This window comes from Eumetopias jubatus, unplaced genomic scaffold (assembly GCF_037043125.1).
Source record: "Eumetopias jubatus isolate StellerSeaLion01/CBP00866 unplaced genomic scaffold, mEumJub1_p1.0 scaffold_4, whole genome shotgun sequence".
NCBI lineage: Eukaryota > Metazoa > Chordata > Mammalia > Carnivora > Otariidae > Eumetopias > Eumetopias jubatus.
In genome coordinates, this window is record NW_028274810.1 from 173,771,921 (window position 1) to 173,844,009 (window position 72,089).

The following is a 72,089-nucleotide window of genomic DNA, read 5'->3' on the forward strand; positions in this document are numbered from 1 at the left end:
GAGGCAGAGAAACAGTGTTTAAATTGAGGATTCTTAGAGATTTGAGAAGATGCTCATACATAAAGGAGAATAATCTATTTTAAATTAAGGTCAGGGTAAATACTGAGCTGATAATCTGGAGGACCAAATCAAGGAGATCTCCTAAGATGTAGACCTAAAAGGACAATGTTACAAAAAATATAAGAAGAATGGTTTGGAACATAAAGGATAGTCCCAGGAAGTCCAGCATCCCTCCCACTAATTGCAGTTCCAAAGCAAAACAGAGATAATGGGAGGGCAGGGGTAATAATGATAATAATAATAATAATAATAATGATAGATATCTTAAAAGTAAACATTTCAACTGAACTGAAGAAAAACATAAGTCTGCTAATTAAAAGTGACATTGAGTTCTGAGCAAGATAAATGAAATTACATATTTCCACACGTACATATTCTACCATTGAATATAATCTGTGAAATTTGAGAACACAAGGGTACAGAAAACATCCTGAATGCTTCAGAGAGGAAAGGAAGAAAAAAAAGAAAACCAACCAACCAAAAATCAGAAAAACAACTCCAGTTTCCCTGAAAAAATGCGTGAGAATCAACAAAGCACTGAGAGTGTACTTATAACTACAGAAATGAATGTTAGAAACTTTGACAATGCAAAACTAAGTCTATAAGGGAAGCAGAAGTGGAATGTCGTGTCATTATCAAATTCCTCATCTAATATTGATAACTTTAGAAATAGAATCTGCATCTGTTCAGTGAAGAAGAAAGTGATTATCTCTGAGATGTGTAACCTGTGGGGAGGGGGGAAGGGACACTTTTACTTATTTTTAGAGTTCTGTAAGACTTGATTTTTCTTAAAACCATCTGCAGCTATTAGTGATGAAAAAAGAGTCACAGGCAGGCATAAGAGCTCAGCCGTTCTGCTCACAGGGTCCAGTTTTTTGGCCATTTCCCCCAATCAGACCCTCTTTCAGACCTGCATGATGAGTTTGGCTGCCACATCCTCCAGGATAAGGAGCTCTGGGTGCCATGAAGGCAGCCAGAAGAGCGGTGAGGGAGGAGGGGAGGAGGGGGCCTAACTTGGATTTGCCAGTTTACCGGTGCAGTTTGACTAGTATCTTGGCCCTGCCTGCTTCAGTCCTTTTTCATCTGTAAAATGGGGAGGTTGCGTTAAATTAGTGAATTTCAGACTGTTTGCTGAGCTCTGGAACTGATGATGAAGTACTTGTGGGGGTAGCTCCTGAGAATGAGGGGTTTTGGGGGGAAGGCTCAGATTCATCACTCCCAATTTCACCAAAGCAGTTTGTGTTTTGACCTGCTTTAAGCAGTGATTTCCATATAAGATGCCATTTGAGTGAAGGGCACCATGTTAATATGGTGTGAACTCCATAGGACTAGATGTTGCCCAGGGTGCTTTTCAGCACTAAGATCCTATGATTCTGGAAAAGACAGTAGTGCATGAAAAGAGACATTGACTATCAATGAATAGCCTTTTTTTTTTTTATTTTCTTTGAAAACAAATTCTAACAACAATGGATCGAAGATTCTTTTGATATATATGCACAATTTTAGACTTAGGAAGAAAATGTAGGGTTAAATACAGTCTCAGATTTTCAGCCCGACTCATTTTGTAAGAACCACTTTTCCTATCTGCATAGTTTTTGTTTATCAGTCTTCCTGATATGCATAATACTGTACTCACTGGCAAATTTATGTTTTTTCCCCCACATTCGAGGAAAAGATATGTAATAGTTTAATTAAATCCCCCCTACTTTATCATAGAGCTTCTTAACCATACATTTTCCCTTTTTCTGCTGTCTGTGAGGTGATAGAAATGACAGAAAGGAGAGATACTGCTTGGGCTGTGCCAATGCCTGGCTATAAATTAATCTTAAATTAATCTGGAAAACATTAAATTAAACTAATATTTAATGAACTTTAACTTTTGGGAAGTGAATTGTGATTTGCGCCAGTATTTCAATGCAGGTTGCTGTGCTGGTGTAAGGCCTGGGCAACTAGATGCCACACTGGTGGCTTAACTGTATCAGAAAGGCTGCAGGTTAGGATTTCTGTTGGGTACTTCCCTCGTTTGCAAGTTATAGACGTCTTCCCCCCACCCCTGCCCCGTGACACTTTTTTTTTTTTAAGATTTTATTTATTTATTTGAGAGAGAGAGAGAGAGAGAGAACAAGCAGGGGGAGTGGTAGAGGGAGAGGGAGAAGCAGGCCCCCTGCTGAGCAGGGAGCCCTATGTGGGGATTCAATCCCAGGACCCTGGGATCATGACCTGAGCCGAAGGCAGATGCTTAACTGACTGAGCCACCCAGGCGCCCCTACCCCCTGGGACACTTATTAATTAATCTTTGCCTTGCTTTCTTGCAGATCACTTCTCTAACCAAATTTCATTCTTTCAGTCATTCGTTGATCAAGTATTTGCTCAGTGCCTGCCCTGTGCTAGCTGCTGGGAAGCCTGTGATAAACACTGCAGGTGGAGAGCTGCCCTGCAGAGTTTACAGCTCAGTGGAGAGTCAGGCTGGTAAACACTCCCTTGTCTAGGGTGCTAGGAATGCACAGAGATGGGGGCCCCACCTGGATCTGGGAGTTCATGTCCATAACCATGAGATGCCCATCTGCCTGCCTTGGAGGGGTCCACAGATGTACAGACCACATTGGCCTGCCGTAATTACTTGGTATTTATATTGGTCAAGATCAAAAGGGAGATATATTTTATCTAGTTCTCACTTCAGAAAGAAGGTAGCTGTTACAGTCACCCTTGCTAAAGCAGGAGGGACCCCCCTTCCACCTGAAATTTGTTTGGGACGTTGAGACTGATGGCACCACATATACTCCCTAAGGGTCTGAAAAGATTTGTTATATCACCGAGGTCTCAGTGGAGAGCAAGGTCCTTCTTTCAGGCAGACTGGAATAGCTGAAGAGAGTGAGGGCAGGAGCCTAGCCTGCATTTTTCTTGTTAGGAGTTGATCCTGGGGGAAGGTTTTGGAATCGTGTGCTGTGCATCTCCCACAGGCACTAAAGGAGGGGCTTTGTTATCAGCTTGTTCATTTATGGACAAAAGGGGAAGAGGGAAATGGGAGAGGCTTAAAAGCTGTCAGCCATCAAAGATCAAAACTGGAGTCAGACTTCTCATTACAGGCACCAGTCCACTTCCCCAGCTGAAACAAAGTTTTTCTTTCCCATGAATTCTGAAGCAAATCACTTATGGGAGAATACCATAGCCCCCACTTATAAGCCTCAGGGCATATGGTCCAAGACCCTCAGTGGATGCCTGAAACTGCAGAAAGTACCAAACTCTACATATTCTACTGTTTTTTCCTATGCATTCATACCTGTGATAAAGTTTAATTTATAAATTAGGCAGAGTAAGAGATCAACCACAATAACTAATAATAAAACAGAACAATGATAACAACAATCTACTGTAATAAAAGTTATTTGAATGTGGTCTCTTCTCTCAAAATACCTTACCGTGCTGGACTCAACCTTCTTCCTGTGATGACCTGAGATGATAAAATGCCTATGGGATGAGATGAAGTGAGGGGAATGCTGTCGGGATCGTGACGTAGCGTGAGGCCACTGTGAGTTTCTGGTATGTCAGAACAAGGACCATCTGCTTCTGGACCATGGTGACTGAAACCATGGGAAGCAAAACCATGGATAAGGAGGGGCTACTGTATTGGCAGAGCAGCCACGTGGGACAATGGACCATGTCCTTCCCCCCGATATGATCTCAATCATAGATACTGGGATGGATTTCCCTTGTTGTAAAACTGCAGCTCAGGGGAAGCAAGTCTGTGAAGGACTTGGTTGTAGTTCACAGAGGTTGAAGGATAAAGAGAGGGAGGTGAGCTGCTGCGTAAACTGATTTCTTGTTTGCTTGTTTATATAACTTTTAACAGCAGGATTTTTAATAGGAACTGGGTAGCAGACAACTTAAAAGTGACTCACTGACAATGCTTGGAGTATTTTGTTGTTGAGTGAGGGTAAATTCTTCCATTATTAATCACAAAGCATTAGTGATGTTTATAATAACATGCTGTGAAGATTGACTAGAATGACTTAGTCTTCTTTAAACCAGATTATTGCAGGTTAACTCTTTCTCTTTCTTTTTCTTTCTTTCTTTCTTTCTTTCTTTCTTTCTTTCTTTCTTTCTTTCTTTCTTTCTTTCTTTCTTTCTTTCTTTCTTTCTTTCTTTCTCTCTCTCTCTCTCTCTCTCTCTCTCTTTCTTTCTTTCTTTCTTTCTTTCTTGTAGGTGGTGGTAGGTAAAGACATGGAGGTATAGAAATTCTAGGTTGGCAACAAATTTGTAGATATAGGATATATGGATTTGACACTGAAAAAAACTTTTCCACCTCCCACTGTATAATGATGACAATCCAGATTTGGACTGTTTTACTTCAAATATTCCCAAAAAACCTTCTTCTGGTCCATTTTCTTTGGTCTTTTATCAATGCTCTGGACATGAACCTTCTTTGGAAACAAACCTACTACAGTCCAGGTCCAGCCGGCACACAGCGCGCTGTCTGTTCAGGAGAAAATGATGTATAAATCAGGGAAGAATAAAGAATGGAAATATTTGGGAAAACATTGGACATCTTTGAAAAGGTGGGCACATTCTCTTCCAAATTGTTCAGTTAACCCTGAAAAATCAGGATGGTATTTGCATTGTGAAAAATGGAAACAAAATCACAAATTTGAAAGCAACCGATCCCATTGCCAAGGATTCCATTATTCCTAACTTTTAGTTAGTGACATGGCATTTAAAGGGGCTTGTATGGAAGCCTTACTGGTCTCCTTGTGTCTTAGTCCCTGTAGCTCTAACAAAATACGACAGGTTGGGGGCTTTCTGTTGTTTCAGTAGAAATTTATTGCTTACAGTTCTGGAGGCTGGAGAGTCCGAGATCAAAACTCTGGCAGATTCTGGCAGTGTTCTTACATGGTGGACAGGGCAAAGGATCTCTCTGGAGGCTCTTTTATAAGGCACTAATTCCATTCATGAGGGCTCCTCCTTGGTGACCTAATTATATCTCAAAGGCCCCACCATTACATTGGGCCTTAGGATTCAATGTATAAATTTTGGGGGAAAACAAATATTCAGTCTATAGTATCTTGATTCGAAAGTTTGCTTTTTCAGACAGACCTGTAATGATGCAAGAGGAAACCAGCCAGAGAGCCCAGAAAGGGTAGGATGAGCATAATAGTTCTCTTTCAAAATGAAAGGGGAGGTCAGTCTGGTGGTAGGATTTTCCCAATTTTATTGCAATAGCAGCAGCTTTGCATCTCCCTTTGCATACAGCTGTGTTTCTGCTGCAGCATTTTAAGAGTGCGTTAAAGTGGTTTCCTTCTGCAAGCCTGCTTTCCTCCTGGCAGAGACAATGCTGTTTCTCCCTTACCACCAGAATTTAGCACAATTTTGTCCCATTCCTGGAAGAATTACACCATCTCCTTAAACACACTCTCTTCTTTTGAGATGAATAGGATACTATAAATGCATGTCTTTTTGTGAGCGTCACTGCCTTTAGAATGCTAAGATTCAGGAGAGCTCAGGCCCTGAAAAGATGGAAGATAATCCTCCCAAATTCAATTTAATGATATTCATACTTTTTGAACAACTACCACATGTTAGACACCATGATAAATGTTACAAAACATGCAGAGAAGAACAAGACATGAATCCTGCCCTCAAGGGGTTGACAACCCAGTTGAAATAATGTGAATGTGTGATAAAGTTAGTAGCACAGGCTGAAACAGAAAGTTACAGGTGTACAAAGGACATACCAAATAAGGGGAATGTTGAGAATGCTCCAGGCTGGCTTAAATACAAGTGGACAAGAATGGTGGATCTGTAAAGAGTATTAGTAATAATGGTGGAAGGGAATGTGGGAAAATAGGCAAGACATCTAAGACCACTTAAAGCTCATCACACTCTTCCAAGGACAGAAAATGTTGAGCGATGCTGGAAGAATTTTAAGGTCAAGGAGAAAGGCATATGACCGAAAGCCACTGGACAACATATTAAATTTGGAGTTCTGTGAAAGGCCTTGATTAGGATCTGTAATAATTACAACAGAGAAATAAAAGTATGATCAACTTTGGCATCCATTCATAATTGTAAAATAATGAGGTGGATGATTTTGTAGCATTAACACTAAAGTACCAACTATACTTGGGATCAGCAGACCTCAACCACATGGGTATGGGAGGAAGAAAGTCAAGAAGTGAAATGGAGCAGGAAAGCCCTCATGTATGCTATGTGCCCAGAGAGATATCTGGAAAGTTCTAAGTCAAGTCCAAGCACTATTTGCCTATTCATTGTGTGCCTATATACAGATGAATCATCCATGAAAATTATCACCTGAACCTAATGCTTCTCTAAATACTGCCAGAATGGGGAAGCTGTAAGGATCCATCAAATATATCTTACTCTCCACAGATCTACTATTCTGGGCTAGCAAAGAGAAGCCAAAAGTGCAGTTAATGATCCAGTTATTATATAGCTACTTTAAGCTTCCCATAGTAAAGCACATACAAAATATTCAGGGATATATCTGGGTCTATTGTGGGTTGAATGTGTCCTTCAAAAAGATACTTTGAAGTCCTAACCCTGGTACCTGAGACTGTGATCTTATTTGGAAATAGGGTCTTTGCAGCTGTACTCAAGTTAAGACGAGGTCATACTGGATTAGAATGGGCCCTAAATCCAATGACTGGTGTCCTTATAAGGGCAGAGAGAGTTGGAGACTCCTGGAGACACACAGGAAAGAAGGCCATGTGATTTCAGAAGCAGGGATTGCAGTTAGGCTCTTACAAGCCAAGGGATGCCAAAGATTGCCTGCAACTACCAGAACCTGGAAGAGGTAAGGAAAGATTCTTCTCCCCCAAGGCAGCCTGGCCCTGCTGATACCTTCATTTTGTACTTCTAACTCCCAGAACTGTGAGAGAATAATTTTCTGTTGGTTTTAGCCACTCAGTTTGTGGTAATTTGTTATGGCAGCCTTAGGCAATGAATATGGAGATGTCAGAGAGTGTGGCATAGAAGCCAATTGACTCCCACATGACTCCCAGATGCTACATCTTTTTCTACCGATGACCACTTGGGCAGAACTCTATCCCCTGCCAGTTTCTATAAGAAATCCTATCACACTTAACACATTGTAATTTTTTGGTATGCTTTCCCATGAGCTTTTGAGAGGTCATTAGAAGGGGGTCACATTATGCGTCATAACCACATTCTGTCATTTTGACCCTCTCCCTCTTTTTTCGCCTTCTCATTCTCGTACCCCTTTCATTTCAGAAAAAAAAAAGTAAGTTCTTTTTATTTTACACATAGCAGTTAATGGAATGCCTTTGGTGCATGAGTCCATTCTTGCTTATCAAAGCATTTCTTTCTAATAATACAGGCTCAACTCATGAGGGATTCTGGTGAATGACACTTCTCTATGTCATCACGACTGTGCCCCTTCTTGCAGGGGAGAATAAAATGGACTCAGAGGGGGTGAGGTGACTTGCTGGCCATGGTTCTCTCATGTGTTGGGGATCCTCTGTCTTTGCTGACAGACTGTTGGAGTGATCCATTCTCCCTCCATTTTCTTTCATCCTGAAGAGCTTCCAAGGCCAGCTCAAGCCTCTTCTTCTCTACTGGCCCTTTCCTGACATCTCCAGCCATCTTTTGCCTCCCTAGTTGTGCAGGGATCTCATAGCATTTGACCACACACTGTCATGTCTCTGAACAACTTCATGTATTGCAATGGTATTTTCCTACTCTAGAATCTAGGTAATGTATGTAGGGAACATGGCTTTTAAGTGGGAAAGGATCTAAGCAGGGGATGAAGAAACTGGGTCTACAACTGATTGCTCTGTGACTATAGGATAATCTTTATCCTCTCTGTTTCTTGGATTCTTCATCTCTGTGCAGGTGCTTTAATCATTAGAAAGTATTATTTGCTATGCCTCACCTAGTCCATTACTTAATGGACATGGTTGAGTTGACCTGATTAAATCTAATTAATTTTTAAACATGAGCAGGGCTATGGAGCATTGACATGTGGTTTCTACACATGTGTGCATGCATGGGATTTTTAAAAAAAGTCATGGTTTAAATGCTGAAGTCCTGAGTCCTGGTTGGCTTCTTTATCTTTGTCTCTACACTGTGAACATGCTAAAAGATAAAAACCCTTTATGGAAGAAATGTTTTGATAGAAAAAATGGCTGAAGTGAAGGCTCAGAAATAGGTGACAGGGAAATAAAGCTCTGTCATTATCTCAGATCATGAGCATAAAGAAGAGAGACTGCAGGAGATGAAACAGGGTCTGTCCTGACAACAAACCTTTGGCATGTTCTCTGCTGGATCCTGTGCTCTTAAACCAGAGCCAACCTGTCGTCATCCACATCAGTAACATTGCCCAAGAACAGTGCTCACTATACGGAGTGGCCGTCAGGGGCACACAGTAAGAGGTGAATCATCTGTGCAGCATTCAAAAACAATTACAAAACTGACCAAAAGCTGGCCTTTTTATTGTCACCATTTGCCAGCAATTCTAAACAATGTCAGTGACAAAATGCTCTCTGAAAAAAATCTTATGATCTGAGTTCTAACAATTGTTGAGATTACTCTCGAGTTTAAATAATAATTAAATTAGCGTATTACTCTTCCTCATCCTTTAATATAAACAGTATTCTACATGAAATTTAATTTAAAGAATTCGTCGTTATATAGCTGGCCCCAACACATGTGGACACTGTGTGTTCATCTCAGAAGAATGTTCCTTTGGTTCAGAATTGTCCCAGCTTGCTGTGGGTGTAGAAGGTTATGCTGGTCCCTATGGTGTGACATATTCCCGAGTTTAAATAGTAGATTAGAAAGAAATGATAGTGTTGGGGCGCCTGGGTGGCTCAGTTGGTTGAGCACTTGACTCTTGATTTTGGCTCGGGTCATGATCTCAGGGTTGTGGGATAAGGGTCCCCCAATGGGCTCTGTGCTCAGCACAGAGTCTGTCTGTCCCTCTCCCTCCCCCTCTGCCCATTTCCCTGCTCAATGCTTGCACTCTTTCTCTCTCTAAAGTAAATAAATAAATAAATAAATATTTTTAAAAAAGAGAAATAAATGGCAGTGTAGTGATTGTGAAGATGTAGAAAGAGAACTTGTGTTTCTTCAATTCTGTCATTCTTTGTGACAATTTGGGATTTTTATTGCTATTTACAACTTAAAACAGTAAAACCGAGTGCAAAAGGCAAGTATAGATTTTTGTTGATAAAGACAAATTTAGCTCTGCAGGAAATATTTCACTGAATCTGAATATGCATTTAAAATTAAAATATATTATTTTAAAATGAATTGCTTTAAAATTATTTAAAAATCAGGAAAATAAAAAGTTACATAAGTGGCTATTTAATAATTCCTAAATTGTACCTTTTAAAGACATTTGATTTTATTTTATTTTTAGTTTATTTATTTATTTATTTTAGTTATCTCTACACCTAACATGGGGCTTGAACTCATGACCCTGAGGTCAAGAGTCTCCTGTTCTTCCGACTGAGCCAACCAGGCACCCCAGACATTTTAATTTTATTAAAATTTACAAATTAGCTACTGGACAATGATTTTCATAAAATACTGTTATATGAAACTGTAGCCAGTGGATCGAAGTTCAAACTGTTAGGTATATTTAAAAACCATTGGATAAATAATTGTGCTTTCTTTTTTTTTTGTACTATAATATTTGTTTTAGTTAAAATTTTTAATTTTTCCTTGGCAAAATTACATTTATGCAGTACATTAAATTTTTTTTTAATTGTCTACAGTTCTTTTCTGGCTGTCACCTTTGTTTGTTTCATGTCAAGGTTACTGTGAAAATATTTTTGGGGTAGGGTTTACAAAATGACCCACTCTAGATGTCCAATCACTCTTACTTGGTGTGGCATGCTTCCATCAGGTGGTAAAACTGGGCTCGTGGGCCAAGTTCACAGGCAAGTGAAGAAAGGTCTGAGTTTAGGAACCTACTCTGCCACTGCCTAGCAGTGGAATCTGAAGTTGCTTGATTTTCTTCTCTGTAATAATAGGGGGTTTGAGGACATGACTTCCAAGTTGCTTTCCAGCTCTGAAATCTTGTGATTCAGACTGATTATTGTACCCATTACATGCACCCCTACAGTATTGGGGTGCCTTCCAACTCAACATTCATTTTACACAACTTTTGCCATTGCTTTTCAGATTCACCTACTGTTTAGACAGCTGTGTAAGTGAACCATATCAGTTGTTTCTTGGTCTTGGTATATTCCATTCTAAATCTCATGTCATTTTTGGCATAAAAGTTATCTGCAAATGTTGTTTTTTGGAAATTTTGAATGTATCCATTTGTCTACTTTTTCTCTCTCATGAACTGCATCCGAATTACACTTCTGTTTCTAATTTTTCTTATCAGTACAGTTTCTTCAGAATCTTACTGGCTCATCTCTTAGGCGGAGAGACCAGTTTTAGGCAGGCTTCGGTAAGGCTTGTGCAGCAACAGTAGGGTGGTGCTTTGATTTGCTACATTGTCCTGGGTGTTGTTGATGCGTTGTGGGAGTCAGCCAAGGAAAGTGCTCATAACTCACACACGTGTAACCCGAAAGTGCAAGGAGTTAATTCTCTGACCAACGGGGAACAGGAGCTAGTGAGTAAGTGCTTCCTCCTTACTTCCCCTTGCAGACAGTTCTGAAATGCCTTTCATAGGCCCCTCAGAAGGCTCCGTAAGATCAAGCAGAGTTGCTTGAAGCCAAGGCTGATGCATCTTCTGTTGGCTTTCTGTGCTCTGTCTTACTCCTGATCATTACAAGCCCTTGTCCCAGTGTCTGCCTGTGGGGGGAATTGAGGCCAGTGCATCCTCAGGTGCACTTTTGAGAGGGAGACCTAAAGAAGGAGTCTAGCTGTGAGGGGCCAAGTTAGGGATAAGGCTTGAATGCTGTAAGGACCCAAGGCTTGTTCCACATTTCAATGAACTGGTCCCTCCATTTGAGCTCTCTTAAATGTCTCACCACTTCTGACAAATCCTGCAAAAAGAAGGACTTACCCCTTTCCTTCCTTTTGCAAAAACTAAATTAAAGATGGCAGGAATGTCCTCTATACATGAAGACTCCCATTAGGGATGTCTGTGGGTCAAGTGTTAAAGTATTTATCATTACTCCATTTACAGCCCACTTTCCCAAGTGACCACAAACTGGTGCTAACAAAATGAAGCTGCTCTTGCATTTTAACTGCAGGTGTGGATGCTGGAGAGGCTTCAGTGCATCCAACCTTGGCTGAACTTGCTTAGGTGCACCTAGCTTGCACCCATAGCTAACTCATGCCCTTTCTTTGAAATGCTCTATGTGGCATGTTGGAGCAAATGACTTTCTGAAGCTGAGCCTAAAAGTTTTCCAAGCTGCTTTGTTGTTTTCCTGACAGACGAAAGAACTTACTGGGGCTCTAATGAAAGGCAGACCGCGATCCTGTCATGTCAAGAACGCTGCAGTCGGGAAAGTCGACATGATTTCATGGCTAATGATTCACTCGCTAATATCAGTGTGGGCTGTAGTGAGGATAACCAAGTTGAGCTGTCTTAGATCAAATGATTCAATTAGGCCAGCTGTCCCTATTTGTCATGGCTCAACTCGCTTTCAAATTACCTTTCCAAAGTGCATACGTGCCTTAGCATAGAAGTTAACAGCTCAACTGTTTTACAAAAAAGGGATACTTAGGCATGATTAGAAAAAGTCACCTTTTTTTTTTTTTTTGAATTACACAGGCTTCTTCCCATCCCCCCAGCCCTTTCCCATAGGAAACACAGTATGTATTTGCTCAGCTAACACTGCAGCATCCTCATCAGTTGTTGTCACTGTGGTTTTGCCACCAAAGCCTTCTGGGGCATCTCGTGGCAAGAAATTCTTAACTCTACAAAGGAAGGCTTGGTCCAGGGATCTCTAAGTTGCTGGGGGAGGGGAGGAAGTGCCAAGGTTAAGAAGCTTTTTCTGGCCAACTTCCAATCCCTCCACTGGCAACTGAGCAAATGTAGGGTCAGAGAAGAGTTTATGTTACAAATCTGGATTTTTCCAGAGCTGTTGGAATAACTCAGGGATGAGAAGTAAACTGGCTTCAGGTCAACGAGGGATATTACAACAATGTGATGTAACTAACCATTATTTAGAAGATAAGAGAGGTCTAGAATCTTCGTCTTTCCTTGTGAGATATGTGAACAGTCCCACTGGCCTGGGGGAGAAATAGTCTGAATAAAGGAATGAGTCAGGGAACATTTGTTGCCTGCCTCCTGTGTGAGGGGCCCCACAAAGACACAGTGGGGAAATAGAACAAAAATCAGGAGCTTAATTTCTACCCCAGAGGGGCTTGCAACTAATGACTCTGAAATCTTGTAGTGTCTTGGGGATCATGACTATCAGAAAGATAAAGACAAACTGAAGTAAGCCTAGAGTAGAATAAAGGATACAAGCAAAGGAACAGACAGCTTAATCGAAAAGGGAAAGATATAAAGAGGTAAAAAAAAAAGTCATTCCTTCCAATGTAATGGCAAAGGGTGGAATCTAACTGCTTAAAAACCTATCATGAAAAGGGCTGACAGGTGATCAGCCGCCATATAAAGGGATGACCTAGAAAAAAAATGGGATAAATGATGTGAGACTCTTGAAATTTCTTTGTTTTGAAGTGTTCTCAAAAGGGCAGCCAGGGGTATAACTGCGGGCAGGACATTCATGGTAGGTTTGTTGAATGGATTCACCATTCTTTCTTCTTCCCATTGCATTTGAAATCAGATTTATCTTATACACAACTCAGAATACAGATAGAAAGAATGCAGTCCGCTACTGTGTGGTCATCATATACTGTTTTCCCAGACCCTTGCTTCCCATTTATTCTTGTTTTAGGGAACAGCAGGATCATTTCAGCTCTGTTTCAATCCTTCATGACATCCATAGTCTCACAGAAAGAAAGAAAGCATATGTTGGGGGGCACCTGGGTGGCTCAGTCGTTAAGCATCTGCCTTCAGCTCAAGTCGTGATCCCAGGGTCCTGCGATCGAGCCCCACATTGGGCTCCCTGCTCGGCGGGAAGCCTGCTTCTCCCTCTCCCACTCCCCCTGCTTCTGTTCCCACTCTCACTGTCTCTCTCTCTGTCAAATAAATAAATAAAATCTTAAAAAAAAAAAAGAAAGAAAACATGTTGGAGGTTTTCCTTTGGTTCTTTTGTTTGTTTGTTTTTCATCTGCAGGTAACATGCATTTTCTAGACAGAGAAGAAAAAAAAGGTAGGATTCTTTTGGCTTACCATGGTTATTTCAGATATTGGTTACATTGACTTGTTGATTGCTTTTAACATCAAGTCACCCCCCTGGAAATAAGGAATAGCCTATGCTGGCAGCTTCCAAACCCAGGCACAGCTTGGGGACCTTACCAGGGCTGAGCAGTGTGGTTATTGGGAGTGCATCTAGAGTCAGGCCTGGCTCTGCTGTCCAGAGTTTTTTCTCTCTTGAGCAGTGGCAGGAGATGTGGTTCTACCCAGAGCTCACCATTCTGTAGGCTTAGCTTCTCTGTGCCTGCTCCTTTTGCTTCTGCTTCACTAAGATCCTGCTGTGTTTCTCCCCATGTCTTGATTTCAAACTGCCCCAAAGAGCCTGAATTGGGCCAGCCCATTGTCCACACTGGCAGAGCTGTCACAATGAACACCTTTAGGACTGCTGGGCTTCCAGGAGAAGGAACTGGGAGCTCAGTGGCCCTGGTCCAGGCAGCTTTTATCAGAGCGGCAGGGTCACCAACAGAGCAAAGTATGGAGGAGGAACTCCTGAGGAGAGGCTCTGGGGGAGGGTTACCACTGAATTGTGTCCCCCCCCCCAAGCTCATATGTTGAGACCCTAATTCCCAGTATCTCAGAACATGACTGTTTCTGGAGATAGAACCTTGAAAAAGGTAATTAAGTTAAAATGAGGTCATTATGTTGGGCCCTAATCTCATATGATGGGTGTCTTTATAAGAAGAAGACATTTGGACATAGGCACAGAGGAAAGCCCATATGGAGACACAAGGAGAAGCATCCACAAGCCAAGGAGAGAGGCTTCAGAAGAAACCAACTCTGCTGATACCTTCATTTCAAACATTTAGTCTCCAGAATTTTGAGAAAATAACATTCTGGGCATTGCAGCTACCTAGTCTGTGGCACTTTTCTATGGCAGCTCTAGGGAACCCATACAGGCTGGCCAGCAATTTGAGGTAGAAGGATGTTGTGAAAAGAGCTTGAAATGGAAAGTTTGGTGGTAGGGCTTATTGTTATTCTCCCCCTGGGGGAATGGAGCACGTCTCCATGTGTGCTGAGTCCTCAGTTTCCCCACCTGTAAAACAAGGAGCTTGGCATTGGGTGAGCTGATGCCTGTGACATGCATGCCTCCTCAGTGACCCCATGGGAGGTCTCCTCTGTCCTGCTTCTTCTAGAGCTCATTCAGAGGAAGGAACGCGAGGGCTCTGGGGGGCACACGTCTTTGGGGCACACATTCATTGCTAACCTGCCATCCTGTCACGGCCCACAGTATCCTTTTCACAGCAACTTTCCTACTTATGTCTCTGTTACCCTAAAACTAGGGGAATACCTGCCTGGAGACGTAATTAGCCTAATTCCCCCACTGGTGGGAGGGAGGCTGCAGGCAGGTGATGCTGTACCGCTGTGACACACCGAATTCTAAAATAATCTTCGGCCGTGGGCTCCAGCGTCTCAAACAGGACAGAACCGGATGACCTCCACTCTTCTCCACTCTTCTCCCTCCTCCCCTGTCCTCCTTTCCCATCCTCACATAGCCTGGAGGCTCTGCTTCCAGGGTCCAGCCTTGTGCCTCCTGACCTGACAGCAGCTAAGACAGCCTGCTTTGCATGGTGAAGGAGGGCTAGCTGACCTTGTTGCCCGGTACGGGATTCATCAGGATGTACTCACCTCCAGGGAGCCTCGTGATTTTTTTTTTTTTTTTTTTTTTTGTGATCTAGTGCCTAGGACAGGTAAAATGCCAAGGTGGAGGAAATGATCACTTAGGGGCTTGAAGATGGAACACAGAGATTTTTATCCTTATCCTGGGCTTTTTCCCCATAGTTCCCAGGCCCATGAGGTCCCGGCTTTGAGGGCTCGATCTCACCCCTTGGGCTTGTAAGCATCGTTGGGTTGTCCCTGTTGCTGCTGCTTTGTGGAGAGAAGCAGAAGGAAAGTTCCCCTACTCTGTCTTAAATGAGGGTGTTATGGGTTGAATCGTACCTTCCCCTCATTTGTATATGGATGTTTTCACCTCCAATACATCAGGTTGTGACCTTATTTGGAAATAAGGTCATTGCCAATGTGATTAGTTAAAATGAGGCCATACTGGAGTAGGGTGGGTGTCTGATCCACTATGACTGATGTCCTTATAAAAAGAGTGTCATGTGAAGAGAAAAAGACATGTACAGAAGACATGAAGAGAAAAAGACATGTTTGCTGGCAAACACCAGAAGTGAGGGCAGAGACATGGGACAGATTGCCCCTCACAGCCCTCAGAAGGGACCAACCCTGCCATCGTCTCAATTTCGGATTTCTAGATTCCAGAACTGTGACACAAGACATTTCTGTTGTTGAAGTGACCAGGTGTGTGATACTTTATCATGGCCACCCTAGCAAACTAATATAGAAGGAGTCCTTGGAACAGATACTCTCCCCAGAACTTCTGATAGTCATGTTTTAGATCTTTATGTTACAGTCTTTATGTCCCAGCCCTAAATACAGGTCTCTCAAGGAGAGAACACACAGTGCGCCATTAAGTTGATTGGCACTAAAGATGGCGCCCAGTCCCTGCACCACAGCTGGCCTACCCTGAGCCATCCATCTTGTGCGTGTCCTGCTCCCCTTGTGGTTCCTGCTACTCGCCGGAGACCCAGAACGTCCTATGCATTTTGTGCCCAGAACATGTGATACTGCTGCAAGTCATGTCATATTGTCCCATTTCTCAGCTTACGAAGTTCAGCAGAGGTGTCCATTCCCCCAGAAAGCCTTTCCTGACTCCCTGTCTGCACGGGTATGGGCTAAGTGCTCCTCCCTCCTATGTGTTCTCCTAGAAACGTAAGCTTTTCCTCTAGCAACACTTACGCTGCCCCTTAATGGCTTGCTTACTCATCTACCTCTCCTCCTAGATTTTGAGTCCAGGGACTGTGTTCTGATCACTTCTGTGTCTCCAAAGCCAAACAGAGTATCTGACAGCTAGCCCGTTCTTAATTCGAATTAGTATTTATTGAATGAATGGAACAAATGAATAGATAGGTGATGTTCAGTTCTGAACCCAAAAGCTGCACCAGTGCTGGAAGAGGATGCAGCTCATTAAGTAAGGCTGCTTTCTGGTGCCTGAAGAACTCAAAACAGCTTTGATTCAAAATGTTGGCAAAATAGACTGCCTCCACTATTTTGACTTTTTCAGAAATGAATTGATGAGGTAATACATTTTGAGGCAATGCCACAGAAATATACCATGTTGTGCTTTTGAAACTGAAGTATGACAGTGAGGTTGTGCTTCTAGCTTATGTCCTTGTCATAGAGAAAGGGGATTTACTTACGGGCCTCCACCTATAACTGCAGACCCAAGAAGTGGCCTTCCTCTTTGGAGTTTGGATTCCCTTACTCCACAGGTAGAGGAAGAGAATTGGCGCATGAAAATGTGTAATCTGCTATAAGGAAGCAGTCAGCCAGGCCATCCTTGGCTATTGTAACACTCCTCCAGTATTTATGAATATTTGCTAAAATGATCTAAGTGCTTGATTGTGAAGCTCAAGGGTAGAGTCTCTGGGGTTCTAGAGTACCTAAGCTACAACCCACACTTATGGAGATGCCCGGTTGAAAAAAATGACCTGAATTTCTGGGTGCAAGCATTTAATGTATGCAGCTCTGCAAAGCTAATTTCAGTCACGCAGCGAACATGTGGCATGATGTATTCCAGGCGAAAGCTGGCTTTTGCTCATGGAGGCTTGCATTGTTAACATATTTGTTTCTACATATTTAATTGCATATATATATGTATAATGACACTTTAAAAATCTCTCCCAAGGCAAGGAGGGCAATTTGTGGGCTTATACGCCCATTTCACCCTTCTACATCTATGGAGGCTTCATTAATTGATAATAGCATCCCTTCTGCCACGTTCGAGTGCAATCTCAGAGTTGTCTACAAAGCACGTCAAAAGTAAGAGATCAAAACTCGAGTATGTGGTATTTTTATACCTCATTAAAATCAAATAAATAAAATCAAACACATAAATCAAATCCAATAAAGAAATAAAGAAAAGACAGTAAATAAATGAAATAGTTTTATTTGTAGCTCATCATTTAAAATAGGTTGCCCAACTTTTTCTGTAGAGGACCAGGTGGTAAATATTTTTGGCTTTGCAGGCTGTACATGGTCTCTCTGTTGTATGGTTTTATTTGATTCTGTTTACTTTTTTGTGTTGTTTTTTTTTAGGATTAAAAAAACCTCACAATTATTTAAAACTATAAAAACCACTTTTAACTCCTAAACCATACAAAAACGAACTGCAGGCAGTATTTGGCCCATTGGCCAAAGTTTGCTGACCTCTAATGTGAAACATTGTGTTTTTACAGTATGTAAGATGATCATAGTGTTTACCATTGAAATCTTTTGTAGATGTAACTCTAAGAAGAGCCTAGGGCACCTATTTCATGTGCAGGATTATATAAAGTTATGAAATTCTAACATGCATAATTCATGTTATGTTGGATACTGAAAATATAATGCTTGTGTAAATAGGGCATGAATCATATGTTCTTATTGAGTTATATAGTTTGAAGCATAGGAGGGACATAATCATCCCCAAATCTGTCTGCTTAGATGTAACTTACAGTCTTGCATTTTTCTGAACTTGTTGAATAGGTGGAATTCAGAAGTCCAGGCAACGGTTTGAGTGCAGACACCTGTGAATATCTGATTGGCATCAAAACTCATCTCACAGTGGGTGGAAGTATAACTGGGGGAGACTAATGTTCTAGAAAAACCTGCTGCCCTGAATATGAGATCTGACTGAGGAATGAGGCTGCAGGAAGTTGCATTTGTCTCAGATCCGTGTAAATGGCTGCATCCTCCACACATCCACCTACTTTTATCTCCTAGTCACCAGGAAACTTCAGAGACTCATTGTACATGGCTGTGGTGTCTGTCTCACATGTAATACCACGTTCCTTTATTTTCTGAAGGGAACTTTGGTTCTCCTCTTTTTAATCTGTAGAAACTGGTGACTCCAAACTCAGTGCTGCATTTCCATGCATTTCTTTTTTGCCCCTAAAATCAAGTTACTGTCATGATATGTATGACCAAGATGAGGACCAAGAGGTGAATAAAAATGTATTGGTGAAAAAAAGTTCAAACAGAATTGTGTTGATCTGAATGGTTCTAGAAACAAGAATAAACTCTTTCTGGAGCACAATACCATCAAACTAGGGCCATTACTTAGAATAATTTTCAGGAATGCAAAATTGGCAACTTGCCCCACGTTGTCAACTTGTGAATCTTACAAACATATTGGATTATTATTGTCTGTCTTCACTGAAGCATATGCCTTGTTAGGTGTGGATAGTCTAAGAAGGTATGTGAAACCTGTCTGGGCTCATGTTTGTGATATTAGGGCCTCACAAAACAAATCCACTGAATTTCAAATAGATCCAATTTATCTTTCCTTTTCTGTTGTATTTCTTTTTTGTTTCCTACTACTTTGTAGGAACATAAAGTGAACATATATATACACACACACACGCACATATATAGCAGATATAATATGTATATAGATAGATGTCTAGATATATGAAATCCAGGTGTATAATGCAATATGAAATATTTATGTTTTCCTTCCCTCTCTGACAGCATATCTATGTAGAGGACATTAATTACAGTACAAGGATATGATTTCATTGGTGTCAGAAGTTCTTGGTACACAGTAAGTCCTCAATCATTATTATAGACTCCATGATAAGGGTTCAAGTCCTGGCTCCACTCTTTAGTAACTGTGTGATCTAAATTTTTTTTAAGGCTTAAATTTTTTATCTGTGAAGTATGGCAAATAATAATAGCTAATTTATAAGGCAGTTATTCTGATTAAATGAGACACTATATTTGATAGAAGTTCCTTATACAATGTAGAGAGTTATATAAATGTTAATTAATTTAATTTAAACATATGTTGGCAATATTTCTCCCCTCTGGCTTCTTGCCCGGCAACTGTTCCAGACCCCAGAGATCTGTGCTGGCTGTTTCCGTAAGACATCGGTGCGGATGAAGCATGTGGTGGTGGCTGAATTCTCCACATCCATCTGGATGTTTTTGGCATTGTGCAGACATTGTTTCAGCATGCTGAAGTCACAATGCAGGCTAATATATATTTTTTTAAATCCCCACACAATATTAGTTGTGGGTAGTTGGTGCTCGATGTTTAGTTTCTTGTCCTCTGGGAACTTACCTTCTCAGGCCTCCTGACCCACCCACCCATCACAGGTAATGCAGTTGGGAGGCTTTGGTTTGATCTTCAGGAATACACATCTCTTTCTTTCTAACCAGATGAGTATCCTTACACATCCTGATAGAGAGTCATTTTGGAAAAATCCATATATCAAATAACTATACTTCAGAAGTTAAAAAAAAGAAGACCATAGAATATTTTACAATCAAGAAATCACTGTTTAGATGTGATAAGTACTTAATGATGATGGGGCAAGTGACAATATTGGAGGAAGAGGTTTGGGTCCTTAAAACTAGGCCACTTAAAAAATGCCAAAATTATATGATCAAAACAGGATGGCAACCAGAACTCAGGGCCAGGCACCTAATTCAATTCAAAACAGAGAACTCTTGGGACTCCTGGGTGGCTCAGTTGGTTAGGTGTCTGACTGTTGATTTCGGCTCAGATCATGATCTCAGGGTCATGGGATCAGGCCCCACGTCAGGCTCCACACTCGGTGTGGAGTCTGCTTCAGATTCTTTCTCCCTCTCCTTCCCCCTCTGCCCCTCCCACTTGCTCTCTCTCTCTCTCTCAAATAAATAAAATCTTTAAGGGAAAAAATCACATAGAGTTCATGTTATTTTATCTCCAAACTCATCAATAAGATGAGTTTGGAGAAACAAACTCATCGCTTGAGAAACAGTCAAATGCAGGGACACAACACTAGTTCAGGGTCTGACATAGTCAAGACTGTTTCTTGATTTCAAATAGGAGGTTAGAGCCTGACTGTCAGGAACATGGGAACCTAGAATCAAATGGTCCTGGCTTTCTGCCCAACTTTCCCTCCTTCCAGTGCTCAGTTTGTCTACTTGTTTCATTGCACCAAAAGAATCAGTTCTCTTCCCATGACCTTACCTAGCAAGCCTTGTGCAGACCTGCTTTGGGAGCTGGGAGACCTGGGGTTTTGCTCTGCATTAGTACCAGCTAGTCGGTAGTGTGGTCCTAGACATCTGGGCATTGGTTTCCTCCTCTGAATTAAGAAAGTATTGAGCTGGATGCCTCCTGGTGTTCTTCTTGATTACATTTCTCTATCACGAGTATGTTGGAGAGGGTAAGATGGCTGTGCCTGATTTATATTCTCAGTCTTACTGCTCAAAAAAAATCTATAATGCAGGCAAACAAGCTTTTTATTTACTGTTAATAAGTATCCCTCCCCTTTGCTACCACGTGTAGAAGTAAAGCTGGTAGGTTTTTTTGTTTTTGTTTTTTTGTTTTCATTTACCTGCAAGTGTCACTTAGAATGGGACTGCCTGATGCTACTAATATAAGAAGCAAGGCTATTAAACACAGTCAGTTCTCCTTTTTATTTTTATTTTTTTTGATAGTTCGGTTCTCAGTGGCCATGAATGCTGAATTACTGCATACTGAACCATTACTCTTGGGGGAAATAGAGGGTTAGGTTCCCTCAAGCTTCTGGTTACAACTTTTTATCAACCAGTCATATGCAGCTTTGTTTATGTGCGTTTCTGTTCAAAGGCACATATATTTAATACATGTTGTTGATTCACTAACATTGAACTCAGGGCCATTAGCACTATAACTCATGTCTACAGGAAACTCATCCAACACCAGCATTGTCTCTGTGAGGTACCTCCAACCTTTCTGTGCTTAGCAGCACTAGACAGCAATGCAGCATAATGTTTGCAGGCAGTGGAATTTTAATTTCAATCTCAAACAGTGGAATTCCCACCAAAAAGCACAAAATGTAAAAAACATGGCACTCAATATCCTATGAAAAAGATACTTGTTTATAGTGTGAGAGCTGAAACAAGAAGGCAGAGCATTGCCTTATACAGCCTCAGCGGGAGATGGCCAAGCTGGGCAACTCAGGTTTTGCTCCATTCTGCTTATGTCCTTGAGTGGTTGTCAAAGAGCCACAGTATTGATTTTGTGGTTACACATGAAGTTCAGTGAACAGGTGAATTTGCAAATAGAGAATCTGCAGATAATGAGGGTTGACTCTATGTTATAGGAGATTACACTGGATTTCAGTGTAAGGGAGCACAATTCTCTGCTTTGTTTGAAGCCCATGTGTATTACTGTTAGCTAGGGTGATGCTTAGCCTCTAAAGAAATCTCTAAACAAAGAAGATCTAAATTAAAGTGGCTGAGAGAAAATAGAGGTTTATTTTTCTCTTTTATAAGACCATATAAATGCCCCAAAATGAGCTGTCCTTGTTGGGGTATAGCTTGCCCTTTTCCCTGGGTTTCAGGCAGCACCTCTGTGTTTCAGTTCACGGGAAACATAAAGAAAATAAATGCAAGGCAAAGGATCACCTCTTAAGAAAGTGATAAGGGTGTTGCACACATCACTTCTGCTCCTATTCTAATTTACCAATGCAGACTGGAAAATGCACTGCTCATTGGGGAAGTCACATGTCCAGGCAGAGGTGTCAAATGGATTTTGGTGGTCAAATAACATGATGTAGGAATAACACTGTATTTCATTACCTGTACTCAATGATATCATCATTTTAAAGCCATGAGCCAGCAGTAACAGTACAAGAGTGAACTTGATAGACTTCATGTAGTGCTGATCCATTCTTAAAATTTGCTTTGGATTCTTAGATCTAAGGAGGCCTTGGCCAAGAATCTGACATGATAACTATGTTGAAAGGAAGTCCGTGGTCAAATATCAAAACAGCAGATTCACCTGACAATGTTTGGCTCAGATATGCTGTCTGTTAAAAAGTTAATAACACACTGCTATTCCATATATTTTACATAAAAAATTCATGTCAGGCACATGTGAGGTTGTCTGAAGAAAGTGTTATCAGATGCCAGGACAATGGACATGGAGGGAGAAGAGGCCTGGGTGGAGAAGAGATGGGTGCCTTGGAGATACAAAGCAGGCTGAAAAGTCATGCCAGAGGAAGCTCCTTAGTGATAGGGAGGTATGGGTGGCAAGTGGCCAAATATCCCAGTTTTGCAGCCTGAGGGCCTCTCGTCAGTCCTTTGGGCAAAATACCTTGGAAAATGTACTGACTCATTTATATTTTTCATATTCAAGGTAGAATATAAATTCTATGAGACGCTTTAGGGAAGAAGGGGGTTTCTCTGACTAGGCGTGATGGACCTGGATTTGAGTGATAGTCTTGCCACTTGTCACTGGCTGTTGCAGCAAGGATGCAACCTCTCTAAGCCTCAGCTCCTCGCGTATACGTTGGGGCTAACGATAGACCCTACCACCTGGTATGAACTCAGTTTATGGGATGTGAAGAGCTAGTATGCTGTCTGTCACGTGGTAAGTGCTCTCCTACTCTTCACCTTGCTGGTGAAGAGTAGGAAGAGGAAGAAAAAGACAAAGAGGAAGATTTGAAAGGATAAGGTGAGGTTTGAGGGACATGTGAAAAGAAGATACAGGGTTTGTAAAATCCTTAAACTAAGAGGCTAGGTGGGAAGAATGACAGGAAGGAACGCCTGGAGGCAGGGAAGCTTAGGGTGTGTTCCAAGAGTAGAATCTAGTCTCTTTAATTTCTTCTGTGGGGCATGTGGAAGGACGGTAAATGCTAGAGTGAAAAAGGGAAGTGTGACCTGATTATGAAGGACCAGGAAGGACAGGCTGAAATCTCTCTTTCAAGTTTGGTAAACAATGGAAACTGCTATAGTTTTTTAATCCATGCAATTAAGGTGTTTTGAAAGAGCAATTCCTGTGATTTCAAGAATGTTAGGATGATGCTACTAAAGGGAAGTAGAGTGAACCTTTGTTTCCACTTCTTTGCCACTCATTCTCCTACTTCTTTACAAATCAAGATTTGGTTTGCAGATGTGTCACCCCTTCACCCTCATCAGCTCCTCTTAACAGATGAATCAGAAATCAAACCAGTCTAGGAACTTCAAGCAGGAAGGATATAATACAGGAATTAGAGGCTTATGAAACCAGTGAAAGAAGGGGGGAGTAAGGGTCTGGAAAACTGTCACTCATGAGCAGGAAATAAAAAAATGACAGAATGACAATCACAGAAATTCTGGCAATGATCTCAACTAATTGCAGCATCAAAGTTTAGTGATTTGCAGGAAGATACCTGGAAGCTACCATCAAAACCTCACAACCACCCACTGCCAAAGCCCACACACACCCACCTGCCACTGCCCCAGGAGAAATGATGCTTTGTATTTCCCTTGACTTTCAAATCTCAGGCTAGTTCTCTCACTGTTAGAACCCAACTTGGAGCCTTGCAAAGCAAAGTAGCTCCCAAGCTTCCAAATCTGTGGTAAGGGGGAGAAATAAGAGGGAAAATGGTGCTATATTGCTGACAGATAATCTGACACTTCTGCATAGGATGTTGCCCTGGCTCCATAGTGGATGTGCCCATCTCTGGCTATATTGAATAATTCAGGGGCAAACATTAGTCCTAAACTTATCCAATTAGAGTAAGTCTCAAGGCTTTTCATGGGACACTAGAAAACAGGCTTCCTCTATTTTGCTGTAATTAAATGTGAGAAGGCAGGAACTAAAGAGTCAGGAACCATCTTGCATTCAAAAGGTTAGAATTTGCGAGAGAATAATGCCCAAACACAGAGGAAAGGAGAACTAAACTGGAGATCAAATTCTGATGACTCGTTTGAGCTCCTGAATTCAGCCAGTCTTGAAGATAATCCTGTTACCAGACTTAGCAATTTTATGAACCAATAAATTGCCTCTTTGCATAAGCTATTTGGGTTGCTTTTCTGTCACTTATAACTGAAGACTAGTTAGAAGATCATGGTAATAATAGTCCAGTTTCAGTTCCACAGATGTTTATTTTGAGATATAATAATTAATAAAACATGGATTTTGATCCTAAAGATCTCATTAACTAGACATATTCACAACTAACTATAATCCCAGCAAAAGAAAATTATCCTTGGGGCGCCTGGATGGCTCAGTAGGTTAAAGTTTCGTCTCTTAATTTTGGGTCAAGCCATGATCTCAGGGTCTTGAGATCGAGCCCCGCAATGGGCTCCATGCTCAGCGGGGAGTCTGCTTGAGGATTTTTTCTCCCTCTCCCTCTGCCCCTCCCCCCAATCGTGTTCTCTCTCTCTCTCTCAAAAAAGAAAATCATCTTTGATGCGACATTTTAGCCCAGATGAATAAAGCCTGACAAGTCTTGAATGTTTCAGAAAATCAGAAGGCAGAATACTCTTGGACACATATTGCAAATAGCAAATACTATTGTCTCTGTTGTCTCAGAGGATCCATGGTTCCTCAGGCAAGTGGCCCACCATGAATAATAGTAGAAGTGAAGTGCAATAGAGGTATAGATACAGATATCTGGGCATTAATATTATTTTTCAAAAGCAACTCATTCCAGAAAAAAGGAAATCCTTTGAACCCAAAGCTTTGTTACTATTTCTTTTCCTCCTTTGCTCTTTTACCCAGCCTCAACAAAATATTTTAGTAGAATCAAGGGCAGATTGGCCATCATAGTTTCAGAAAATGTCATAGGAAAATGTCAGTCTTATCTTGAAGGTACAATAAGGACTTTTTTTTCCTCATCCTCTTGGTAGCTCTCTAAGGGGAGGGATATCTTTTGTTGTTATATATGCATATATACATGCCTATATATATATATATATATATATATATTCTTACTGTTGAACTGTTTGGCAATGGTGTTGGACACCTGGTCTTGCTTGGTAGCATTTTGGAAAGTTTACATTCAGAATACCCTGTGGTAAGCAATAGTTCCAGAACATCTAAGCTCCAGAATAAAAAGATTTGCTAAAGCTCCATTTATAGATGACTTAACTTGGGAAAGTTGTTTCTCTATAGGCAATACTTATCTTAATCAAAGATGAAGACATTTGGGCAAACTCATTCATAACTATAACTCAATATTATTAAATGTCATCCCATGGAATAGATTGAATCTAAAGGGAGATTTTAATTAAGGGGTCAGTGTTACACTTAACTAATTAGCCCTTGCTTGCTTATTTTCTTTCAGGAGCAGATTTCTTGTCAAAATTTGAAAATGTCTCTATAACTGCCTATCTCTGTCCATACAGCTGCCTCTAAGTCACATTGTCCGTGGACTTTGATAGGGAGAGAGCCAGCCCCTAAGAGGGCTGGTTAGAGCAGTGTCCTTTCTGCTCCAGGTTCCATGTATGGGACACTTCCTCCATTCCTCACAATGAACTGATAATTCTTTAAACATTAGAAAATGCCCTGATTGTGTCATATATGAATTATGAGGGCTTGAAGTGATATCTTTTTTTCTCGGCAAGAGTACTATCATATCCCTTTTATTTTCCCAATTAATCATTAAATTCTTTTCATCTGCTCATATTAGCAGGAAGTTCATTTTCTGCCTCTTATGATTTTCCTTGACTCTAAATTACCTAAGACGTTTAGGCATTTACTTAGTCTCAAGAGGTGACTTGTGTTTCCACATACTGGGCAAGGAGAGAACTGGGAATTCTTATCAGTCCTTTAGTGGGTTACAGTTCTAGATGGCTTTTGATTTCAGGCTGCTGAGAGCTGATGCTGCCCAGTTTAGTCCATCCTTATCCACTTCCCTTTCAGGCTTTCATGGTTACGGGTCTCAGTTTACACATTACATGATCTGCCATCATTCCCAAAATACAAACATCATGCTGCTGTTTGGCATCTACCTTTCCACTTATAGGACTTGGCTTTCATTCCAAGTCCCCAATTTAGACTACTTGTCTCTTTATAGAATGTCCCTCTTTGGCGCCCTTGGTTTCCTTTCTTGCCAACAAAACTCAGCTAAAAACAATCTAATCCATTGGAGAAATACAATGTGATTGACTTCAAAAAAGGATTTTAATTTCTGTCCCTCAAGAACACCCTTTAATCTTTATATGAACTTACCTGCTGCCTTGGTATTCAGCCCTGTACTAAGGAGCATGAGGGACAGTCTTTGACAAGCTACAAAGAGTCCCATTTTACCTTTCCTCCAGGGTTTTGGGTGACTTCATACTTTACATGTGTTCAGCCAAGAGAGGCCACTCATCTGTACAAATAAGTTAAAAAGGATCAGCTCCCAGGTGACTTTTTGCCTTTGTGAAGGACTAGCATTGATTGGTAACTTTCTTCCAGAAAACTTTATGTTTTTCTCACCAGGCACTGTGTTGAACATAGTCTTTAGAGTGGTATGTGTGGCTTTCCATATAAACCGTTGTCCAAATTGGGATAGTTTTGAGTGTGAAAGGGGACACTAATAATTACATTGGGACAACAGGTCTAAACCAAGACTGTTGGAGGCAGAAAGTAGACAGAGATGTTTGGTAATCCTGTGTGTGGACCTACAAATTCCCTGAGTAGTGAGAGGTATGTATTGAGGATGATGCAGGACTAGGTCCTTCATAGACTTCTCTGTGTGCAACAGGCCTCAATTACTGCAGAATTCAAACACTTGCAAAATGTTTAATGGGTAAAAAGTATCAGCAAAAGTGGTTTTGTTACTCGAGATTCTTGATAAGTATACTGATGGGAGGTACAGATTTGGCAGTCAAGGTGCTTGAACAGATTTGTGATCATTACAATCATCGGTTTGAACTGTTTTCCTTTTCTTTTTTTTCCACTTCATATAAGAAATTAATAAACAGTAAAGACCAAATGTGTTCAAATAAATAAACTGCCCAATTTGCTGAAATTGGATCTAGTTTTTAACTAAATTTGTGTTGTTTGTTTAAAAAATATGGAATATGGCTGGACTTGGACAAGACGTGACATATCTTCTTGTTTTACCATTTTAACTTTTTTTAAAAAAGTAAAGGCTTTTTTTTAAACCAAAGGCTTTGCTTCACACAATGTCAAAATTCCGTGAGTTTTTCCATCAAATATCTTGTAAATTCTTTAGCTATTTCAACAACTGAGACATCTATAAAATGAATAATATCGAAACCTTAGAAAATACATGCAAGTGAAAAATGGGAGGTTTAGCTAAGAAGTGTTTAGAATGTTAGAAATGTTTCTTTCACAAGTTGTTTCACTGCTGCATCTCATGTTTAGGCACAGGCTAATATAGTATGCTGATGAATTTCAGTAGAAACAGTGCCCATGAAGATGACAGTCAACAGAATGTGTGTCATGTGCTTCCAGTTTCCCACTGTCATAAAGCATACATTTCTTTCAGTTTAACCAATTTTTCCAGAAGGGAGCATTGCCTTGTGGAAAGAGTTTTGTGCTTAGAGTCAGGAAACCAAAGAGAACTAGTTTCAAGTCTGGAAATATTAATAGTAATATTAGTAATAATAATAATAATATACCCATAAGAATTTAAAACTCTAAAACTGAACTGCATGAGGGGTTGGGGCTTACAGTTATACAAGTACCATTATCTGGGAACTCTTAAGCCAAGAAATCAACATGAAATTTGTTAACAGGATGAAGCAAGCATTAAACTCTGGAGGAACATTTTCTCAACCTCTATCACACAGAATTTCCATGAATAACATCTCATCATGGATAAGCTCACAATCCAAAATTGCAAAACATATAAGAAAATAAGCCACCTTGAACAAAAGTTGGTCAGCACACATGCACACACACTCACACATAAACAGGAAGATTAGAACCTTAGTAGAACAATTTGATGGTGGCTATGTATTTTTTAAAGATATAAAAGAAAGAATCACGAACTAAGAAAAGAATAAAGTACTATGATAAACAGATAAGAAGAAAATCAAGTAGAATTTCTAGAAATGAAATTAATTTGTTAAAGACTCAATTGCTGGATTATTGGTCGGTTTGCATCTGTAAATGGGTAGCTCTGTGCTACATAATGGAGACATAATTGTGAGACTCTCACTGTCATGGAGCCTGTAGTCTTGTGGGGCATGACTGTCATGATTCAAATCACCAGAAAAACAAAAGTAATCAGTTAATCCATTGATAAGTTATTAGAATAACTAAACAAAATTGAAGATTTTGTCTCAGCTTAGCAAGCTTAAAGATGTATCTGAAATAGAAAACAAAGAAGTAATTTAGTTACCCAGAACATGGTTTGGAAATATAAATAGATACAAATGTAAAAGAAAGTTTCAAAATATGGAGAATAGAATTAGAAAGATCAGCATACATTTAATAATAGTTCCAGAAAATGAGACTAAAAAATAAGAGGCAATATTCAAAAAGACAATGGCTGAGAATTTTCTAGAACTGATGTATAGACATGAAGCTACCAATTCAAGAAACACCATGTATTCCAAGCAAGATAAATAAAAATACAACCGCATAAATATATCATAGTGAATCTGCAGAACCCCAAAGACAAAGAGAAGATTATAAAAGTAGCTAGAGAGAAAAGATAGATGTTCTAAAAATAAAAAAAGTTAAACTGAGAGTAGATTTCTAATTAATAACAGTATTTACTAATGCAGAAAACAGTGAACTATAATCTTCAAAATACTGTAAAAAACCTTGTCAACTTAGAATTTAACACGTAACTAAAATATAGATCTGAAACCTAAAAAAAAAAAAACTCCCCAAATATCTAATTGACTGATAAGTTATGAATATAAATGAGAAACTCCCCAAGAGCCCAGAGAAGAAGCACACAAAGATAGAGGTCTATCTTTGAAAAGCAAGATAGTCCTGATGAGGGTGTGAGTTTAGACTTTGACAAATTGAGGCTGAATATATCTCTTCCCAAATCCTTGGATGATCGCTAAATAACTCAAGAGGAGGGGAGAAGGAGAGATAGCTAGGGGGCAAGGCTAAAGATCAGAAGCTGGAAGAAAAAAACCTGAGGAAAGACATCAGTGACTATATATCACTGAGGGACAGATTCTTCAGTTAGAATCCAGGAATTTAATTGCCACTTGTTAGAAGAACAAAAGAGAATTCATACTCTCTCCAATATATTACATACACTTTCAGGTTTGATTAACTTACTAGATAGACATTTAAGGAAATAGGAAATGATGAGCTTTACTTAAGGGAAAAATTACAGCTAATAGACACTTGCTCTGAGTGGGTCCAGATATTGGATTTAGCAGATGAAACCTTCTAAACAAATCTTACATTTAAAAGATGTAGATTAAAATATGTTCAAGGAATTAAAACAAAACATGATAAAATAAGAGAATCAATAGGGAATTACAACAGTGAAATAGAAACTGAAAAGAACCAATTGGAAATTATAGATGAAAACTATAAGAACTGAAATGAAAAAGCCACCAGATGGACTAAAAACATATTTGAAATATCATGGAAGAGAATTGATGAAATACCATGGAAGAGCTAGAAATTACCCAATCCAAAAAACAGGAAAAAATGTAAAGATAAATAAACATATCCAAGAGCTATGAGACAATATTAATAATTCCAACATAGATATTATTAGAAATCCGGAAGGAGAAGAGAGAATTGTGTAGAAAAATTATTTGATGAAATAAAGGCTGAAAATCTCCCAAATTTTGTCAAGAACATTAACTCATAGTTCCCAGAAGCTCAATGAACTTCATGTAGGATAAAGTTTAAGAAAACCAAAGCTAGGCACCTCATAGTGACATTGCAGAAAGTAAAAATGTGGGGGTTTTGGAATGTTTTGATTAATGTGGTGGTCACACGACTATGTACATTTCCCCAAACTCATCAACCTATACAATTAAAATGAGTGAATTTTATTTTTTGTAAACTGTATTGAAAAAAACTATAGAAAAAATACATCTGTCATACACATACAGAAATATATATGTATGTCTATATATCACATATATCTATTTCATAGTTAAGTTTTAGATTTATTGAAAGAAAACAAAGATAGTTTAACAGTAAACAAATCCATTATTTTAAATCACTACACTAAGAAATTAAAGGAGAAAATCATATGATCATCTCAATAGCTACAGAAAGTATCTGATAAAATTCAACAATGATTCATGATAATCTTATTTAGTAAACTGAATAAAAAGAAATTTCATTATCCTGAGAAAATATATCTTCCAAGAACCTAGAGCAAATATTTTAAATCATGAAACTTGAGAAACATTCAAATTCACTGATATCATTGATCTCAGTCATAATTCAAATTTTTACTGGAGGTCCTAGCTGATGAAATGAGACAAGAAAAGTAAAAGAAACATGTATCAATTAAAATGGAGGCTAAGTATTTTTCCTTATAAAAAAAAGATCTCAATAGTACAATTTTCATAAAGTAAATTCCAGATGGATTAAAGACTTTCATGTGCAGACTACAGATCTCATAAATTGGTTCTATTATACCACAACATATGTGTTCCTAAAAACCACCCCAACATGCAAAAATCTCACAGTTAAAAATCACAGGGCTTAGGGGAGAAATGGGATGGAAAGGCAATTCTCAAAAACTTCATCATTGACAAAAAAAAGATAAGAAAAAAAACTAGAGGCACAGTTTTTCATATGCTAAATAGTTACAAAATACATAAATACTACAATAAATAAGGCACTTTACCTTGAAATAAACAGGTTCCTTGAGGAATAAACATCAGAAGAGTTCAATTGGTAGGTGGAGTAGGTTATCTGAAATTTCATGGCAAGTTTAACAATAGTTATGGATGGGTGTGGCGTGTAACATATCTGTGAACTGAGGTAGCAGGTAGATGTTTGAGTTGTGTGTGTGTGTGTATGTGTGTGTATTTTGTGTATTCCAACACAGTTTGATTAAGCTACATGTCTTTCTCAGCATTCACCTAGTGTTTTTTACTCACAAAATTGCCATAAGCAAATTGGAGTTTTGTGTTATGCTCAAATTTTTTATTATACCAATTGTCTTGGAACAAATTTGCATTTTCAAAACAAACACTACGGCCAAACCGACTATATAAGAAAATATAGGAGAGTATATTTTTTTGGCATTGTGGTAGGGGAAAAGTTTTTCCTAAATAAGGCAAAAGAAGCGCGAACCATAAGACATGGATGAAGTTGACTATATTCAATAGTAATAATAATAATAAACAACTTTATAGGAGAAATGATAGAAAAACAAAGTAAAAAGATAAGCTATTGACAGGGTTTGGAGAAGATGATGATAATGATTTTATTTAGAAAGAACTACACATCAGTAAGAAAAAGACAAACAATCTGAATGAAAAATGAACAAAGATAATTTACAAAGAAGATAAAACAAATGTTCAATAAGCATAAGAAGAGCTGCTCTGCCCCGCTAATAAGTAGGGAGCTGAAAGCTAATTCAACAGTAAGCTACCACCTACATACCAGTTTGGCAAGAAAGAGTAAGTTTGATTGCACCAAATGTCGGCAAGAATCTGGGGAAACAGGGACTTTTATAATTTATGGTGAAAACAGGAACTGATATGATTGCTTTGGAAAACAATTAGTCAATCTAGTAAAACTGAAGATGCTGAGTTAGGACTCAGCAGTTCTACTTCCTGGTGTCCAGCCTAGAGAATATATGGCATGCCTTCTGTACGGAGACATGATTGAGAATGATCAAAGCAGGATTGTTGGTAATAGTAAACACATAGAATAACCTGTCTCTTACTAGGGGAACTTAGAGTTTGTTTTTTGAAATGATGGGGAAAATATAGAGCAATTAAAATTATGACCTAGATCTGCAGGAATCGATGAATAAATTGCATAAAGAAACATAATGTTACATGCACAATATATGTAAATGTTATATGTAGCATGATACCATTCATGGAAAATATTAAAGAAACAACTATATATATATATATATATATATATATATAGTTGATACATGTATGTGTATTAGGATACTTGCAAGGGAATGATGCACACCAATTTCAGAGTAGTTGTTAACCTGATAGAGGAGGAATGTGGCGTCAGATGTTCCTGAAACAGTTTATCTTATTTTTTAAAACGGAGAGAGTTATTGGATGCAAATATAATGGATTCAGTGGTGAATCCATGGATATAGGTCGGGTATTATTTTCTGCATTTTTGTATACTTGAAATTTATTAATGAATATATATTGAGTGCCTTATTTTATGCTAGGCAATTTTGCTAAATGAAAAACAAAATATAAAGGAGTGAATGGAGAGAGAAATCAGACATTGACACATACATGGAAATATCTCATTGAAAGTGTGTTTGGGCTGCTGGGGAGTTCTGCAGCGTAATAGGAGTGAGTGTGAGCAGTCCTCCTATCCTGCCTCCGTCAACAAAGATATCTAAACCTGAACCCAGTGCTTAAATCTGGGGAGAGAGGTAGCGAACTGAACAGAGTTGCTTTTCCTATTTAAATCGTGTGTGCAGGCTTTCTTCCTTCAGGACCGGGACCAGCAGTGTGCTCGTGGAGTGGACAGTGGGCCTGCTTGTGGGGCCTCATGGCCAGCAGGATGCAAGGACGGCTGTATCTGAGAATAACTTTTGTCTGGGCAATGGAAAGTCTCTGGGATGCAGGGCAACAAGGCAGTTTATATTGAAACCAGGAAGCTATAAATTTTCTAACATAAATACAACCCTGCCTGAGAGTCATCCCTTCCTGGTGGAAGCAGGGAAGTCAGAAGGCCTCTGACCACAGCTTCTCTTTCTCTTGGCCTTAACCCTCTCACAGCTGGATGGGAGGATTCTGGGAAATAGCATATCCCAGACAAGGGGTGCTGTGGTGCCAAGGGGTTAACAGGCACTTTGTGTGAAGTTTTAATATTCCACAAATGAAATGTGCATGTGGAATGGGAAAAAAAGAGGAAAAGATTATATTTGTCAGCTGGGCTGCCATATGTTGTTCTGGCCGGAGCACAGCAAAAATGGTGACAATTCTTTCCTGAATGAGAATCTCTGTCAACTCCTGATTTCATGCCTTTCTTTGGACAAGCGGAAGCTTTCTTCATGACCACGCAGAGTCTGAGATTTTCATTTGTGTGGGGGCAATCTCTGTCTACCCCTAAAAGGTAGAACATTGGCACTGCATGGCTTGATTTTCAGGGGGTGGAAAAAGGCAGGAAAATCACAAAATTCATCTGCATATTTTCTTCTTTTTTTTTTAAATGCAATTGGCCCTGAGGGTAAAAAAACAGCCCTCTGAAAGCACAAATAGCTAGCTGAATGACAAATGGAGAGAGGTTATATTGGCAGATCCGTTAGTTCTCACCAAAGTCACCATCACAGTTTCACAGAGTTGACTTTGTCACACAAAGGGCTTTCCTTATTCATATTTGGTGGGTTATGATGTCTAGGTTACTGAAAAATAAATGTCTGGGTCTCTGTGTTGTAAGAAAAAGAAATAAGTTTCAGCCTTGGTGTAAGAGGGTTCTTCTTTTCTAATTATGTATTTCCTTCTTACTTTGCATTTGAATATACCACACTGGACAAAATTACTTTTTTCTTTAAATAATGTTTTATGGATCCTGTTTACTGATTGTCTAAGTAATATAATCTAGGAATTTAGAAAATACAGAAGAGAAAAAAAATCTCCCATTTATCCCACAATCTAAATATTTTAATATAATTTTCCACACCATAAATAAATAAATGTATAAATAATTTTTACATAGTTGACACCATATTATTAAAGGTTTTGTTGTCAATATAATTCTTAATAGTTCCATATATCCCATTGGGAGGATGTTCCTTTCATTGTTGACTATTCCCTATTATTAGGCATTTGGTTTCTTTGTAAGTTTGTTTTACTCTCATTGACAAGTAAGACAAACCATCCTTTCTCTTGCATGAATTTTCTCTGCAAGAAGATGACACTGTTTGTTAGAAAGGCAAGTGAGGGTGCCCTTGACCAGCTAGGGTGTAATTTAGAATCTTACAGGCATAGTGCTAACTGAGCTGAGATTCTCTGGGGAGGAAGAAGCAATAAGAGAAATGACTGTGGGAAGAGCCTGGAAAAACGAGGAAGTGAAAAATGGGGGCAGAATCAGATGGTGGTGAAGACACCCAGGCTCCATAGTGAATGGGGAGATAATCTGAAGTAAAAGAGCATCCCTGCAGGCATGAGATTCTTTCCTTCCCTCCACTAGGTAGAGTGAACCCAAGTGTGGCAGATCATTTCCAGAAATCTAAGAAGGTAGAGCAGAGAGCAAGTGCCCCAGCCAGCTCTGCACGGAGTCTGTTCAGCTCTCCTCTTCTCTCCATACCCAAGAGGCTATGAAGGGATGCAGAGAACACTAAAGTGTCAGTGTGACAATATTGGTGTGAGGAGAGGGAACAGAACACAGATACGGTACAGAAGCCATGCCAAAAGGAAATCATTCATGCTGTATCAGAGTAAATAGAGAACAGAGATGGGCAGCTAAGCATGAGCCAAGTGAAAAGGGATAGACACAAGGCAGCTAGGCAAGGGTGCTATGAAGAAGAGGAGGGCAGGAGGGGAGAAGAAATGATCACTGAATGCAGTCTGGCAAGGAACTAAACATATCCCTCCTGAGCATTTCCACATTAGAACAACCTAGTAAGAAAATAAATAGTTCAAAATTGATGATAGACCAACAGAATGAGAAGGAAAGGGAAACAGCAGAATTAAGAAAATAATTTTAGGATCAAAGCAATATCATTAATGAGCTAATGAAGCAGATAGTAATAGCAGCTAACATTTATTGAGCATATAGCATGGTCCACATACTATTCTAAGCACTATATATGGATTACTTTCTTTAATACCTATAAAAATACTATGAATAATTAGTATCTTCATTATCCAATAAGGAAACTGAGATGCAGTCCGGCCAAGTCACATACTCACTAGAAAGTGGCAGAGGCAAGATTTTAACACTAACACTATGCATGTGTCATTTGATCACAATTATTAAAAGTCAGTTGTTCCATCAATCCAGCCATCCATCTGTCCATCCATCCATTTATCCAAGCATCTGTCTATCCATCCATTCTTCTATCTTATATATATACAGAGATGAAATTCATATAATACTAATGATACCTATTTCTGGATGATTTTTTCTTTATACTTTTTTTGTACTGATTGAATTTAAACAACATTTTTATCAACTTTAGAAAATGATGGGATGAATTATTGTAATATAACAGTGATACTAATCTAATGATTGTAGTAAGCTTTCCACTCTTATTCCTAAATCATATAGTTAATAATTCACTTCCTTATTTATCTTCCAGTGATCTAAACATTTTATGTCACTTCCTAAAGAATGTTGGTGTTTGATTGTCATACAGTTTTCTTTTAGCATTTTATATTTAAAAATGTCTCAGAAACACCAGTCAGATCATATTTTAGTTTTAGACATTTGAACAGAAACTTCTGAACCTGAATCTCACCTACTGTCCAATGAAATTATATTCCTTCTGTATATGTATGGTGTGATTTGCTTTTTAAGTTTAATTATTGCTTCTCTTCCCCACTAGAGTGTAAGTTCCATGAAGGCAGAAAGTTTTGTCTGTCTTGTATCCCTAACACCTCGAAAAGAGCCTAGTACCTAGGGTGCACCATAAATGTTTGTTGAATGAATGAATGAATGAATGAATGAATAGAAATGGACTTTGTGAACAGGAAGCAGAGTGGACAAAGATTCATAGAACTGTTGAATCCTTGAAGGGAACTTCACATTTAAGTATGATTCAACTTGACTTTAGTCGTTAATATGACAATTTTTCCCATTTAAATAATGGAATACATTTTTAAAAAATACATAGTCAACACCCATTTCATAAACTTAAAATATTTCAAAGCCTGTATTTCACATCCATACATCCACACAAACTCTCCTCTCACAAGGTTTCCTTGTGAAAGGATCAGCTATAAGGCAAAAGCAAATATGCCTGGAGATGGGTGGAAAAGCTGTGTTTTTCGGCAGCCAAAATCTTTCTTGCAGAAGTCCCACACTGGCAGGCCTGAGGACCAGGCTTGGTTCACAGAGCTTTCCACTTGCTTTCATTGCCACATTAAATAAAAAGATTTTTTAAATTTTTTTTAAAAAGATTTTATTTTTTTATTTGAGAGAGAGAGAGAGACACCAAGCAAGCAGGGGGAGGAGCAGAGGGACAGGGAGAAGCAGACTCCTAGCTGAGCAGGGAGCTGGACTCGGGGCTCGATCCCATGACCCTGAGGTCATGGCCTGAACCGAAATCAAGAGTCGGATGCTCAAGCGACTGAGCCACCCAAGCACCTCTTAAGTAAAAACCTTTTGAAAAAATTTTGGTTTTCTAGTTTTTCCTGGAAGTTGGTAGATTTGGCTACGCTGGATCCACAGTTTCACATAATAATTGGCTGTTGCTGAGTAGCTATTGCCACCGTTAGCTAGACCATAGCTCTGCAATTTGCCACAGTCCATACCATTCCATCATGTGTTCCTGACCATCTTGTGCCTGGATCACTTGCACATTCCTGTAGGCATTTGAGTTTGCCAGCCATGTTCTGTTTCTGTATGCTCCCCACTTCCCCCATGACTTGTTGCCTCCCTAGAGCTCTGCCTTTCTGTTTTTTCCGTTTTTGAAAGAATACTTTCCTTCTTTACATAGCATCCCATTATACATATAATTTAAAAACTCCCTTTAAGTGTTTCCTAAGGAATTGATCCTGTGTCTTTTTCAATTTGACTTAGCTTGTCACATCTATTTTTGCCAGTTAACCCTGGCTTTGACATGGGACACAAAGATGCTGGACTGCTCCCTCTGCCACAAACCTTTGCCATGCCCTTGGAACCTTGACTGCATGGCTTATGTCCTTTCTCGCTCATTAATCTTTTATGTTAGAGTTGGAGGGGAAAAAAAAGGAGAAGTGGGAAAGAGGCAGGAAGTAGGAAGGGACATTCTGGAGGAATTTATCATGACTTATGAATGGGGAAAACTGAATTAAAGTCATTTGCCAAAGAATTATTTCACTACTCCTTTTTCTCCTTATCTTACTATATATACTTCAGTGTTTTGAAAACATTTATTTGTAGAAATATTTTATAATACTTTAAAAATACCTTAAAATAATAACAAAAATATTTAAAAGTAATATTTAAGTATTTAAAAATTTTATGAATATATATGACTTTCCAATTTTGTGGAAGGAAAACATGAACAGGAATTGACTTATTCATGTCTTTGTATCGCCAGCGCCTGCCACAGTGCCCGGTCCTATAAGTGTTCATTAATGATCTCCTATTCAGTCTTTATTTTGTGTAAAACCAATGGATCTGAGGACCACAGTCTCATTTTATTCCTGGCTAGACTTTCATGGAATACTAAAGGCAGGTAGCAGGAAGAAGCATAAAAAGAGGAACAATATTGTCTTGGTCACACTAAAATTAGGTAATCAATAGGGTGACCATATATGTCCCTCTTTGCCTGGGATAATCCCAGTTTATTCCTACTGAGTTGGCATAATTATTAATAGCATCACTTTTCACTCTCAAAATGTCCTTGTTTGGATAATAAATTATATAGGCACTCTATTAATCAGGCCCTGGATAATCAAAAGCTCTTTGTAATTTAATTGTAGGGACTTAGGGTTTTTGTGTTGTTTTGGTGGAAAATGGGAATCTAGCTACCTAAATTGGAACTGATAGAATATACTAACACTTTTTTTAAAAGATTTTATACACCCACACCCACACCCACATACACACACAAGGCACTTCTATAATACTGCCTTGTACTCTAATTATTTATTGGAATAATTTGAATAATTTACTCAGTTTTACCCATTACCTTCCTTAGGAATACTCTTCTACACTTGAGAATGTATTCATCTTTAATTTCTTTTGATGCCTTGCAAACAGTTTTGCACTTAGTAGATACTCAATACATATTTGTTCAATGGAATTGAATAATGTGAAATCAAATTAAGTTGTCCCACCAGGGATAATTTGTGTTGGGGGTATCTTCCCATCCACAAACTGGGAGGAGCCAGGGTGCCACTATAAATTTTACATCTTTGGCGCACTAAATTAATTTCTTATGCCTCCTCATCCTTTCTCTGTTTCTTGAAAAGCTTTAGTTGTGTATTGTTGCAAAGCATTTCTTTTCTGAAATGGTTAAAAAAATCTTCATTAAGGCAAAATGTCCACTGGTGGCCTTGATTTCTTTGGATATATTGGACAGAAATGTTAACATTTTTTTTTTTTTTCTGGCCAAGGTTTTGATCAGAAGGACAACAGGGAACTACCAATAGGATGTTGGCCATAACTTGCAATTTTCATTAGTCAAAAATTCAGTGAATAATTTTTTGGCCCTATATGGATTTCAAGAGACTCAAATAAGAACCACATAGAGGACCAACCTTTGAGAATCTGTGTATTTTGTATCTGAGTACTGAAACTCCTGGCCAACTGGCAAGGCACTGAGCTCTTCTAACAAGTTATAGGGTGGAAATTATTTCTCTTCTCACCCATCTGCTCTAGGAGCCATAGCTCAGATTTAGAAGTAGCACTACTTACAGTGAGGAAAAAAAGACCATCAACAGAAGTTAAAAAAGAAGAATAAAAGGACATCATCGAAATAGCAAACAAACCCAATAACAAAAAAGAAGACAAATCACTTTGTAATATTTGTGCAAAAGTCCTGATTTTATATACTCACCACCTGGCATAATCAGTTTACAGAGGTTCCTGTACCACCTTCTGAAAAAAACCAAAACAAAACAAAACAAAAACGACCAGGCACTTACTTTTAATGATATCTGAGAGTGTTTCTCTGTGATGAGAAAGCAATAGCCCTTCACTAAGCACTTTAGCAAAGGCAAAGGAGTGAGTTGCACCACAGAAAGGGATTCACCATAAACAGAGGGAACTATTCAAAGAAGGAAAGAGAGAGTGAGGGTTGAGAAAAAGGATAAACAACGAAAACATTCCTCCCTTTAATTTTCTTTCATCACCTTCAAGCAGCTAAAGGAATCAATCACGTTTTCTTAGCTGGCTACATTCCTTAATAAGGTAAGCCCTGTGTGACCCACAGGGGGAAATGCCCCTTTTCACTCCTGCTGCTGTGTTTACAGATGATAAAACTCTTCAGTGATGCAGCCTACCTCAACTGGGCAGGTAAACCTAAGCCAAGAAACTTATAATATAGCAACTGCGAAGAGCCTGTTATTCAAAAGGATGGACACATCCACAGTAAGGCAATTTTTTCCCTTTTTCTTTTTTTAATATAAGCAAGACTAATATAAAGTGCTTTTCAGGAATGGTTTCAAATTAAGAACCATAAAGAAATAACTTTTCTTAAGTATTACCTTGCAATACTAATAAAACATTAGTAATTGGGAAACCAATTGTATTCAGTAGTGTAATTAGTGATATGACTCTTTTTTCATATTTTTATTTTATTTTAAGTGATATGACTTTTAAAGTACATGTGTTTTCACTTAAAAATTATCTTTGGTCAATTGTCAAATCCGTCATCCTTTCATAGACAGGATATATTGATTTTATCTATGAGAGAAAAGGGTACCTAATAAACCTCTGGCCTAGAAGAGGAGAGAAAAATAGATCCAGGTAAAATATCTCGTTTTAAAGAGATTCCTCCCAGTGTATATACTATTTATTTCTTGAAATTTTCTCATAGATTTGTCTTCTACCCTCGTGGTACTTGATTTTGAAAGAGTGTTGCATTTTTTTTTTCTTTTTACTAGTTGAGGACATCTCTCTCATTCCTTCTCTCTTTCTCTTTGTGTGTGTGTATGTCTATTTTGCACATGTGAATCATTCTTTAAGACCCAGACAAACGTCACCTCCTCTGATGTCTCCCCTGACTCGCTCACAGAATGAATCGCTCTCTCTCATGGGCTCCACTCTTACCGTATCTGTAACTATAGTAGAGTTACTAGAAATGTGTGGAGAAGGCCCAGATGTGGCCAGGTTTACCTGGGGGAGTCAGAGAAGGCTTCACAAAGGTGATATGAGAGACTGATCTACAAGGAAATGTGGTTTGCCAGGTGGAAAAGGCATACTTTTAGAGTTCAGTGTTCATAAGCCTTTGACCCCATGTATAGAAAAGAAGTCCCTTAAGAGTCTCTCCAGCAGTTAGTTATCTGGCACAAGTAAGTACTTGATATTTATTGATGGATATGTGATTGAATGAGTGCTGAGCTGAGACAGGCATGTTCCTTTATCATCCAGTCCCTCAAATGGGCTCAATTCCTTCTGTTTAGCTCCTTCATATAGATCAGAAAACCTCTATGGATCTGGAAGTGCCAAGTAGATTTAAAGATATCTCTGTCTTTCTGCTCTATCCAGAGGCTTTCAATGAGAGATTTTATTTCCATGGGGAGATGAAAATCCCAAACTTTCTGAGAGGTGTTGATGATGATTTCTTGGTGTTCAATATATGCTGACTATTCAAATAAGTTGGCATTTTTAGTGTAATTGTCAGCATGTTTTAGAATATCATTTTAAAAAATCCGGGGTGTGGCCCTGTACCTACATTATTTTTATATTTGGTTTTGGCTTGATGAGTTTCGAAAGAAAAGAAAAGCAGGAACAATTTCTTTGAATTTCACTGTTGTAAAAATGACAGAGGGATGATTTTAGTACTTCTCATTGTGACTAAATATCACGAAATAGCCCCATGGTCATGTTCATATGCCACGACTGTTCTGTAGGAGACATTTAAATTATGTCGTCTTGTGGGTCTTGACCCTGATAATTCATGCTCCCTTCAACTGGGGACACAACTAGAACTGAGAAGATACCCATTTCAGGTGGGTTTTGTGTTGTCTTTTGCAATGCACCATTTGCAGATTTTTTTTGAGTGCTTCAGATAATCATTATATGGTTTTTCATATTCTCTTGATTTCTCTCTATTGCTGGGAAAACACTCCTATTTTCTGAAACATAAAAACAAGTGGGGAAAGTGAGAACTCTTCCTTAGGTAACCTCTGAACGGAGGAACTTTGTGCATTATGCAGCCGAGGCCATGCCAAAATGCAATTTGGAGGGTGTCCAGCCCTTCATTGGAAAGTAATGGTTTTCACTGAACTGAGTTATGACCAGCTGTTTACAGACAGTCTGTGACATACTGATAGAGCAGAACACCGTATGTTGCTTTCCAAATCAAATGATACAAGAAGTGTGACAGAGTGGAGAAACATCTGTCATTAGCAATTTTCAGCACGCTTCACTAATTCTGGACAAAATACGAGTAATGAACTTACCGCAGGAAACTTCAAATACTACCACTGCTGAAACAAGGATATAAACAGCAAGTCCTCCTAATGGCTTCTAATTTAATTCATTTGCAGTAAGAAACAAACAAAGTGGGTTATTTGTTTTTGATCACAGGGTAGTAAATACTAATGCTGATCACAAACGCTTATTTTAATCAAAGAATAGGGATTGTGAGATGCAACTTTCTTCAAGTTCAGATAGAAAGCTTCTTGCCTTCTTTAATTGTTGAAACAGGGTGTGTTTTTGTTTTTGTAAGTAGTAGGGTTGGGGAATGCACCCTGACAGGGATGCAGTTTTCCCCTTGGGCTGTCTCAGTGTGAAAGCCTGGGGTTGCTAGGGCTCTGACAGATTTGTTGGACCTGCGGTGATATTTACATAACATTAAATGTTCTTAGTCTTTCTACTAAGGAGCTTGTATAGAAGAATGTGTTAGGTCTTTCTCAAGCTGCTTTCCCCCTACCACTTCTCATCTTGCTGTTTTTTTTTTTTTTCCTGGCTGATAATTTTCATTTTGCGGTCCCACAAATTTTCACAGTTCTGTAACGAGCGCATGGTCTTCATACAGCATCCACATGGTTCTCTACTGGTCGACGTCACACTGTTGATGAGATCTCGCAGCCAAACCATGTGAAGGCTGCAATCTGTGAGCATTTTTCTTTTGTATCTTTGCAATCAATTGAGCTATTAAGCCGTTAACATTCAAGGCCTACTCAGCTCAGCTTACAACCGGTTAGCACCAGTACGGCAAAATTCCTAAATGGACAGAATTGAGTTTGACTTAAAAGGACAAAAAGTGAAGAGAGGTTATTATTCTTTATCTGAGGTTTCGACTAATCTTCAGAAAAATGGCAATATAAAATGCAGACATGAGAGCTTGCCCAATCCGTTGGTGTTCTGCCGATGGGACCTACGTTGGACTGTGTCCCAGAACAAAAAGACTGAACGCCATTCGGAACTGATGACTGTAAAATGAGTGTAGGAGGTCTTTGAGGAGCTTCTTAATTACAAAATTATTCATGATAAAATGGCACTGATCTCAAATTCCCAGTTTCTTGTAAATTTTAGTGTGGAACCACATAAAAATGGTTTCTAGCTTTTTAACACCTTAGGTAAACCAGATCCAGCCACAGAAATCATCTGTGGGGGAAATCATCTCCAAATACCTTTGAATATTTCACCCTTCTTCTTTTTTTGTCTTTCTTTCTTTCTTTTTTTTTTAAAGAATGACATATTGACTTAATCTATCTTTTTTTAAACGATCCCCAAATTATCTTATGGTTGAGAAGAAATATTCTAAGATATGTAAATGCTAAATTTTGCTGTTTTTTATAGACATCTGCATTGAAAAACAAAACAAAGCGAAAATATAGATGCCATTGAAACCCGTCATTACGTTTGTGATCTAGATAATAAAGTAAGCAGACCCGAGCAATTCGCTAACACTAACGCTATTCTTTACATAAACAGTAAATGTTTAGATTTTCCTGTTCACTGACTAACAGCACACATATCATAAACACTAAGCTGTTATAGTACGTTTCGTGTGTTGATTCACTTTAACAGTTGTTAGTGTGAAGACAGGAAAAGAAAAGTGGGTGTAATGAGACCATGTGCAGTATGCTGTGAAAACAGAGGCCCTTATTTGGCATAATGGGTTGCACCATAAGGGCCATAAAATTGTGCATGTGTTAGTATCATTTTAATTATTACGGGTGCCACATGTTAAGCAGAATAGCGGAACTACTAAAACAGCTTCAAAATCCTTACTGCTGATCGCTGCATTTAATTACAAATAGGAACATTTGGAGATAGGTCACCATAAAACCCTTCTGTTGTCAAATGAGCTCAAATCTGATTTTTGTAATTATGTTTTTATACCACAGATCCTGTTGAATAACTATAGGGAATAAAATTTTAATAAGTGCTGATTAAATGGAGGTACATCTTGCTTCCTAAGAATATTTATGAATGCTCATCACACTTAAATCAAGGTATCATCACTATTTTCCTGTGGACAGTGCTTTGATCATTCAACCTTAATGCAAATAAGCTGAATAAATTTATGTGCCATGAAATATAGTTTTTTTTTCATTGAAGCATAAAAGCTCTGGATTTCAATTATTCATTCTGTTTGTGAGCACTGTGTACTGTACTGTAATTCTCTAGAACCAAAGTGTTTTCATTATCCCACTACATGTCAGACTCAGTAGGATCTTGTAATTAACTTTTCTAAGGCAGGGTTTTATTGAGGAAGATGACAAGTTATGTCCATCTTTGGTTCCCTATAGAATAAATGTGGTGAGGGACGGTAAGTTCACTTTTTAATCTTTTTTTTCCCTTTGGAATTATTTATTAGTTTTTTGTTTATTTATTGGTTCCTTGGGCTTTAAAAACTGTGAACACATTGCATTTACCAAGAGAAATGGTGCTTTGGGGTGCTTCGTATGTGTCAGATCTCTGGTTTGTGAAAAATGGTTTTGAAACTTTGCATAATGGTTAGGCCTCCTAGATCTTTTGAACATGAAATTATTATGGTATTTCCAATAGAGATGAGACATGGAGGATGAAGTGAAGAAGGAATTGCTAATGGGTAATGGCACATGAAACTCATGAGTTATTACAAGGAAATAGGCCAGACATTGAGCTGGCATATTTTTAAATTGCTACCCTTTAATGTTGGTGTGTGATTTCATAGTTATTAAAGCAGGCACACCTATAAGCTATCCGTATGGACACATAAATTTGTGGTCTTTATAAGCCCAGAAGGCATAAAATACTTCTTACTCTATAAAACAGAGAAGTTTCATCCTTCGGATTAATGATATTTCTTTAAAATATTCACATCCCCTTGTATATTCTAGAAGCCCACATTGTTAGAAAAGTTGCTCATTGAATTTGGTGAATAGAACCTAGCTTTATAGTGAAGACATTTCTCAAGACCACTAGAGAATTCCATTTGCAAAACTCCCCAGATTATCAGTTGTCATTAAGCACTTCATTCATACTTTAGACAGCTGTTTTAATCTCCAAGTGGCTCTGCAATGTAATCGTTCAAAGAATAGTACAGGTGCTCCAATCCATATCTCCATATCCACTGTTTCAGATAAATGATAAGGCAGCACATTAGTAAAGCCCTGGAAGACACACACACCACTATGAGACAGATGCCATCCCTGTTGGCAGCTGTATATCACTTCTAGAATACATCATTCTGATGCACTACCCAGAAAACAGGCTTCGAGGTTGCAAAACACAGACTGAGAACAAATAGTGCTTCTCTCTGACCGTAAAAATACAATATATGTATGTATGGTCCCAAGATTCTGAGTGGTTCCTAATTCCCCAAGGCTGAGTGTTTATCGTTTGGATCTGTAGTCTCTCAGTTATTGTCATTTTCAAGTGATGGGGGAGGGGACTCAACCAATGCCAAAGGCAAAGGTTGCAAAGTTATGCCTCTGTCATTTGAAAGCATCATTTGACAGTGTCAACTTATTTTTTCAGCTCAGTTCTGATAAATAAACTAGATGTCTCTAAAACTCAGGTGGCCATCTGGCACTACTTTGAACTCTAGTATGATATACTCTAGGAGGTGCTAAGTATTAGCTGGAATTATGTCCTTTTATGAGCAAATTAATTGTGGAAAATCTGAGAATCATTGAAATCATTCACAGGACTAGATAAGGAGAAAAACCCTACAGACACAAAAATCATTTACTGGGAGTAATGTTCAGCCTAGTAATTCCATTAATTTATGTCCCTATAACCAAAGGGTTTTATAATCTATCAGAATAAAAGAAGAAAGGGTAAGCAGAGATGAATGACAGATTGGAGAGAGAGAAGGAATTTCTTGTGTTCCAAATTATTGAGTGGAACAGATACTTTCTTGGATTGATACGTGTTTTCTGGTCTTCCTGGCTCTTCAACTCCCTGAAGGCAAGCTAATCATTTGATGAGCTAATCATCTGTATCTCCAGCACCATGCACATTCCAAGTTTCAAAGGAATAAAAGGAAAGTAGACCTGGAAAAGGGTTACAGGTGAGTCAAACCCGTCTTTCACAAACAAGGATATTTTTTCTAAACACTAATATGGTAGAGATCTAGTGGTAGCTTTGAAAGCCCAGCAGTCCCATAAGATGCTCGCTGAGAGCAGAGTCCCAGTTGACCCACTCATTGCTGTATCTCTCTACCGCACACAGTGCTGAACAAGAGAGATTTCTTAGTAAATATCTATTACCTAAAAATTTCTGGATTATTTTACAAAATTGTCTAAAGAAAAATTTGTGATTAATCTTTGTTAAAAGCTGAATATTAGAAAAGAGGGCCATGTTTACTTCCTGCTATAATGGACAGGCTTTATCACAACCATCAATTGTAGATCGACAGCTCAGAAACTCAGACCAACCGATAGCACCCTCTACTTCCGCCTGACCCACTCTGAGTTCTCAAAAACTTCTTACTGGAAATTTTTCTTTACATCTCTTTTGAGAAAAATTGGTAATTCACTCCTACCACAGAAGAACTAATAAGGAGCATTGATAATTTTAAGAGAATTATTGTCTCATAATTATTTTCTCCATGTCTTTTGGGTCAATAGATCTAAGTACAAGAGGAGAATCTGGTAGAATCACTTGCTTCTTGAAATACTCTGTATACTCTGTATTTCTAATGGGGAGGTTTGTGTTTTCATTTTGTTGTTTTATTAGAGGACATAACTACTGATGAACTTGATCAAAGAGTTTATTAGCCAATTAATAGGGATCTTTTAGACACCTGCCACTTCTTGTCTGGCTGGCTGTGCTGAGGCTAGCAATGCTAGCGGAGACACAACAGGCAAATGGCATCATAGTTTCTGGCTTACTTTCCATCCTGGTGTTTAGAATCCATTTGAAAATCTTTCACAGATAAAACAGTTCACATGCCGAGTTTTTGTAAGAATTTTAAACACTGCAAGCTGCATTATGACTCTTTCATATGATCTCTCGAAGTTTTCACTGTTATGAAATTTGTTTCCTTTTTAATGGGAAATTTGGTTCCCTTTATCTTACATGGCTTTCTGAGACTCATAAATTATTTTCATTTTCATTTTTCTAAGATATGTGTGTACTCATGTATCATAAAATACTTCAAAACATTTTCCCAAGCTAAGTTGGGAAAAAATATGTCCCTCCTATTGAGAAATTTGAAAGAAATTTGAAAGAAGTAAGTCATACTGATTGTTGCACAACCAAATTTCCCTTGGCTCATATGTTTCCATATGCCATTTCTTAAACTTCCTAAACAAATTCTAAGTTAGAAGTGAAACTCTTCTTATTAATACTTGGCATTGATAATTATTTAAATGTTTAACAGCAAATATCTAGTCAAGGATGTTCCTATTATCTGTGTATGTATATATAATATGTATTTCTATATCCTTAAACATATATACTTATATTTTATATATACATGTAAATGTTACTATGTTTTATGTATACACACACACACATACACACACACACATAATTCTTTTAGTTTCAGGTCCAAACTATAATTTACATCAAAAACATCTTGTACATTCAGGGAGTAAAGATGTATAATCATGACAATTTTTACTAAACAAAAACCTACTCAGAAGATTTTATTTGATTTATTCTATTTTCCTTCTACTGAGACCTTCCAGGATGGGGGCAAATGAAAAGGAAACAAGTATTCACTGGAAATTTTATGAATGACTTCTAGAAGATGTCTTGGGTTAGTACCCATTCAGGCCTTCTGAATTTGCATCCCCATATGGAAAGAGGCCTCCCCGATGCACTCCTCTGTGCCCTGTCCCTTTCTCTAAACCCCATGATCAGTTCCCAGATCTTATATATTCTTCTGTTGTTCCTCTTGTACTAGTTCACTTGTCTATCCCAGGATTAGGTGCGAACTATCATTGACTCATTCTTCTTCCTCCCAGCCTCTGGCTTCTCATCTTGCATCCTCCAGGTCTAGCATGATGTGGAGTCTAGATATTCACTCAATACATCTGTCGGGTTGAACTGAGTTCCAGATGTTGAACAAATTGGGCATTCGTGAAAGAATTAAGCACTTAAGAGTAAGCTGGGGTTTTTTTCACTCAACTGAACTTTCTGGTTAATTAAAAATTAATAGAAGTTTGGTGTGTGTATTTTAGCTCTTACTGAAAAATAAATGTTCCTGCTTAGTTAGGGAATTATAATCAATTTGTCAGCTCTTCTACTGAGCATGAGTGAGTTTCTTTTAGGTCCAGATTCACATTAGACTCACCTTTGAATCTGCAACCCAACACAGTCTGGTACATCGCAGGGGCTCAATAATTATTTGTGGAATGAAAGAGTTGTTTATTCTAATTTTTCTTATAACATATTTATTGAATGCTTACATTTTGCTGGATTTTTAACAAACAAGATTGGTAAAATTATTTCTGGATAATTCTCAAAGAGAAAATACAGTTCATTGAAACCATACCCACACTGGCTTTCAGTTTCCTTGGTATTCATAGTAATTGGGGCTTAAGGTGAAGATTGAGATTTTTGACTAGAAATACTTACTTTAAGAAAGATGTAAGTAGAAAGCATCTTGAGGACAGGGACTTCACATGCTGAATTCATATACCAATTTTCAACAAAAAGAATGTCGATGACGATCAGAAATGTAAACACATTTTGAAGACACAGAGCAGAAATTTTTAGCTGATCCTGAGTATGAATATACTTGCATGTGCAAGGGACTTTTTTTAATTATAAAAATTACACTGAACTGCAAAGATGTTCAGGCTCCAATTTAATTTTGCCATCCTTCACATTTCCTCCAACCTTCATATTGTTTGACAGTATGTTGCATGACTGTTGCCTGTAAGTGTGAAAAGTCAAGATGAGAGTTCACAGCAGGTTGATGGCCTGGAGATGAGAAGTCTGTCTGAGGACATTTCAAAGTTGTAAAGGTATTATTCTCACATGGAGTTATTTCTCAGTGGGTGTGAACAACAGCTACTCATCAAGCTGGTGTAGTGTGAAATAGAGTTTCCTGAAAAATGATGTGCAGACATATGCAGAAAGCCACATGCTTAGTACATGCACAGACTGCGTGCCTAACTTCCAAGTGTTCGAATATTTGCCATGAGATGAGCTAGAAATGCAAAAGTCCCCATCATCAGTAGCTGGGGAGAAACACAGCTTGGAATCACCATGGATTCATTGGGTTCCAGGTGCTCACATGTTGAAGGACGAAAAGTGAACAGAGCAGCTGCACTGGAGAAGGAATGTTTGAAGAAATAGGAGGGACCTGGTGTTAAACAAGACATCAGGAGTCTTCTATAAAATGCTTGAAGACCTACCACTGCCGCGAAAACAATTTTGTTCCTCTTGCAGGGCACCGTGTCACAATTGTTGGGTAACAATCACATTTTATTAATCTCCACTGCTGAATGAAGAGATTCACGTGCAGAGGTACACCCACTGTGTTGTGTCCTGCTGAAGAGGTGTCTGCCCACGTTCATACAGGCTCCCCAGACCCAGTGCATTATTTGTGTATTAGATTTGCTTGTACCATTCCTCCAAACAGCTCTGCATACAGATCTTTATGTGAATATTTTTCTTAACTGCAGTGGTTCTTCTCATGACTTCTGACAACTGCACGGTAAGGAAGGAGGCAGTCAGGGAAGTGAAAAGTATGATTTTGAATAAGACATAAATCATGCAGATACACCTGGAATGGGGGGAGGGGTGGAGAGAAAACATCCAAGTGTTTATGTATGTATTTATTTTGTCCCACATGTTTAAAAAAGGATTCAAAGTGGCTTACCAAAAAAAAAAAAAAGGTATGTATATCATCGGGCCTATGAAAATATAAACAGAAAATAAAATTTTGAAAGAGAGGTAGACTCAAATATGCTAACTATGAGGGTTAATGAGACTAAGAATGAGTCATTTCACTACACAGATGGAGGTTTACTTATGTGGTTTGGTTGGCAGGTGTGCTGACTCTGTGGTGTTAATCTTCAGGTTCATTGTGTGGGAGGCCCTAGTGAATTCTCTCCTTCAGTTAGAAAAGACACAGATAAAGAGATGCAACTCGCTATGAATCCTAAAACTGGGCAGGTTGGGGGTCAGATATTGCTTCATATTCCAGAATTGTTGCTTGCTATTCTGTGAGGTTTGGTTGTCATGCAACAAGGGGTGGCTGACCAAAAAATATATATACCAGGGCGCATTGTTTCTCATCCTCTTTGGCATTAGTTTATTTTTTTAAATAGCTTTTAAATTATTGAAGTAACACATGTTCCTTGCATAATCCCAAACAAAAGTATAAAGATGAAAATAAAGATCTCTAAACCAATTACTCAGCAACAACCCTGTTATTTTGGGGTACATTTTCTTGTGCTTTGGTCTACTCATGCATAAACACTTCTATTTAATCAAAACCTGGGGGGTTCTCCTTGACTCTTCAAGTTCTCACACACCCAGTGTCCAATATATTAGAGAATCCTGCTTTCCTGACCTTCACGATTTGTGGACTTTAGGTACTTTTCCCCACTCCCACTGTGGGTAGTACAAGCTCTAAGCCAGGATAACCCTCCCCTGGCACATCCTCATCTCTTCCTCCCACAATCCTGCTGGTCTCTTTCCAACCCCGAGTCAGAGCAATCCTTTGAAGATGTAGATCAAATCCTGTCTCTCCTATGTTCAAATATCTCCAGTGACTTTCTAATCCACACCGAGAACAAGTTCAAATTCTGCATCTTAGCCTACGCGGTCCTACACTATCTGGTCTACTCTATCCATTCCCACATGGCATTCCATTGTATTTTCATTACTGGTTATGTAGTACTCCAGTTAACTATCGTTAACTGACCACCGATTGATTAGTATCATCGCTTCTAATTTTTTCCTGCTATAAGCAAGGCTGAAGCAGACATAATGATGTGCACGTGATTGCACAATTAGGCAGTTTTACCTTCGTCAGAAATGTGTTGCCAGACTTCTTCTGCGGAAACATTATACCAATTACACTGCCATCAGCCTGCTTCTTTCCGAGGCTGACTCTGGTTATGGCTCAGCCTCTGTGGCAGCCAGAGCCGATGAAGCAAGTCCTGGAATTTTGCATCCGAATTCCTATTTTGATGGTGGTGAGATTTTGAACTACTGTTGGCATCGAATCCAGTGCCAGTCTTCCCGCTTTGCCTTGTCAAATTGGACAGGGAGACGGCTGTCTTGCAAAAGTGGAATTGTCACTAATTGGCCACAGAGGAAAGATTCAAAAATCTTGCCAAAAGTCTCCTGTATTCTAAGGGAATAAAATCCTCCACATAACTTTCCCTCTCATTAAAAAGAAACAAACCCAATATGAAAAGCACTTGGTCAACTAGAAAGCACTGTATAAGTGCAAGGCATCATTGCTATTCTTGCTGAGGTTACTGGCCACGTGTGGGCAATGCTGCTGGGGCTCACTGAATGCAGGGACAGGGAGGCCTGTCTGTCCAGGCTTCCTTTTTTACCAGGTTGTTATGTCCTGTTAAGAAATGTCAAGGAAGAAGCAACAGTAAATAACTTTTGACTTCACTTTGGCTTTTTCATTTAGATTAAAGCAGAGCACTTCAGGTGCAGTCTACATACAAAGTGAACACTCTGTAAAATGTTTTGTCACTTGTAATGTTTGGGATTCAAGTTGGTTTTCTTTATTATGACAAAGTAAATTTAGCAAGAGTTAAACATCGCTTCCATACTGAAAATGACAACCACTTATTTTTGTCCACTATGTGGACACTGTGGAAAAATTAATGGTCTGTGAGAAAGAGAGTTAAATCATTAATTCTTGTTCCAAGGTAGCATGTAGCCCATAGTATTTTATTAAAAATGTTACATATAATTTATAAAAAATCAAGCCAGATGATACACTCCTGAACATTTCAGAGAACTGGATTTTAACAAATCTATTTCTATTTAAATTTAAAAGAATGCAAATATGTTTACAAGTCTAGAAATATGTATGTTGGAGTTTAAAATGTGAGTGAATAAATTTTCAGGAGTTAAACCACTTATTTTTAGAATTTAAAGTAGGTTTTAATTTTAGATTTTCCTAAAATGAAACAACAACAAAAAAAAGACAAATGCTGCCTTCTATAAGATGTCAGAGTTTGAGGGAATAGCTGATCTTTGAATTATTCACTGAGATAAATAATTTCTATTAATACATAAATTCCTTGTTTTTGTCTTATTTTAAAAGAAGTTTTATGGCAGCTCTAACTTTACCTTGGATATCTCTTGGCCACACTGAGCAGGGCATCAAGCTTACCGCAGTCTATTCTTTTAAACTTCCCAAGGATCAAAACTGGAAAAGGAAGGGAAGCCAAATATAAGTGAAAAATATTGAAAGAATAAACCATGCTATTTGTTTTGGATTAATAATCTATATTCATAGTCCAGTATTTGTGATTTTAGTAACATGCGAGATTGCTAAAGATCCCTCTTCTCATTGCTTCCTTGTCAAATTTTTGCATGCAATCATAAATAATCTTAATTTGGTTAAGTTTTAAAAGGTTAGGTTAAAAAGTTCATTTGACATTTTAGATTCAAGTAAAATAAAACTTTAGCTTTATTTCATGAATCTTTAGAGATCAGCAGAAACTTAAAGTAACTGATTCTGACTTTCTGCCAAACAAGCCCATATCCTGATTAAACTCAATGGTTCATCCTGCCCTGCCTTGACTAGGGTGGTTGAAAGTTGTTGGAGAAAATGACACCATCAGGATAGTTGAAATCACCTCCTTTTGTGACCATGAATATCAACTAGGCACTGGGAACTGTCAGACATTACAGTTTCCAAGAACAACAATAAAACCATGACCTACCTCTTGCCAGAGACAATGTTCAATACTCTCTTATTCGTTCAACCTCAGATGTTCACCTCTCTTCTTGGAACACATTCTTATCCAGAGCTAGGACACCACACATGCCTGCTCCTCTTTTCCTACCTAACTCCCTCTCCACTTTCTCCACATCTTTTGCTGGTGCTTTCTCCTCGGTCAGCATCTCGGCAGGCTCTAGCAATATCTCTTTGGCTCTTTAATTTTCTCTACATTCACTCTTTTCTAGGCAAATTCATTTAATTCCATGGTTTTTCCTATAGATATTCTGATGGTACTCGAGAGGAAACCACAGACTCAGGAGGCAACTCCCAGACTCTCCTCTCCTGCGAGCTCTAGATGCCCCTAGTCCACAGCCCGTTTTGCATCTGCATTCAGATGTCCAGTGATACCTCAGTCTTAACAAGGCTGAAACCTCTCCAGTCAAATACACTCTCCTGCCCAAGCCTTCCCCACCTCTGTGTACATCAGCTGCTTAGCAATCGTTCTTGCTTAATTTCTTTTCTCCACTCTTTACCTCTAATAGCTTGGCGATTCATTTTGGGTCTTCCATCATTTCTTTGCTGCAATGCTGCCCAGACTGTTGCATCACTCACCTGTGCTGTAGACAGATCTTAAGTGGCTTTTCACTTTCTACCTGTGGCAACAAAATCCTTCCACCGTACAGCAGCCAGGTTGATCTTTCTAAAGTATAAAGCAAATTATGTTAACAGCTTCAAATGCTCTGATGTTTTCCTGTTGCAGCAGAATAAAATCCAAACTCCTACAAGGCCCCACGTGATCTGCTCCTCCGACCTCATCTATCCCCAACCCTGTGTTCAGCTGCCCACAATCACTGCTATTGGCTTCATCTTCTTTGCGCACACTCAGCTCATTCCTGCTTTAGTGTCTTTGATGTTTCTTCTACTTGGAATGTAGGTACAAAGGCTGCCTCTATTCCCAGTCCCATTCTCAACTGAAGTTTCCCTTCCTCGGAGAGGCCTTCGCCTTCCACCCTAGCTAAAGTAGCTCCCTCCCTGTCACCATCTACAGCATCATCTTATTTTATTTTCGCCCTGGGCACTTCGCAATAGTATCTGAAGTTAGTTTCTGTTCATATGTTTATTACTCATTTAATCTTCCTCTCTCTTTTAGTAGGATGTAAAGATGAGGAGGGCAAAACTCTAATCTTGTTCACCACTGGATTCCAAAAGTCTAACATAGAGCCAAGAACAATGCATCCAAATGTAACTGTGATTAGCTATTCCACCTCCTAATTTTACAGATTAGAAAACTGAGACCAAGAGAAGTAAAATAACTTGCTCACGGCCATATCAAGTTAGTAAATAGAGCTACTATATAGACATGTAAATCAACCTTTGAATTCAAGTTGAATTCAAATAGGATAGAGATAGATGCAAAGTGCTATTGGCGCTCAGGATGAGGACGCATTGCTGAGCCTGGGCGGGGAGAGGAAATATGTGTTGATGGAGAGCTCAGGAAGAGAGGCCATTTCGGTTGTCGTGAGGTTGAGAAGGGTGTCACAGGCCGGACCTACATCCTGTGTGAGAGCCTGCCATGTATGAAGGCAGACGGATCCTCGAGGAGTGCCAAGTACCTCCGTGGTTTTACGTGATCAGAGCTATGTTATAGAGAGTAAGTCTGGTGCCTGAGCAAGAGCTTTTTGAGATGTCAGAGAAGGCAAATGCTTATGAACTTTATTCTTATGTGTGAGGAATGAAGTTTTAGAGCCTTCATGGAAAGCACGGGTCACCTTGTAGGTGTAGAGAAGAAACATGCAAGGTGCACCTTGTAAGCTGGGGAGGATGAGGAGGGACTCTGTTCTCAAGGCGGTGTTCTTCCAGCTGGTCTGAATATATACCTCTTTCATTTTGGAATCTCTCTGCATAGGAACAAAGAGCCGCCTCATCTTTGATTGAGTATTGCATTTCAAAGGCAGGGCTGCCAAAAAGTAGAGGCCAGGCAAGTGCTGTTGGATTTACATTCTGGACAGGTTAGGTCTGGGCCAGCCCAGACCATGGCCAGGTTGAACACCTTTTTCACATTCCTGTCCAGTCTTCTGTAAGCACTCATGTAGCAATTGTCTTCCAGGTCAACACAATGAAAGTGTATTTCTCCATAGCTTAGTGCTCATCTGCCTGTCCAGAGAAATTGGAAAGAAACCCACAAAGAGAGGTCCACAGAAGGGCTGAGGGATTTGTCTAAGTGCTTACTGAAGCCAAGAGACTTTGTTTTCCTCTTTGATTCAGGGGTACCTCATTGTCTTTTATAATCTGAAAGGGGGCTGGGCTGAGAACCTCTGCCACTTCTTTCTTTCCAAGAACCTGTCATCACTTAACCTCTCTTAATGAGAATCTGTGTATAAATTTTCCAAATTTTCACTTTTGTAAATTCCAACCACAGTGAAAACATATATATATAATATATATCATATGCATTCATGTCTTGATATAGTATTAGCATATTTATTTTTACTTAAGATAATTTGTCATATGTTTTTTGTTATCCTAATTGTCAAATGTTTTTAAGAATTCTCTGTGAAAATCCTACACAAAATATTCTTCTGTCCTACAACATATTTAATTTGCTCAAGAACTTCGGGTCTGTGTAGTCAGGAAAGACTTAAGTATCCCATAAATTCATACTTTGATTTTGAATATATTTTGGCACAAAAGGAGAATAAGAAATTAGAAGTAACTTTGGCTTCCTCACTTGATTTATATTTACTTATGAACTATGGTTCCATTGGTTCAAATGCTTTGAAAACTGATGCTAATGAGATTTAAGTCCCTATGAAATCTGAGTGTGATTTTTCTCCCAATTTTTAAATTTTTATTTCTAAAATAATTATGTTAATTTATTTCCAACAATTCAAAATATTCTACTGGCTTTAATTCCATGCCCTCCATGAGACAGTCTAGAAGCAAGCATAATGAACCCTCAATTACTATCTCACAGAAATGGAGCAAAGATCAATAAAGTACTTTCCAAGTAAAGTGTAATATATGCATACTTAGCAAGCAGACATTCGTAAGTGATTGTTTCAGTAGATAATGTTTCCTCTCACCTTTAATATAGAAAATGCCTAGGTAGCTCTACTATGTTTGTGTGTCCATGCTTGTGGGATTTCTAATGGACAAACATTTAAGAGAATTGTCAATTTTATATTTGTTAAGGCTGCATTTAAAATGATAACTTAGGTGAACATCTTATCTGCTAATCAACAAAGACAAAATTTGACATGCTGTTTTTATTTGTTTATTTAAGAAATATTTACTAAACATTTATTACAAGCTTGCCCTGTTCTAGCCAATGGGAGTAAGTAGTAAACTAAATAATTTTTTAAAGTTTTTACTTAAATTCTAGTTAGTTAGCATATAGTGTAATATGAGTTTCAAGTGTACAATATAGTGATTCAACACTTTCATGTAACACCCAGTGCTCATCACAGCCAAGTGCATTTCTTAATCTCCATCACCTGTTTTACCCATTTCATCCCCCTCCCCTCCCACCCACCTCCCTTCTGGTAAACATCAAGTAAACTAAATAAATTTTTTGGTCACATAGAGCTAATGTGTATATAAACCTAATTTCCTTTTCCCCTTCCTCCTCTTTCCCTCCACAATTATTTGTTTGTTTCAGTTATTTTAAAGATGAGGTATATCTGTAAAAATCCTCAGTTTTCTTTTGTGAATTTTCATTGTTATTCTCCATTTCCATTTCCCAGGTTACAACTTCCAAAGCTATTTGTGAATTGAAGTAAACTTTTAAAATGTTGTTTTCTGAGGCTAATTTAAGCATAAAATGCTCTTTGCGGGCGCTTGGGTGGCTCAGATGGTTAAGCGTCTGCCTTTGGCTCAGGTCATGATCCCAGGGTCCTGGGATCGAGTTCCGCATCGGGTTCCCTGTGCAGCGGGGAGCCTGCTTCTCCCTCTGCCTCTCTCTCTCTCTTATGAATAAATAAATAAAATCTTTAAAAAAAATAAAATGCTCTTTGCTCTTATTTTTTTTTTCAGGATGGCATCTTTAGAACAGGTATAAAGCAATCCCTAATCTAGAACTTCTGTGACAGTATCCACTTTTTGTTTATTAGCTTACCTAAAGTGCTCACTTCTCACAATCAGGTCATTAATCCATTTTGAGCTTATTTTTGTGTATGGTGTAAGAAAGTGGTCTAGTTTCATTCTTTTGCATGTAGCTGTCCAGTTTTCCCAACACCATTTGTTGAAGAGACTGTCTTTTTCCCATAGTATGTTCTTGCCTCCTCTGGTGTTGATTAGTTGACCACAAAAACATGGATTTATTTTAGAACTGTCTATTCTGTTCTGTTGATCTGTGTGTGTCTATTTTTGTGCCAGTACTATACTGTTTTAATGACTACATCTTTGTAGTATATCTTGAAATCTGGGATTGTGATACCTCCAGCTTTGTTCTTTTTCAGGATTGCTTTGGCAATACGGGATGTTTTATGGTTCCATACCAATTTTAGGATTATTTGTTCTAGTTCCATGAAAAGTGTTGTTGGTGTTTTGATAGGGATGGCATTACATCTGTAGATTGCTTTAGATGGTATGGACATTTTAACAACATTTGTTCTTCCAATCCATGAGTATGGAATATCTTATCTTCAATTTCTTCATCAGTATTTTTTTTTATAGTTTTCAGGGTACAGAGCTTTTTTTTTTTAAACTTTTTATTTATTTATTCATGAGAGACAGAGAGAGAGAGAGAGAGAGAGAGAGGCAGAGGGAGAAGCAGGCTCCCAAGGAGCAGGGAGCCTGATGCGGGACTCGATCCCAGGACCCTGGGATCATGACCTGAGCCGAAGGCAGACGCTTAACCATCTGAGCCACCCAGGTGCCCTGGGGTACAGAGCTTTTACCTTCTTGGTTAAGTTTATTCCTAGGTATTATTTTCCGTGCAATTGTAAATGGCATTGTTTTCTTAATTTCTCATTCTGCCACTTCATTATTAATGTATAGAAATGCAACAGACTCTTAAATACAGAGAAGAAACTGGTGGTTGCCAGAAAGGAGGTGGGTGAATGGGGGAGATAGATGAAAGGGATTAAGAGTATACTTATCTCGATGAGTGCTGAGAAATATATACAACTGTTGAATCATTATATTGTATGCCTGAAATTAATAAAAAATACTGTATATTAATGATACTTGAATTAAAAAACAGGGAAAAAATCAAAATGCACAATTCTGAGCCATGTTTGAGGCAACCCTGATTTTATATACCCCTAAATTCAGATCCACATGTTGGGGCTTTCATTTTGCTGCCCATTTGTAGCCCTGTTTGGCTTGAAATGGTTTGGGCAATAGGATATTTGACTCAGAATTGACTTCTATCCTCATGGTCACTTTTAAGAAAGCTAGAATTTGCATCTAGAACCATAGAAATAAAAGACAAATGCATAAACCCAAGGAAACAATTAGCTTCCCATTACAACATTTTATCATCTAGTCCTGTGTAGGTCTGTGTCAACACAGATTGACAAAGTCATAGAATTTTATTAGACAATGTGAAAACTCATTTGCGAATTTTATTGCCGTCCATCATTGCTCACATTCACAGTCCAGAGGCTCTCCATTGTTGTGAATAACAATTGGGAGCAATGGCTGGCGATGGCCAATGTAGAGGTTGCAATTTCTCACCGACAGGTGTTCTTTCCTAATTACCTCCATTAGTTCCTCTTTATTGCAAGACTCCATGTCCTGTTCATATTCTCTTTACCAAATACCAAACTAGAACTAACAGCTCCAGTGTGCAGCGAGACAATCACCATACACTCACCAGGTACTATTTCAGTTCAGGGGCTGGTGTCCACAGGACTGCAGTCTGATGACTAGTGTTCTAACCTGTGTAGGACTTCAGGCTACAAGGAAAATCCAGAGAGTCAAACCCAGAAGTCTGTAATCTGTGAAAGGTGCTCCCATTCTTTGGGGGTGGTGGGTTTGAGCTGAGTGCCCCAGAAAGCCAAACCTACACTGCCACCCAACAAAAGCAAACTGCAGTTGTCCTGGGATGGAGATTCTGACATTTATGTGAAGGTGATGCTTTTATTAATTATTCTAGGAAGCATAGCTTGTTTCTTGGATTTTTCCCCAATATACAGAGGACTTTAACAATATCTAAAGTATAATTATTACCAATAATACTATATTTAAAAAACATTTTACATTGTATATACTGCTTTCAATGAGTTGTGAGTTATAACCCTATGAGTTATATGAGTATATATTATTAGTTCCCATTTATTTTTCTCCTTCCTTTCCTCCCTTGACTTGTTCTTTCCTTCTCCTTCTTCCTTTTCTTCCTTCTCTTTTCCTCCTTCTTTTTGATAACGGATAAGGAAAGTTGAGGCCCCTATAGATCAGTTCATTTGCCTGAAGCTACACAACTTTTAAGTGGACAAGCTGGGACTAAAATCCAGCTCTCTAGATTCCAAAGATTATTCTTCTTTTTATTTTCTCATGGGTCCTATTCCACAGAATGTCCAATAAAATGATGACAGGAACCATTCAGCCTGTAACCTTCATAAATATCTATTATCATACAAGCAAAGCATATGACCACACTTTTTTTTATTTTCCTGTGAACAAAGTCTGAATTTGATCACTCTTAAAAGCTCTAAGTGCTGAACTTTTGATAAAGTTCTACATCTTTTCCTTTTTTTTTAATCTGATGGCACCATTTCTTCAGCCAAGGCTTAGCTCTTTTAATAAACAGGTCAGTGAGCATTACTATAAGATGAAAAGGACTAAAAAGTGAACATCAGATATCAACAAGAGGTCAGACAGCACAATATATTAGGGTCAGAAATCAAAAGTTCCCAGTGTTTGGGGGGCTGGGGTGCATCCTGGGCCTGCAGAGGTGGAGCAGGATGAGGGGCTCTGAGGGACTGTGGTAAGGGTCCTGGCTGGGAGGTAAAGTCAGGATGGGAACAGACACAGATGCGCTGGTGGAACCCACTACACTTGAGGTCCCCAGAAGAGTCAACCCCTACTTAGTCATCAACATCATGCCTTCCCAGGATGGCAAGGAAGAAAATGTGAGACTACCTGTGCCCAGCAGGCACTCGGTGCCCCTACCCTGGGGCTAGGCCATGCCCTGCAAACTGCTGCTCCTTCTGCCCAGCCTACTGCAGCCCTGGCGTCATCCATACTGTGTCAAGGACAAGGAAGGTAGTGGTTTTCCTTCCACCTTTCTGTACGCTGCAATGGGTGCCACCTTCACTTAGTAAAATCTCAGCCTCCCCTTTTTCTCTTAACCTCCTGTGACATTAGATGTTTGTTTTTATAGGTGGCAAATAAACCCAAACTCATTGTCTTCTATGGCAGGAAACCAATCAAGAAAACGTATCAGAATTTTTTCTTTGGAATACATTGCAGTGATACCTGATCTGTGTGAAAATTAACAAAAGAGACCTAGTTTAGAATGGATTGGAAGGCCGGCAGGGGAGCTCTCATGCCTAGAACTCCTGGTCAGTTGCAGACCCAAAAGGAAGAGATGCACACCGCAAGCTGATATTTACAACCCCAGCAGTAGGAAAGAGGTTTTCCTTTGCCCTGGCAACAGCCCAGGCAATGAGGATACCAGCCCAGCCAATGAAATACAGACAGGCCAGCCAGTGAGAAGCCACTATACTTCAAACTCCCAGTTTACTCCAATGGACTTTTTGTTTACAACTACCACTCCCAAGTACCCGCCCCCTACTTTAAAAACAAAATAAAAGATCCTCCTATCCTTTGTTCTGTGGACAAACCTATGGTTTTGATGTAACTTTTGTGTCCTGGATTATAATTCTCTGCTATTCCCAAATCAACCTTTTTTTTTGGCTGGTAAAAATAAATAAATAAAATGGCCAGTGTTTGGAGGTGTTCTGATTTCACCCTCGCAAAGGAAAATGCCATTTATGCAGAGCGATTGGGGGAAAGGGGGGGTGCAGAGGTGTAAACTGCAGAACCTAGTCTTTGGCAGTGGTTTCTTAAGGTCATTTCAAAGACAATGCTCATTCTTCTACCATGAGTTTTACACTTTGAAATGTAAATCTCGTGTTAAGTTACCATACTGCTATAGTTTGCTATTTTGTTTCTATTGTCTTGCTATTTTTTTTTCAATGCCTGGTGCCTGTATGCTTACCTCACCTGCCATGGAACAATTCATCATCTCTAAATCAGTGACACAACCTAAGATGGGACATGGGAGTAAGACTAACGGAAGATTTATTGCAGGGAGTGGCAAGGTGCGAGTGTGTGAGTTTGTATTTCTCTGCCTTTGCCTTATATTTAGCAAGACCAGAGTAATTTCGCTGTTCTAGCAGCGATGTCTTTTCAGTTCGGTATCATTGCTTACAACAGTAATGACTCTTTTGGTTGTGTGGGGAAATTTAAATTGCTATAAATAGCACAACTGGCAGCAAGTGCGCGGCATGCGGGATGTCCTCTCTTGAGGTGGCATTCCTTTCCTTTCTCCTGCTTCTTTTCATGATGCTGCCTTTCTCCCTGGAGCTTCTCTGACTGATTCACATTACGGTAACTTCTCCGATGTTGCTGTGGGCCCCTCCATGTCCAGCCCACATCACAGACTAGATGCCACAGGGAAGTCCTCTTGTTAGTTTAACCACCTGTGGGAAAACGCTACTGTTTTATCTATTTGTAAGCTTGTTATGTTCTGGTTTGTAACTTCAAAAATATTTAGAATTGTTTAAAGGAGGCTTGGCCCCTTTAAAAAGCAGCTTCAGCAAGCAGGATGACACAGGCAGTGATGAAAACCAAAGCTGTTGAGAGCTACAGCTGTCTGGTCCTTTCGTATGCAGATTTATGGAACAAGGAGGGGTGTTTGAGAAGGAGCTGAGGGAAGACTCACAAGAGAGTTGGCAAACACACAGTGAAGAAGAGGGGCCTCGTGCTTCAGTCTCCCAGGAAATAAAGGCTGACTCAAGGAATCAATAGCATTCAGACTTGGACAGGACTTTTATAATCCTAGTAATGTGATCTAGTCTCATCTTCTTACCTTACAGAAAGGGCAAGTGATGTGTTGAAGGTCACAGAGCTAGGAAATCCAACTCCAGAAAACTTTTTCTGAGGCCAAGTGTAGCATTCTTTTCAGGATCTTTTGCCCTGTGCCGGACACATAGTAGCTGCCGACATATCCGTGTCTAATGAATGAATGATTGGATAAAAGCATTTATGGTAACCAAGAGGTGTCTTAAACATCTAGCAACTTCTTGCACAACTTAAAAAAAGTTAGGAATCAAGCAAAGAGAAGGAAAACAAGTAAATCTTGTTGCATTGGTATTCTTGTCTGGATGACGTTACATTTATTTGATGGTTTAGTTAATTGAAAACCTGAAGTGCCTGCAGGTGCCTGCAAGGCCTTCAATGGGCACTGACTCCACCGCGAGCCATGCAAATGAATGTGAGTAAAGGTAAGCAAGCAAGATTTTTATGAAGTAAGATTGTGTTTCTCAAAAGCTTCACAGTTCTCTTGCTTTTAGATAGCTTTAAATGGTATCTCATTTTCTACAATTTTCCTGATGGAGTATGATGTCTTACAGGATTCATTTCATACTTATTTCTCAAGTTGATCGTTGCAAAGCAATTCTGATACCAACTACCCAGAGGGCAAGCTTCCTTCACAGGCACAGTGCTCCCCCCCCACCCCCACCCCTTTAGGACTCTCCTCACTTCAGACACTAGCTGCAAGTTCAGGGGTTGGGCCACTCACACTTTAGACCAACTGGTTGCAAATTTGGGTGTTTCCACTACCCCCTCAGGTTTAATAACTAACTACAGTGACTCCCAGAACTCAAGACTCAGGATTAGAGCTTTAGTCTAAAGATACAAATCAAGATCAGCCAAAAGAAGAGACCCACACGGTGAAGTCTGGCAGCATCCCAAATATGAAGCTTTTGTGTCCTCGGGATATGTCACCCTCCCAGCACATCAGTGTGTATCACCAACCAGGAAGCTCACCTCAGCTTCGGTGTCCAGAGCTTTTACTGGAGTCTCATTATGACTCAGATGACATGATTGAATCAACATGGTTGAACTCAATCTCCATCTCCTCTCCCCTCCTGGAGGTTGGGCTGCTATCCTGTGGCTCAATGCCACAACCCTTCAATCACATGATTGGTCTTTCTGGTGTGGCCAGACCTCTTTCTGAATTACTGCATTAACATAGACTGTCAGGGCCCGGGTACACTCCTTGTACACTTGTACACTCCTATCACTTGGAAAATCCCAAAGATTTAGAGGGTAACTCCCAGGACCCAGTTCCTTATTATACAGTAATTATATTACCCTATCAATATTTTATTAAAGAACATGTTTAGAAAGAGGAAAGAAATGGATCTGTGTCAGTAATGGTTCTTACCAACAGCCCTCGGAGAGAGAAGAAAACCCCCTTACCCCAGGAGCAAAGGGGGTTCTATATCTCCAACCACAGTGCTCTTTTACTTCTCTGCCTTTCTCCTCCAGCTCTGGGTTAACTCTTATACAGCCTATTTCATCAGCTTTGTAAAATAAACAATGAAGTTATAACACTAATTTTGCTGCTAATATAAATAGCTGACATTTCTTAAGCACTTACTATGTGCCAGTAAGTTCAGCATGTACATCATCATGTTTGATTCTCAAAACATCCCCAGGAGATGGGGACTGCTATTATTATTTGACAGATGAAGAAATAAATGTCTTCAGAAGTTAAGAAGTGGGATCCAGCTCTCTGAGGTAGCAGGTAGCAGAGCTGCCAGGGGCTCAAGTCCTCATTTGGCTGATGCCCCAGCTCTATTAGCCATACGCTATCCTGCCTTCCAGTGACCGTGCTGAGAGGCCATATAAGAGCACAAATTATGTATAAGAGAGAAATTGTACACAAAAATGCTACTCACTTTGGGTATTTTAAGTTTCTATAGTTATTTGTAACTATTAGTCCTAATTTTAAGTTTCCTTAGTTATTTTAAGTATCTATAGTTATTTGTAAGTTTCTATAGTTATCTGTAACCATTAGTCCTAATTCACCTTTACTTCTAAGGGCACTATATTAATTAAGAGCAAAGACTCTAATGCCAGATTACTTGGCTTTTACTTAATAGCTGTGTGACTTTGCATAATTTCTTAACCTCTCTGTGCCTTAATCATCCACTTGTAGTGATATAATAGTATTTATCATAGGATTGTTGTGAGGAATACATGATATAATAGTATTTCACATAGGATTGTTGTGAGGAAATTCAGTGAGCTCTTGTATGTGAAACACACAGAACAGCATCTGGCAAAGAGCAAACACTATGCAATGGTTAGCTACTGCTGTTTTCCCCCCAAAATTCCAAGGTAGAAATGTATGACTTTAACATTTCATAACTTTTGTATCTCTAAGCATTTGACTTTTGAGGGGAAGTGATTTTTTTTTCCTTCTTAGAGCCCAAATGTTGGGTTAAACCTCTCTCCTCAAAATCACCCACACTATTCCACCCTTTTCTTTTTAGTCTTTCAAAATCCAGCTCAACTGTCACCTTCTGTGAAGCCTCTTAGACCTTTCCACTTCTCCATAAGCCACACAAAGAATACTGTCCACCCTCTACTAATCCCAGAACACTTTGAACACCACTTTTCTTGTACTTCTCGAGGTGTACTTCTCATCACTGTTGGCTTATAATCTGCCACCACCAACCAACGGAATGGGGACTGTACAACCAGAGCCTGTGTAGTGCCCACCTATGAGTCTTCAAGGCTGAACACAATAAATAGCACAAAGTAAGTGCACGATGAAATTCCTAAAGATTTAGCCTGAACTAGACTCTTCTTTGACTAGGCAAAGGGTTCTCAATGTCTGCTCAGTGAAGCTACTGCACTTCTAACAAATTTCTCTTGCCCCAGGGTCATCTTTCTTTGATTAATCTCAACTTGTACTTTAAATTCAAATCTAATTTGAATTTATATTTATTGAGTTCCTAATCTAGAGATCTAACAGGGAAGCCTAACTATTCACACTCCCAGAATGAAAGGATGGTCTTCTAACCCCTGGGAATAAAGACCTCTCTGATGAAGTATGTACTGTCAGCAGTTGAAAGGCCTAGAAATTGAGGAGCAAAGAGGATGCCCATTTTTTCCCCCACTCAGTTGTATATAATCAAGCTTGGAAATAAAAAGAGTAATAAATACTTTGGACCCACTAGTGATGTGCCAGACCATAGTAGTGCATAAGGTGTAATAGATCAGACTGCTGCATTTAAACAGCCTACTATCTGATAAGAAGGATTATGGGTATTAAACAACCGAATTTCTTCATTATTAACAATGTCAGATTCTGGGCATTTGTCATTCTCCTGAATTGCCATATTCCCAGTATGGAAGAGTAAAGGCATCACAAGGATTTAGAATCAGAGACTTTGTTTCGTATTTTATGTTACCTCTGAGGTAGATTCTGAGATAAATAGTTTATTTGCAAGGTGATCCCAGCAAACCCTGGTGGACATGTTGGGGCACAGGTTTGGGTAATAAAGGGCATGCTATCAAGTAACTTATCACTGTGGGAAATGAGCTTGATGCCGTTAAGGAAAGCCAGGAGCCAGTGTTACTCCTTTTGGGGTGAGGGAAAGCTGAAGTATTTGTACACTAATTCCTGTCAGTCACTGAGGGGTGTTAATTCCTATACATTTCTGGCCTGCTTCCAGAGCTGGCAAAGCAGGGAACCGAGGTAGGAGAAATCATCAGGAAAAGAAATGCAGTTACAGATTGAGCATTGGAAGTCAATGACCAGGTCAAGAGGATGTCAGCAAGACACCAACAGTATTTACTACATCGAGGTTTGAATCCTGACTTTGCCTCTTATATCTTTGAACCAGCTAGTTCAGACCTTGTTGCTCCAGGTCCTTACTTGTAAAATGGGGATACGAACATCAGCTTTACTGTGCTGGTAGGATTAAATGGGATCCCGGATGTAAATTACCAGGCATATAGTGAAGCCTCCTAAGTCATATGATCTTACTGAACCATTGTTTGATGTGCGTATTTCATTAATTGCCTGAGTAGTTCATTCACTTATCAATTACTTGCTTTTCCAGGAGGACTATCCCAACAGTTTCAGGCCTTGGGTCTCAGGTCCTGGAGCCCTGGGATACTGTGATGTTTAGTTAAGAGTGATGGATAGTGGCAACATCCCCCTCTACTTGAGGGGAATGTCACCGGCATCACCTAGGAAGTTTGGGGTCTGATTTCAGAGATAGGTTTGTATAGAAATAGGTTTTCCCAACTTTTTAGACTGAAGTTCCTAATTGGTCATTTTTTCCCCACTGATTGCTATGCCCACATTGTTAAGATTTTGCCACCCCAAGGGTCATCTCAATTTAAAGGAAGAATTACTTCAGCTTTCCTCATTTCATGGGCAAAAAGAATGCCAAGAAAGAGCAATTTACCAGGAATCCCTATGGAGGAAAACTTTTCTACGGCCAAGTTATAATTACATACAGAATTTAGTAACATAATCTCAAATGGTTTATTGAAGATTGGAGGGTCAATGATGACCTTGAAATGCTAAATCGTGGGAATCGCATGTTGACTTTTTGTGAATACTAATCTAATTTACTATAACTTTATAAATACTGAACACTAAATATTGAAAATATTAAGAAAAAAAATGAGCCACATGATAAATTGTCTTTGATAGTCATCCCAATTTAGCAAGGTCCTGAAAGTAATTAGTCTAGGCTGTACAGAAATCAGGCAACAGGGGAGTGCAAAATTTAATCAAACTTGAAATTCTGACCTTTTAAACAAGAACCAGGTTTAAAAATTCTGATGTTTGTGCTACTTATCATTTTGGAGCCTATTTACCTGAACAGACCTAGTAAATTTTGCAGTGAATAGATTAAAAGGCAGAGTTTTCTATTCAATGCAGTTGGTTTCAGTGCCTGTCCCTGTATGCTTTCATCTATCATGTAGATGCAGATTGTAAAATCTTGACAAATTTTGGACCTCTAAATGAAACAACTCCACTCCCAGCAGTTCCTATAGTCCATGATTAGTCGCTCCAGGAACTTTTAATTTCTTCCTTCTGAGTTTTCAAAATTCCCCCCCCCCTCCTTTACAAAGGGATTTTTATTGTTGCTGAGGTTATATAACTTCTTGGTAATTCTATCCGTAGAAATAGGAACATTTCTGAAAAAAGAAACTTAATAGAAATAGAGTTATAAACATGGTGAATGGGTGAGAAATACTTGTTAATCTTAGCATTGACTATTTATGTAGATTTTTCTTATTTTTGTAATTTTCATGGGGGAATTTTCAAATCTATGCAAAGTTAGAGAGCATGTAGTATAATGGATTATTTTTTATTCATCACCAAGTTTCAACACAATATATTTTAAATATGAAGAGCCTCTGTAAATTTTTATCTCCCAAAAGTAAAACCCTGAAATTACATTTTTTTTTAACCCTACAAAGAAATGTCTTAATTCTTAGAGATATTACACTTTTGATTTGTTAGTTGTCTATGATGTGTTAGGATCCTTAGTTCATTTCTCCCCCCTGGGTCAAATCCTGTCTTTGTCTCTGTTTCTCGGTGTCTTCCTCTTTTTCTTTTGTTGGCTGGTTCAATCTTATACACCTGGGGCTTTCCATGGATTAGAAATGGCCCAGAACACATTATCTTCTTCTGACCCATGGAATGCTCCAAATCCCCCTTGATATGAAGACAGCAGCTGGTCTAGAAGAGATGACCAGAATGGCTGACAGCCTGGGACAGATTTCCAAGGTCAATGAGGAGAGAATCATATCTCTTCAAACTTTGCTTAACTTGAGGGGGAAAGGTTTCCAGATCAGTGGAGGGTTTCCATTCAGAGGTTAGAGATGAATCTTCATTTCTTTGGGGTAGTTTAGCCATTTGCCCATCAGAATATGTATTTATTGTGGGTCATGAATGAGAGAAAATGAGTTGAGGACGCCAGAATATTATTCTTGTGTTTCACTGGAACTATTTATGCTGAGCTGCTTTCACTTACTACCTCCTGTGCTACCACCTGCCAGAAGCAGCCCGCCTCATCGGAGCGCCGTCTGGTATTGCTGGAGCATGAGGGCCTTGGCCTCCCTGTGAAGGTGCTGTATGTTGGCACTGTGGGCCAGCAACCCCTCATGCTTGAATGTAGTTGGCACCCACAGGATGAGCAGGAGTCATTTATTTTCTGGTCCAAGTATTCTAGCTAATTCATATCCACTTCCTATGAAATCACAAAGTGATAGAAAAAATATGCAGTCTTCTCTGAAATAAATGTTTTTCTCTATTGGGGAAGTAACATGTAATTTATTGGTGAGCTAGCATAGAGCTCCCCTCTGTGTGTGTGTGTGTGTGTGTGTGTGTGTGATGTCAGCTTTATCTTTACTTCTATCAAAATGCATTTAATTGTATTTTGGATACAAAGCAAAAGGGACTTTGAAAGGCATCTTCCTAGTCTTTTGACGTAAACTAGTAGAAGATGAGGAGAACTGTAGGTAGAAGAGAAGTAAATAGATATGTTGATTAATTTTGACAACTATCTTGGTTAGGTCTAAACAAACTTCAATCTGGTGAGCCTATGGAGCTTGGAAAGATTGTAAATATATTCAATTTTTACCCAACTTTGAATTCCTAATACAGAAAAAAAAGTACTTATTTATCATCATTCACTTTTGCTATCACTTACTTGACTATTAAACATCTCAGTGAGAGTGAACCTTGTGACTTCCTGATCTTTGGTATTTTCTAGCAAAAGCAGTCGTATGCCAACTGCAGCCAGTGCTGGTTTATGACACAGAGACTCCTTTTTCTAAATTCAATCCCATCATTTAGCATTCTAAAGTTTACTCTGTAGAAGGGGCAAAGACATTTATTAATTTGGATAACCTTGCTGTTGTAATAAATAGACTAAAAATAACTAATGACATACACATAATAGAAGTTTATTTCTCATTTCTATCAAGAGTTCAAGACAGATTCAGGTGAGTAGGAGAGTTCTGCTTCACACAGCAATTCTATGACCTCATCTGACGGGTTCTGCGGGTCTCTGATGACTTTGAGGATGTCAACATCTAACGGTACAGAGGATATCTTATGAGAGGATTTTATGACCAGGCTCAGAGGTGGTATGTTTCTAGGGTGTCCCTTCTCCCATACTACTGGTTAGTATTAGCCATGTGGTCACAACTGCAAAGGAAGCTGGGAAATGTAGTCTAGCTGGGTGTTCCAGCAGAAGAGTAAGATCTTCTCTGCCACATTGTCTCTCCTCAGTCACCATCTTAGGAGGAATATGAGGACACAATCAACTACAATGTGAGGTAGAAAATGAAAGTTGAAATTGTACTTAGTAAATATTTAGCAAGCACCTGCATTCAAGGCCTTGTGCTAGCACCAAACAGAATCTAGAAGATGAAAAGGTGCTGGAGCTTATGCTGTAGGAGGAGAGATATTGTGGTCATACGGGTAGTGCTGGAATGAAAACTTGACATGAGGTAGGGCTCTTGTCTGAATTGTTCCAGCTGAGTCCCCAACATCTAGCACACTGCATGACATATATTAGGATTTAGCAAATATGTGATAAATAATGAATAAATTCTAAGTCAAGCCAAGTCATCTCTAAAAGTCTAAGGAAAGGGTGGAATAGTTGTATTCCACCCAACTAAGTTAATCCGGTTGTATTAACTTAGATTTTGAAGCTGACATCATAACTACACCAAAGAAGGCAGCTAAAATATTTCAGTAATGCTGAATTTTAAAAAAATTATCAAGGACATGATTTTTCTTCTCCATAATAAAAGCAGACTTTTCTGAGCTCTACCTTTCACGCAAACAGAAACCTCCAGTGGATGCGCTATAATGAAGGTAAGTTATTCAGTGTTTTCAGGCAGTAACAGTCTTCTTTTATCACTCACCATATCAATAATATTTAAAGGACCCTCCAAAGACACACTTATTAGTAGACAAATGAGGTAATAAGAATTTCTTTTACTTAAGCATGGCTACATACTGGATTTATCTCCCCAGTATGGGTCATTACCAATGCCGTAACTGTTTCCAGAAAAGACTTCTGCCATCATTACTAAGTTTTTGTTAGCAATTGAAGTGTGGAAAATGTGACAACAAATTTTTTGCTCAAGTCTGCCTATCTCCTGCCATCCCATATCCTCACTGACCCCAGCTCCAAGATCCTCTTGGTGTTTTTCAGACCCTGAAAGGTGTTCATAGTCTACTTCCTAAGCAAGAATCATTAGGTCTGTGGTACACAATCTAATGCATTTAGGGAACACATTGTTTGAAATTGTATGTGTCATTTGAATGAAGGAATAAAGATCAGGATTTGGGAACTTTAAATTTTTCTTCATTTGTTTCTATAATATACCTCAGATTGAATTTGTATGATTCCATTTAGGATGGATTTGAGAAATGTATTCAGTTTTTGGAGCTCAGGGTAAAGTTTATTTCAAAGTGACTAGATTAAACCTTCTTCAAATGGCTGCTTTGGGATTTTGATATAAAATAATCTCAGTCATTAAATTTGATCAATGAAAAGAATAATCACTTTAACTTTCCAAGTTTATTCAAGCCGTGCTGACTTTGTGTCTTTGCTCAGGGCTCTCTCCCAGAAATCCTACCCTTCCACATCTTTGCTTGCATCTTGTCCATTAGTCAAGGCCCATGACAAATGCCATTGCTTTCCCAAAGACTTTCCAGATGTGATCTCTTCCTGTTGTAAATATTATTCAACCTTGTTTGATAGTTATTTCCCTCGTTCTCTCTCACCCCGTTATATTATAAAGTCTTTGTGGGCAGGCATTGCTTCTTCATCTTTCCATTTCTCCCAGAATCCAATCACTGAACCTGTCATACAGTAGTGATGCAAATGTGTGTTCAACTCAACTGAAGCAAAAGGAATTCTATTTGAAATGGTGGGATGTTTTTAAAATTTAAGAACACAGACATACGGGGTCCTTTGTTAGTAAATCTAATTACAGCTGCAGGTTTGCATTATACTTACTGGGGCGAAAATGTTGACTATCCCTATTTGTACTGCTGAAAAGATATGAAACTGTGTGCTCAGAGAGGACAGCCAAGCCTCAACCATATGCTAAAGAAAGAAGCAGTGGCTGTAGATGGGTATTTTAAAACATTTCCCCCAATAAAATGCATCTGAAGGATATGAAGCACCCTGATCAGTAGTACTCGCTGAATAATGAATGTTTAACGAGACACACACCCTATACAGGAGGCATATCAATACATGGTGTGTCTTTTCCTTCAGGTGTTTCCTATATGTGTACAGAGTTTACACAGGCATGACTGTGGCACATATATACTTGAATAACACATTAAGACTTTATATCACATAATAAGCAATATTATATGAATCTGCATGCTTGTTTTAAAAGATGTATCACCCTTACTCAATGTACTATATTGTGATACTGCTTCTCAGGCACTGGGGTTATTTTCAGAGGAATTACTGTATTTTCTTCCTCAATCTTTTTCTCGTTAACTTTTAATATGAAAGATTTTAAGGGGCGCCTGGGTGGCTCAGTCAGTTAAATGCCCAACTCTTGGTTTCAGCTCAAGTCATGATCTCAGGGTCCTAGGGTAGAGCCCTGTGTGGGGCTCCATGCTCAGTGGGGAATCTGTACCTCTCCCTCCCCCTCTGTTCCTCCCCCTGTTCATGCACACATGCGCTCTCTCTCTCTCTTTCTTAAATAAATAAATAAAATCTTTAAAAAAAAAAGAAAGAGAGGAAGATTTCAAACACACAAAAACAAAGCAAATAGTAGCAAAGCACTTGTGGCTTCAACTCCAACATGTGAAGAGCTTGGAAGTTGTCACTCCCATCCTTACAATAAGAAGACAACTGGACAAAGAGAAAATTGATGACCCTCATCAGAGAATAGGGTAACAGAGCAAACTGTCATGCTGAAACCTGGACAGAGAGGGGGGGCATCCAGAGTGCCATTGACACAATACCTGGAGATGATGCTGCTGGGGCCATTAACTGGTAGGAGCACTCAGATCATAATTTTGATTAACTGCTGATGGCTGAGGTGAACCAGCTTGAGAGTGAGAAACTCCTGGGAGCCTGACAGGGTGAAGGTAAGAGTAATCATAGTGAAATAAGCCCAGGGTGCTCTCCATAACAAAAGTCTACTTTCTAGGGGTGCCTGGGTGGCTCAGTCGTTAAGCATCTGCCTTCAGCTCAGATCATGGTCCCAGGGTCCTGGGATGGAGCCTCGAGACAGGCTCCCTGCTCAGCAGGGAGTCTGCTTCTCCCTCTGCCCCTCCCCCCACTCATTCTCTCTCTCTCTCTTTATAAATAAGTAAAATCTCTAAAAAAAAAAAAAGAAAAAGAAAAGAAAATCCTTTCCTCTATCTAGAGGTCTTTGCTTCTGGTCTTTTCAATGCACAGAGACAAGAAGTAGCAAAATACGAGTTTTTGAAAAGATAAAATGAGTTCTTTTTGATGTTTCCAATATAAATGAAATAGCATATGAGTTTTAACTTCTTGTGTCTTACTCTTCGATCTTTTCTTCACTAAAATCTATTGGTTCCTAATATTAGCATAATGGCTTATTTTCATTATCTGACAAAACAAATAAAAATTCTTTTCAATATAAAGATGAGAATATTATCACTAATGAGAATGCTAAATGAAGTTCAAGATTTCTCTGCAGCTGTGATGTCCTTAGAA